This window comes from Arachis stenosperma, chromosome 2 (genome assembly GCF_014773155.1).
Source record: "Arachis stenosperma cultivar V10309 chromosome 2, arast.V10309.gnm1.PFL2, whole genome shotgun sequence".
Lineage (NCBI taxonomy): Eukaryota > Viridiplantae > Streptophyta > Magnoliopsida > Fabales > Fabaceae > Arachis > Arachis stenosperma.
In genome coordinates, this window is record NC_080378.1 from 114,500,394 (window position 1) to 114,556,198 (window position 55,805).

Here is a 55,805-nt window from a genome sequence, read left to right on the forward strand (position 1 = left end):
TCTTATTTATAATTGTGTTTCATGGAAGTGTGTTCATGGATGTGTCTAATAAAAATATTTTTTTTATAATTGTGTTTAATAGAAATGTCTTTATAGATATATTTTTTGGATGTGTCTCTTTATATATGTATTTAAAATATATTAATTATTAGACACATCTACGAACACACTTCCATGAAACACAAATATAAATAAGAGTTGGCAAAAGTTGGCAGATAATATATTGGTACCCTATACTTTTTCAAATTGATATTATTTAAAAATTATAAAATTTTAATGTATACTTAAATTTTTTATTTTTTTATCGGTTGGTAAATATTTTTTAAATATTTTTTATATTTAAAGTAAAATTTAAATTCTCTAAAAGGGAATGAATTTAATCGTACTAATTTTATGTATAATTTTATGAGTCTTCTTATATATTTTTTTAACTTCTTTTGATAATCAAATTCAATCAAGTTAGTTTAAATTTAACAAAAATTAATTTTATTAGTGAAAATGTAAATACACACTTTAACTATTCCTATTAATGTAAACATTCTCTTATTCAATCATTCTCCTCTTCCTCCTACCCTTATTCTTCTTTTTTTTTGGCATTTCTCCTTTTTTTTTCTTTGCACTTTTTTCTTTTTACATGTTTTTTTTTTCGTTGCCGTTTTTATTGCTATTATTATTATTGTATTTTTTTCTTTTTCTCTTCTTCTTTCTAATGATTTTGCAACATTGTATATTTTTTCTTCTTTTTTATTTGTTTTTTTCTACTTTTATTCTTATTGAGAGAATAAAATAAGAAGAATTATGAAAAGGTACTAAAGAGAAGATGAACAAGAAAAGAAAAAAAAGAAGATGATGATTTAAAGAAGAATAAAGAATAGGAAGAATTTTGAGTTATGTAAAATTTATCAGAAAATAACATCAAAATTTTGGTGCATTCTGGATTTAAATAAGGTGCATTTAATTTGTGCTTGTTTTGAACTGAGTTTGTTTGTGTGGCGTCATAAAAAGAAGACAACGATGATGACAATAACGATAACGATGATGATGATCATGATGATGGAGAAAGAGGAGGAGATAGAGGTGGTAGTATGGTGGTGGTGACGACGACGATTACGAAAGAGAAATATGAGAAAAAAGGAGGAGGAGAAGAAGGAAAAGTAGCAACATCGATATCACATGTCACTACAAGAAATGCACTGAGTATCGTTGAATTTACCGTCGCACATTAGCGTTATCTTTACTGTTGTATTTAGCGACGGATTTGATGTGAAATTCGTCATGTCAAATAATTACAGTTGATAGCCGCTTCCGCTGGTAAAGCCATAGGTAACTTTTGGTATGAAACCACAACAAATAGGCACCAAATTTAGCGTCGGAAGAACCCGACGATAGACATATTTAATGGAACATTGCGTTTTGGTGATCCGTACCGCGTTACCATTAGAAATATCCGTCAGTAAATTCGACGATAACCGTGCCCTAAATTGGAACCAAAAACTCTCTCTCCCTTCATCTCGAACTCACACTCTCTCTCTCTCTAACCTCTCACCTTCCTCTCTCTTTCTAACAACTCTCTCTCTCTCTCTAACCTTCTCATCTTTCCTCTCCATCAACCTCCTCCGCTGCTACTGCTGCAAACGCCCTTGCTACGTTGCTGTCAACTCGGACTTAACAGAGAAGCTGGAGCAGTTCGATCAGTTGCGACAGCAGATGAAGGAGTACAACCAGTAGATGCGCGCTGGAGGGGCACGCTGGAGGGGCACCGACGGCAACACCTGCTCTGCCGCCTCAACAGGGAGACCACGACGCCGCCGACAATGACGAAGAAGATTACCGGGACCTGTAGGGATTAGGATTTTATGCATTTTTGTTTGTCTACTTCATTGTATTCTACATTTGTGATATTTTATTGTATTCAGACCGTTTATTTTTTAATAAAATAAGTTGTTAATTTCTGCTAACTTTAAATTTCTGTCAATAATTTTGTTAACAAGAGTCTACTAATTTTGGCTTAGCTGTGCTAAAAAATAAAATATAAAAAAATATTATTATCAGATTTATCGTCGAATTTTGGCGTCTAAACACGTGAAATGTCGTCAAAGTTATTGTCGGATGTATCTGACGGTAACCATCAACACAATCTCGCCAAATTCATTGAAAAAATTGATAGAAAATTCACTGATAATTAGCGTTGGAAGAAAAAAATATGTTGGTAAATAGTTTTTGAAAATATTTATACTGTCAACTTAAAGACAACGATAAATTTGACGATAATTTTTTTTATCGGTGGAATTGATAAATTTGACAATAAATCTGATGGTACTTAATATATTTTTAGTAGTGCGTGGGAGAAAGAAAAAAATACGAAAAAAAAGAGGAGGAAGTGAAAAAGAAAAAGAAAAAGCGTGATGCTTTAAGTATTTTTGTTGTTGTTGAGTTTTATTGTAATTTCATTTATAAATTTATTGATTTATATAGACATATATAAAAGGATATCATGTATATATAAAGTCCTAAATTTGTTATTGTTAATGTCGTACTAAAGTTAAAGATTTTATGTAAATAATTAGAAAAAATAATGGATTTAAAATAAAAATATTAGTGTTGAGAGAAAATTTTGTCTTAACATTAGGCCAACTTAATGGTTATTTATCTCTAATTATCTCTCTCTTTTTTTCGGTGGTTTTGTCCCATTGAATTTTCTATTAAGAGTTTTTAAAGAGACTAAGAAATGTGAAGCCGTATATTTTTATCGTTAGTGCTGATTTTCTGTATTTGTTTATCCCTTTTGGGTTTAAACTTTTCAATAATAATTTTCGAAAAAAAAAAAGACAACCCTATGTAAATTATTCCATTTTTATTTAAATTATTAGTATTTGAAATTATTTTGTTTTATAAGACATTTCAATCAACTATGACCCACCGATTCAAACAAAAGAAAACCATACTTTTCAAATCGTTATTAAATTTAAATTTTATCTGGCTATGAAATTAAAGGAACTATATATGCACTTTTTTTTTACATGAAAAGATTTTGCTTAAATTAATATCTTAGACTAAAAGTTAATGGAATTATTGCAAGAGAGCATGATCTAGCCACGTGATGTGTGCTTCCTTTCAATGTGCAATGGATGTGACTCTCTTCCTAATATGTTTTGACCACATTTTCAGATATAGAAATAACAATGCTTAAAAAAAAAGGTTAATTATTCACTAATAGTTATTTTATATTATTATCGAATCAAATTTTAATTTTTTAAAAATTATTTAGATAATAAGTAAAAGAATTATATTATTTGATGTGATCTGATCAAATGCTAAAAAAATTATACTGTTATTGAATTAAAAAAATATAATTATTTTTTGTTATAATATCTCTCATGACTAATGTTGCCGTAAAAAAGTAGCGGCTATGAAATTTTTCTTTATTTACTTGACTTTATTTTCATGATTTTGTGAGAATATTTGTCTGTTCATTATTTATCATCGTCCCACCTAACTTTAAAGGTAATTAAAAAAGTAATTGTCATTATGGCATGAAATATATAAATATAAAGCTAAGGTTGTAATAATGGAATAATATCTTAATTGCATATTTAATCATTTTGCCTCAGTAGGGATTACTAAATAAGATTCAAGTAAATATTAATTACTCCTAACAAGATAATTAATCAACTTTTTCCTCGTTTAGTAATTAGGAAAATATTCAAAAAGTTGATATTATTAGAAATATAGTAAAAGTAATCTCTTGTTTAATAAATATATAAAGATATATACATGAAGCTCAGATCATAGTTGTTCAATAATTTTTCTTGTCATATTTCATTTGATTTTAATATATATATAATTTTCATAGCATTTTTAATAGGTTGACAATTTTAATTTTATTATTTATTTATTTATTTCTATACACCCTGAGAAATGAGTGAGCCCACTTTCACGTTGAATATGAAAGGAAATTGACATGGCCTTGTCCACATGCTTTCTACAACTTTAAAGGAACTAAGCAATGCCTGAATTCTCGGCTAAGGTATCGGAATCTAAACAAGTCGGCACAAAAATTAAAATAAAATCATTTTCATAAAAACTATAACACAAACTAATATAATATTTGGGTGGTGCTCAAAACACATGGGATACACTTCTTAAGTTCTTATGGACATAATTTATCCTTAACTTTTTTTTTTCTTTGATACGTGGCTTAAAACTTTACGGAGGGTATTATTATTAACTGAAATATATATTTCTACCCGTATTATTGAGGTTTTTTTATTTTAATAAATAAATAAATTATAATAATTATCGAAATAAATAATTTAAAAAATATTTACCGAAATAAATATTCTTTTCTTATTTCGTTTATATCGTAAACGAAATAATTTTGTATATATCTCGTTTACCGTGTAAACGAGATAAGACAGGCAGACGCAACATGTGTATATCTTGTTTATAGTGCAAACTCGATATATACACCGTAAATGAGATATATGTATTTAAAAAAAATTAAAAATAATAAAAATATGAATAATATCAATAATCCAAAATTTAAAAGGTAATTAGTACATAAAAAGATAGATAGAGAGATTAAAATAGATAAATTTGATCAATTAATACTCAAAAAAATTGATGGAATAATGAGAAGATAATTGAAATGGTTATCTCTCATTTTTTTGAGATATATATTGAAACGAGATATATGTATATCTTGTTTACACACGTGTTGCATACTTCTCTCTTGTATCGAAATACATGCAAAATTATCTCGTTTATACGATAAACGAGATAAGGGAAAAATATTTGTTTCGATAAATATTTTTAAATTTATTTATTTCGGTAATTATTATATTTATTTAATTTATAAAAAAAATCCGTATTATTAAATGTGTAGTTAGTTCTATTATTATTATAATAATAAATTTGAATATTTACACCCACAAAAGAAACATGCTCTCTTGTACTAACTCGATTGTCATTCTCTTCCATAATAATAATAATAATAATAATGGCCTCTAGCTATATATACTTTAATTTCCTAATTGAGCACTCATATATATAGTTCTTTAGTTGTACCAATATGTTTCTTCAATATTATATAACGAGTTAGATGATATTTAATTTGTTAAAGTGTCATGATTATTGTGGGTGTGTTATCCATCACTTTAGGGTACACACTCAAATTTGGTTATTATCTTATTCATTGCTCTAACTTTTTTCTTTCATAGCCAACCATAATGATAGAAATGGTAATAGAATTGAGAGAAAACAGACTTGATATTTGTGTATTCATCATTGAACTAATTAAGATTATTAATTGTGATGTATCCGTTAGCAGTCCTATTATACAATAACCGAATAACTAACTTTAAATAATGAATATTCCAAGGGCACAAAGTATAGGAAGGTTATCAGATGTACCGGGAATACCGGTGTTCTAGTTATTTTAACCGTTGATCTGAATTAAAAAAATATATATAATATATATTAATTAAAATCAACGGTTAAAATAACTGGAACACCGATATTTCCGGGTACATCTGATAATTTTCCCAAAGTATAATGAAAATTCTATAATTTTGAATTATATTAATCTAGTTACTAGCCAACATGGTTGACTCATATGTGTATGTATATATATAACAACAATGTGACTAAGAGAATTCTTTTTTTTTTTTTTTCAGAATTTCCCTTTTTATTTTTTTTTTTAATTTTGTTTGGTCTATATTTTCAGTCATGGTTGCCCTATCTTATGCAAGAAATGTGGTATGGGCTGGTTCATTTATTGGCCCAATAAAATTCAACCCACCTAAAAAGGTCAGCGGACTCTTTTTTGTTAAATGGAAAATCGAACTAAACAAAATCTCATTTATGAACAAACAAAAATATTGCTTTCACTTCTTCCCTTTCTTTGTTTCAATTTAATTTTTCTCACAAAAACAATCAAAGAAGGAGAATGTTGTGTTGTAAACTATGAACAAGAATATGTCGGAGATGAAAATAGGAGAAGGGGAAGAAGAATAAACCCTCGAGAATCGGGTTTTTATTTATTTATTTATTTTGGAATTAAAATCAAAGGATAAAATTATTATTTTCAATTATGTGTTGCTAATATTCTTTAGAATTAAATACAATATTAGACACTGTATTAATGTTATGTCAACTACTTTAAAACACTATACACAAATACATATATGTTATATTTATATTTTAAATGTCTATGTCTTAATATTCAAAACAATACAAATCAAATGGAGTCTTAATTTATATATCATTTAATTAAATTTATCTTTTTAAATAATTATTTATGCAGTAATTATAAAAAATTATTTTAACATAATAATTCATAAATTAAATATACGTGTAAAATCTATTTTACTGTTAATATATCATAAAATATTTAAAGATACAAAATTAATTCTAAAATAGTTGAAAATAATTCGATATTCGTAAAGATTATATTTGTTACGGTAGGTAACCGGAGATTAGTCCAATGGATGGCGTTCGGCGGCCCAAGTGAGTGATGGAGGAGGACTCCAGGTAGGTCCGCAACTTGGGAGACTCCGTCCGACTTGTGCTCGCGTGTGAATGGGGGGTGGTACCTGCAAAGACACTCCGATGCCTAAGTTAGCAAGGGTGTAAGCAGGTCTTAGAGAGTATTGGACTTAGGAATACCTGAGGTGTGTCAGTGTACTTATAGTGGTGAGCCAATAACCACCGTTGGAGTAGTGCCGTATCTTTAGGATAATAACCGTCCCATTATCTTAGGGAGGTTAAGATATGGCTTTATGAAGTGGTTAGAGAGATTTCAGGGGCGGTTACCCATTTGAATGAGTATTTATCTGCCAGCTAATCTCACAACCGACTTCTTCGTACCAAGTCGGGGTTGACACCGACCTCTAGAATGGAGGTGGGTGCTTTGCTAGGCTTAATCTATTGGATCAGGCCTTTCGATTGGACCTGGGCCCTTAACATTGGGCCAGGGTATGAACAGTGCCCCTACTTGAGCCCAAATTTTCTTTAAAGTTTGGGTTCAAGTATTCAACTCGGGTTCGTAGTCGACTTGTTTGAAAGAATACGGATGGTGAGAACCGACGTGATTTTCGCGACTTTTGGTTTCTGACAGTTACGTCAATTCAAGCGTCGTGTCCGTTGAGGGATCATTCAGGGATTGAGGACTTTGGTAACGGTGCAGTCGCATTAATGACTGCCTCGTTTTTACCATTATGCCCCTTAGCCTATTTATAAATACTTTCCCTCTCTTTCCATTTTCCGTTTCTGCAATCTTTCAAACTTCTCCTTATCCTGTTTGTGTTGCATTCTTGTGTTTGAAGACTTCAGTTCTCTCCAACCTTCATTTTCGGCTAAAGGTTAGTTCTGCTTTTCCCATGTCATTTTTGTTTGCATGTTTTGTTTGGCGAGTAGATAGGTTGACCCGTAGATTCTAGTTTCGAATCTTTCTTCTTTAGTGGCCTTGTTTTTTGATTTTCTTTTTTCCTTTTTCCCTTTTGTAGGTTTTCTGCCACTTTTCTTTACATAAAAAATGGCTTCTGTAGACATTCTTTCTCAGTGGGTTGACGATACGGTCCTTGGGGAGGAACCGTTGGTCGACGCTGAGTTCGTCACCCACCTTCGTACTCACCATAGGCTCTGTACTTCGGACGAGGACGAGCCCAAATATGAATTGATAATCCCGGGTCCTGAAGACCGGGTCTGCTTTGGGAGAGTTGATGAGGCAACCCCTCACTTTTTCTTTATGTATGAATGCATGATCACCCGTTTGGGTGTTTTTCTTTCTTTCTCGGATTTTGAGATATCCGTTCTGCACCACTGTAAGGTTGCCCCTACTCAACTCCATCCCAATTCCTGGGGTTTCTTGAAGATCTACCAGTTTATAAGCCACGCTCTGGACTTCCCGACTTCCTTGAGAATCTTCTTTTATCTTTTCCATATGACTAAGCCCTTTAGTGGGCTAAATAATAAGCAACAATGGGTATCCTTCCGAGCCATTCAAGGTCGGAGGATTTTCACCCTTTTTGACGAATCTTTCCACGACTTCAAAAATTTCTTCTTCAAGGTTCAAGCCGTAGAGGGTCACCACCCCTTTTTTCTGGACGAGCATTCCTCCCCTCGCTTTCCCCTTTATTGGCTGCCGGCCACCCCTTGTGAAAAGATTGGTCTAGATGACCTAGACGAGGTGGAGGCGGCCATTGTGGGGTTTTTCCGAGAAGCGTGGGGGAGGTCCCCATATTTGGATACCAGAAAATTCTTCAGGGAACACCGACTTTCGTTCAATCTCAAATAGGTAGTGCATGCATTCTTTATTTCCGAGTTGTTTTCGCCGACTTATATTATACCGACTTGTAACTTGGTTGTTTCTTTTGTAGATATGGCAAAAAGAACGCTCAGGAGGCCTACCAAAGGGTCCGAGAGGCCAAGGCGAAGTCCCGGGCTAGGTCCGGGGCGATCACCTCTCCTCCTCCTCCACCTCCTCCTCCTAAGAACACTGGCACTCCTTCTCAACCCATTGTAATTTCTTCCTCGAGTTTGCCCCGACCACCCCCTTCAGCCCAAATTCTCTCCGAGCCCGAGAAGAAGAAGCGTAAGACCTTAGAGTCTGGCTCTTCTTCCTTCGATGGTGGGGTTAAGGCGGATGCTATGGCATTCGTCCGAAAGAACATCTATCCTTTTATCAGTATGGATGTTTCTGTTCGAAACCACCTCACCACCATGGCTGAGGAGAGTTTTAGGGCGGCGGGTGTTTGCGGGAAACTTTTGGATATTTTTGAGAAAGCTCCCCTCAGCTCTTTGGGGGCATCCTCGAGGGTTGAGGAGTTAGAGGGGAGGATTCTTATTTATGAAAAGCATGAGAAGGAGTTGAAGGAGGAGAGGGATAAATTGAGGAAGGAGAGGGATCACCTGAAGGAGGAGGAGGGTAAGCTGCGGGCCCAATGCACTTTGGAGGCGAATCTGAGGAAAACGGCGCAAGAAAGCTACCACAGCTTATTTCAAGATATTGTGGCCGTGAGGAAGGATTTGCTGAATTCTCGGAACGCCTACGCCGAGTTGGAGGATTCTATCGCCGATGGTGCCGAGGAGTCTTGGAGAATTTTCTTGGAACAAGTCAGAGTTATTGCTCCCGACTTGGACCTTTCCCCACTACATCCTGACAAAGTAGTTATTGATGGCGCCATTGTTGATCCTCCTGTTCCCGAGGTCGTTTCCGAATCAGACCTGAAGACTCGGGGACAGAGGATTATTGCGTCTCCTCCTCGTCCCCAAGATGCTCCGAGTTCTTCAATCCTCACTCCGACTTCCTCTTTAGCTCCTCCTCCCGGTCCTGGTGGTGTTCCTCCTGGTGATTCCTCTACTCCGTCCAAGAAATGACTTTTTTATTTTTGTGGCTATGGGGGCCCGGCCTGTGGGTCCCCCTTTTTTAAACTTCTATTTATTTGCTGGTGGTGTTTGAACAATTTGCTTCTTGGCCTTTTGAGGCCGTAAACAAAGTATTCTGTTTGTTGCCCTTTTTTGGGATAAGGGTTTAAACAAAATAAATTCCCTTTTTTGGATAAGGGTTTTCTAATCAAAGTGGGTGCCCCTTTTTGAATAAGGGTTTAAGTTACTTTGCGCGTATGCATGCTTTTCTGTTTTGGATATGTTTGATCTTTTCGGAAAAAACCTTTTGTTAGCTTGCATTGTTTTCTCGAGCCTTTTCGTGCAAAGGCTCGTATGCAACCTTTAAACTTCTTCTAGGTTTCTCAATCTCTTTTGTTTATCCTTTATACTCAACTTTGCTTTGGTGAGTTTTATGACTTAGGTTATTTTTGCGATGCGTTTTTCTTCTACTCGGTGTTATGTTCCGATCTGTGGATCGAAGCTTTCCGAGTTTCTCTACTCGGGATCACTTTCCGACTTATGAGTCGGGTTAGTTCACGAGTTTTTACGATCGACTTGTATAACCTCTTTACACCGACTTGTACCTCGTCGTTTTATCCTGACGACCATCTAGGTCGATTCATGGGATTTTCACGCTTTGTCGAGCTTAAGTCGGCGCGTTTCGTAGAAAGACTTATATAAAAATAGAGAAGGATATTTAAGAGAAATATATTAGTGAAAAAGATCTTTATTAATCGGGAAGGTACCTTTTTGCTACTAAGGGTCTTGACAGTATATTTCCCTTAGCCTCTACCATGATGCCTCGTTAAAAACCCCTCTCCAGAAAAAACCCTTTTTTGGGAAAAAATCATGAAGCTGGGAAAAGAGTACATCAGGGAGTAGAGTTCGCTTCTAGCTGTAGTACCTTTTCATATTACAAGCATGCCACGACCTTGGTAACTCAGTGCCATCCAGGTCGGTTATTTTATAATAACCTTTCCCTAACACTTCTTTGATTTTGTATGGCCCTTTCTAATTGGCGGCGAGCTTTCCTTCCCCCGACTTGTTGACTCCAATGTCGTTTCTGATTAGGACCAAGTCGTCTTTAGCAAATGTTCTTCGAATGACTTTTTTGTTGTATCTGGTAGCCATTCTTTGCTTTAATGCTGCTTCTCTTATCTGGGCGTTCTCTCGGACTTCGGGGAGCAAGTCGAGCTCCTCTTTGTGCCCCTGTACATTTCCGACCTTATCATGGAGAATTACTCTTGGGCTTTGCTCACTGATTTCTATGGGAATCATGGCTTCTACGCCGTACACTAGTCGAAAAGGTGTTTCTCCTGTGGCGGATTGGGGAGTTGTCCTATAAGCCCACAGTACTTGAGGGAGCTCTTCGGCCCAAGCTCCCTTTGCTTCCTGTAATCTTTTCTTCAAACCTGCCAGTATGACCTTGTTAGCTGCCTCGGCTTGCCCATTGGCTTGTGGGTGTTCTACCGAGGTGAATTGATGCTTGATTTTCATGCTGGCTACCAGGTTTCTGAAGGTGGCGTTGGTGAATTGGGTTCCATTATCTGTGGTGATGGAATAAGGTATCCCATACCTTGTGATGATGTTTTTGTAGAGGAACCTGCGACTTCTTTGAGCAGTGATAGTGGCTAATGGTTCTGCTTCTATCCACTTTGTGAAGTAATCTATTCCCACGATTAAGTATTTAACTTGCCCTGGTGCTTGGGGAAAAGGACCTAACAGGTCCATCCCCCATTTTGCAAAGGGCCAGGGGGAAGTTATACTAATGAGCTCTTCTGGTGGAGCTACGTGGAAATTTGCATGCATCTGACATGGCTGGCATTTTTTCACAAAGTCGGTAGCATCTTTCTGCAAGGTCGGCCAATAGAATCCTGCTCGGATTACTTTTCTGGCTAGCGACCTTGCTCCGAGATGGTTTCCGCAAATCCCATTGTGTACTTCTTCCAACACCTCGGTGGTTCTTGAGGTCGGTACGCACTTCAGCAATGGTGTTGATATCCCTCTTCTGTAAAGGACATTTCTCACCAAAGTATAATGTTGTGCTTCCCTTCGGATCTTTTTAGCCTCTTTCTCCTCTTTGGGGAGGATGTCGAATTTTAGGTATTCGACTAAGGGATTCATCCATCCGAGGTTTAGGCCGACTACCTCAAGAACCTCTCGTTCATCTTCTGCTTTTGATACCGAGGGCTCTTGTAGGGTCTCTTGAATCAGGCTTCTGTTGTTCCCTCCGGGTTTGGTACTTGCTAACTTGGACAGGGCGTCAGCTCTGCTATTTAGATCCCGAGTTATGTGTTTGATCTCGGTTTCCGCAAAGTGCCCAAGGTGTTCCAAGGTTTTTTCCAAGTATTTCTTCATATTGGGGTCCTTTGCCTGATATTCCCCACTTATTTGGGAAGTCACCACTTGTGAGTCGCTATAGATTGTCACCTTTGTGGCGCCAACCTCTTCTGCTAGCTTTAATCCTGCAATCAAGGCTTCATATTCTGCCTGATTGTTTGAAGCTGGAAATTCAAATTTTAAGGAGACCTCTAACTGGGTTCCTTTTCCATCTGCCAATATTATGCCTGCGCCGCTCCCTGTTTTGTTGGAGGACCCGTCTACATAGAGTTCCCATGTAGTTGGTTTTTCCTCTTGTTCACCTGCGTATTCTGCAATGAAGTCGGCGAGGCACTGGGCTTTAATTGCAGTCCGAGTTTCGTATCTCAAATCGAACTCGGAGAGCTCTATCGCCCATTGAACCATTCTCCCTGCAACATCCGTCTTTTGAAGGATTTGCTTCATGGGCTGGTTCGTACGGACTCTTATTGTGTGAGCCTGGAAGTAAGGTCTTAGCCTTCTTGAGGCTATTACTAAGGAGTAAGCAAACTTCTCTAGTTTGTGGTACCTTAGTTCAGGACCTTGTAGAACCTTGCTGGTAAAATAGACCGGGTGTTGCCCGATCTCGTCTTCTCTGATCAGGGCTGATGAGACAGCCCTGTTTGCGACGGATAAGTATAGGACGAGGTCTTTTTCCGGTGCTGGTCGGGTTAAGATGGGAGGTTGGCTCAAGAATTTTTTGAACTCTTGGAACGCCTCCTCACATTCCGGAGTCCATTCAAACTGGCATCCCTTCCTTAATAGGGAGAATAATGGAAGGGATTTTAGTGCTGATCCTGCCAAAAACCTGGAGAGGGCTGCAGGTCGGCCGTTGAGCTGTTGAACCTCTCTCAAACAAGTCGGACTTTTCATTTCTAGGATGGCTCTGCACTTGTCGGGATTGGCCTCAATCCCTCTTTGTGTTAGCATGAACCCTAGAAATTTTCCTGCTTCTACTGCGAAGGCGCATTTTGCGGGATTTAGTCTCATCCCATGCAACCTTATAGTGTTGAAGACTTGTGAGAGGTCGGTTAAGGGGTCGACTTCTTGCTTGGTTTTTACTAACATGTCGTCGACGTATACCTCCATTAGGCTCCCTAAATGGGAGGAAAACATTTTGTTCATCAGCCTTTGGTACGTGGCTCCTGCATTCTTTAGTCCGAATGGCATGACCACGTAGCAATAGTTGGCTTTTGGTGTGATGAACGATGTTTTCTCTTGGTCGGGTTCATGCATCGGGATTTGGTTATATCCCGAGTAGGCGTCCATGAATGATAGGTATTGGTACCCTGAGCTGGAGTCCACCAGGGTATCAATACTTGGTAAGGGATAAGGGTCCTTAGGACAGGCCTTATTCAGGTCGGTATAGTCGACGCACATCCTCCATTTACCATTTTGTTTTTTGACTAGCACTACATTGGCTAGCCATGTTGGGTATTTGACCTCTCTGATAAAGCCGGCTTCCGGGAGCGCCTGTACTTGCTCTTCTACTATGGAGGCCCTCTCTGGGCCGAGCTTGCGTCTTCTTTGCTGTACAGGTCGGGACCCTGGGTAAACCGAGAGCCTATGAGACATGAGCTCGGGATCAATCCCGGGCATGTCGGAAGCCTTCCAGGCGAAGAGGTCGGAATTAACTTTTAGGAGTTCACCCAACCTTTGTTTCAGGGTTTCCCCTAGGTTGGCTCCTATGTAAGTCGTTTTGCCTTCCTCTTTACCGATTTGTATCTCCTCGGTTTTTCCACCCGGCTGGGGTCGTAGCTCTTCTCTTGTCCTTGTCCCACCTAACTCTATGGTGTGGACTTCTTTGCCCTTTCCTCTCAGATTCAGGCTTTCGTTGTAGCACTTCCTTGCCAATTTTTGGTCTCCCCTCACCGTTGCTATTCCTCCTGGAGTCGGGAATTTCATGCAGAGGTGAGGGGTTGACACCACTGCTCCGAGTCGATTAAGGGTAGTCCTGCCAATTAAGGCATTATAGGCTGACCCTTCATCGATGACTATGAAATCTATGCTCAGAGTCCTCGATTTTTCCCCTTTTCCGAAAGTTGTGTGAAGGGGTAAAAATCCCAGTGGTTTTATTGGCGTATCCCCTAACCCGTATAGGGTGTCGGGGTAAGCTCTCAACTCTTTTTCATCTAACCCTAGCTTGTCGAAGGCGGGCTTGAAAAGGATGTCCGCCGAGCTCCCTTGGTCTACTAGGGTTCTGTGGAGATGGGCGTTGGCTAGGATCATAGTTATCACCACGGGGTCATCATGCCCGGGGATTATTCCTTGCCCATCCTCTTTTGTGAATGATATAGTGGGGAGGTCGGGTGTCTCATCCCCGACCTGATAGACTCTCTTCAGATGTCTTTTGCGAGAAGATTTGGTGATTCCACCTCCCGCAAATCCTCCTGAGATCATGTGGATGTGCCTCTCAGGGGTCTGTGGTGGCGGATCTCTTCTGTCCATGTCATCTCGCTTTCTCTTTCCATGGGTGTCCGACCTCTCCATGAGATATCTATCAAGCCGACCTTCTCTAGCCAGCTTTTCTATCACATTTTTGAGGTCGTAACAGTCGTTGGTGGAGTGACCATATATCTTATGGTACTCGCAATATTCGCTGCGACTTCCCCCTTTTTTATTTTTAATAGGTCTTGGGGGTGGCAGCCTTTCAGTGTTGCAGATCTCTCTGTATACATCCACTATAGAAGTCTTTAGAGGAGTATAAGAGTGATACTTTCTGGGCCTTTCGAGACCGGGTTCTTCCTTCTTCCTGACTTCCCTTTCCCTTTCCCTAGAGGAGGAAGTAGGTCGTGAACTCAGGTCTCTTAATTGGCATTCTCTTCCATGTTGATGTACTTTTCGGCCCTTTCTTGTACATCACTTAGAGAAACGGGGTGCCTTTTAGATATGGACTGTGAGAAGGGGCCTTCTCTAAGTCCGTTGACTAACCCCATTATTACTGCCTCTGTGGGCAGGTCTTGGATCTCTAAACATGCCTTATTGAACCTTTCCATGTAGGCTCGTAGAGACTCTCCGACCTCCTGTTTTACTCCCAGGAGGCTCGGTGCATGTTTTACTTTATCCTTCTGAATTGAGAACCTCATCAAGAATTTCCTGGAGAGGTCTTCAAAACTAGTAATGGATCTCGGGGGGAGGCTATCGAACCACTTCATTGCTGCTTTCGATAAAGTGGTCGGGAAGGCCTTGCATCTCGTAGCGTCGGAGGCATCAGCCAGATACATCCGACTTTTGAAGTTGCTAAGATGATGCTTTGGATCCGTAGTTCCATCATAGAGGTCCATATCAGGGCTTTTAAAGTTTCCTGGAACTTTCGCCCTCATTATGTCCTCACTGAAGGGATCTTCTCCTCCCGGGAGTCGATCTTCTCCTTCATCGCGGGAGTTCTTGAGAGAGGATTCTAGCTGCAAGAGTTTTCTTTCTAACTCTTTTCGCCGTTCCATCTCTTCCTTAAGGTACCTTTCGGTTTCCTTTTGCCTCTCCCGCTCTTGTTCCAATTGCTCCAGGCGGCTATGGACTAGTCCCATCAATTCAGTTACGTGGGATGGTCCACCCTTTTCTGATTCACGACCATCTGAGGAGTTTACCTTTGGATTCTTCATTCCAGAGGTACCCTCTCTGTGTTGGTCGTTATCTTGATGTTGGGCTGTGTCTTCATTGTCATTGTCCATGCCTAGATTCTCTTGCTCAGAATCTGTTTCGACATGGCCTTCTTCATGGGATCTTTCTGCCATCGAGGGATGATCTCTCGGGTCCCCGGCAACGGCGCCAATGTTACGGTAGGTAACCGGAGATTAGTCCAATGGATGGCGTTCGGCGGCCCAAGTGAGTGATGGAGGAGGACTCCAGGTAGGTCCGCAACTTGGGAGACTCCGTCCGACTTGTGCTCGTGTGTGAATGGGGGGTGGTACCTGCAAAGACACTCCGATGCCTAAGTTAGCAAGGGTGTAAGCAGGTCTTAGAGAGTATTGGACTTAGGAATACCTGAGGTGTGTCAGTGTACTTATAGTGGTGAGCCAATAACCACCGTTGGAGTAGTGCCGTATCTTTAGGATAATAACCGTCCCATTATCTTAGGGAGGTTAAGATATGGCTTTATGAAGTGGTTAGAGAGATTTCAGGGGCGGTTACCCATTTGAATGAGTATTTATCTGCCAGCTAATCTCACAACCGACTTCTTCGTACCAAGTCGGGGTTGACACCGACCTCTAGAATGGAGGTGGGTGCTTTGCTAGGCTTAATCTATTGGATCAGGCCTTTCGATTGGACCTGGGCCCTTAACATTGGGCCAGGGTATGAACAATATTCATTGAACAAATCTAGTCAAATGAGCTATGACACTCATGATATATATATATATATATATACAAGTTATAATCTATTTATCTATTCTTAATATATAAAAGTATATACATAAGTTTACCCACATTATTTTTAAAATATTTTTTTTTCTACTAATGCAATGTCAGCAACATCGCTTATTTGAAAAAATATTAGAATCAATCACTCAATTTTTGCCAAATCAACTATTATTTCCAAATCAACAAAAAGAATAAAATATACAAAAATTTTGTAATAAAATTTGTAACCTACAAAGATATTCACCAATTAAAGATAATATCACCAAACAAAAAGACAATTGATTTATCAAATTTCGCATGGTTCATCTATGGAAAATATTAACACCCACAAATGAAGAAGAGTCTCTTTGCTTAGAAATGATTATATTAGATGAAAAGGTACAAAACAAACATATTTATTATATTTTTAAATTGAATTTACAAAAAAAATACTTTAATTATTTTTGCTAATACTGCAGGAAAAATTATGTTAATCAACTATAATATTATGCATGTATTGATGTTCAAATTTATCAGTCATACAACGGTAACAAAAAAGTTACTAAAACAAAGTCACAAAACATAGCATAGCCAATTTTGTCTTCTAATTGAGCTACTCTATTATGCTTTGAGTTAAGCCAGCTTACAATCCAATTTGCATTTGGAGGGAACCAATTCATTACTGCTAGCATATTTGAATTTTTAAACAAAATATAAATATTTTACATCAAAACCCCAATATTATTACACAGTAAAAAAAATCTAAAAACTTTGCAATGACTTTTGATACTATAAAAAAAGGTGTTAGTTACCTTGAAATTAAAATGTTGCTGAACATGGCAAATTCTTGCTGTAAGACAAGCCCTGCTGAAGAGCAATCAAAAGAAGCCATTAAACACAGCTTCTGAACTATGTTATGTGTTTTTTATGAGAGAATTAAGGTTTCTTTTTAATGTTTTCCTTAAAATAACAAAAATTCCCCTGCTTGTGTGACTTTGTGACAACCCCATTAATTTATCCCTTCCTCCACCTCATAATCAAAAGGATTTTTTTACAAGCTGGACTTTTGGGTGGCACTGAAAAAGTTTAAGTAGGAATATAAATAAATAAAAATAATTTATTTTCTTCTTGTAAAAAAAGAAGAAAAAATAAGTAAATGAATAAAGGTTTTTATGTGAGCCACTCTGAGCCGTGATCATATAAATAAATAAATGAATAGAGGTTGAAAACTGAAACGGTTTTTTACTTTTTGCAGTAGCTTAAAGGATTATGAGATGAGAATTAATTTCAAACATGTTTCTGCTAATCAGTCTAGCCTTTGATCGTAGCTAGTTCAAGTTTAAATTCAAGTGAGGTTGTCTCACATGGCTTACTTTTCATATTTTTTTGCTGAAAAAGAATTCCCCAAAAAAGAAAAGAATAAATAATAAAATGCATATGTTCGTTTATACGATGTTTTGAGGAAAAGCATATATAGGTTGGTGCAGAAGAAGCACAACATTTATATCTATCTACATCTTATTTCAATAAATTTAATGCAACAATGTTAGCTTCTCAACCATATAGTTTCATACATGATAAATAGCAACACGTAAAATGGGGCAAATACCATATATTATAATGTCAACTTTGCCTCATTTAGGTTGAATTTCAAGCTAAGCCTCAAAAGTAAAGATAAATAATGACTAGTACATGTTTAACATACATGCTTGAATTTGAATTCAAGAAATAGGATCATAGCTAGGGAGGGAGTTTCATATTATCTTCTTGCTTTGCAAGCAATATAATCTATACAATCTAGATAGTGATACATGTCTTGAACAAATAAGCTTCACAAACTCTTCTGCTTCTCATCTTTTCTTGGATTTTGAAATTGTTTATATTATAGGCCTAATTTCTCTCTATTAATAACTAATTTAGATTATTCAATTTACAAATTTATAATTATGTCCCTATATTTTTTCTTTCAGATGGGTCTATACAATACTTTTAATTTTGTAATTACACAGCGTAAAAAATGTTAGAGTTAACGGAATATTTCTCCGCAAATTGAAAGCACCTACAATTAAGAACTTAATTAGATATTTGACAACGTATTGTTTAGGAAGAATATTCCGTTAATTTTAAAGTTTTTGACATAGAAATAACTTAATTACAAAATAAAAAATAGTGTAAGGACATAATTAAAAAAAAAGTATAAGAATTTAATTACAAATTTGATAAAATTATAGAGATAGAGTAACTAAACCTAAAATGTATATTACAAGAATTCATAGATAACATAACTGGAACTTAATCTTCATTTAAATTGACTAACTAAAAGTGATAAGGACTAATAATAAACATTATGAAAATGAGAATGTTAATAGAAGTTTCTCCTAAAGAAGCAATCATGTTAGATATACATATAAATTTTACATACATTGACTGTTCTGCCAAAGAAGGAATAAGAAATTCTCTAATCTGTCTTACAAGTTTCCTTTTTACCAAAACACTTGATTTAATTATTTGTATGCAAAGAAGCAAAATGTTTGGAACCTTGATCCTTATCCTTTTTCTTTTGTGATTTCTAATGGTATATAAGCTAAGCTTATTCTTGGAGAATAACATGTCACTGTACTAAAAATGTTTTCACATAAACTTACCAACTTCTCTTCTCTTCTTTGGCTTCCATTGCTTTTGATCCTACTGAGCAATGCTGAAGTTAATGGTGTTGAGCAAAAGGCAATGCTTTTTTTCATTGATTATGATATTATTTTGATACTTTTTTTCTTTACTAATGAAGCTAGAATTCTTGTCTGCAGAACTTTTACATTGTTTTCTTAAGAGATCATCCTCATATTAGAGACAATGCACATGAGGCACATTTAAATGTTCTATCAACTGTTAAAGAAAGGTAGCCTTGTTAATTTTCAACTCTTTCTTGCTCTTCACTCTTCAAATCCGAGCTACTCGGAGACTTGTCCGCCTTAACGGACCTTGTTTTGATCGGTCGGATTAGTCGAGTTTCTGATACTAAAGTTAATTAGATAATTGTTGCTCTGTCAAGACCAAAAGATTAGAATAAAAGCTAAGGCTTGTTCTACTCAGTGTCTCATATATTTTATTTACATCTAAATCTCTTAGAGCCATGTGAAATAATAAATTTCTTTTACTATTTTATTGGCAGCCACATTGAAGCCAAAGAATCCTTGGTATATAGCTACACAAAGAGTTTTAATGCATTTGCTGCTAAACTTTCTGAGGGTGAAGCCAAAAAGTTATCTGGCATGTCATATTTTCCACCCTAATTCTTTCATATTTGTATAAATAATAGTGTATTATTTGTATAGTCATTTTTTTAACACTTTTTTAGTTTTTAATTTTTGTTTGTTATAAAATGTTTAGCCAAGGATGAAGTGCTTTCAGTGTTTCCAAATCGGTATCACAAACTGCACACAACAAGATCATGGGACTTCATTGGTTTGCCTTTGACTGCTAAAAGAAAATTGCAGTCAGAGAGTGACACCATTGTAGGGCTTTTGGACACAGGTTCATACTAGCTTTCTTCCTATTCTCATTTTCTTTACTTGCATTCTCAAGATTCTTGATGTCAAATATTTTCTCCGTTTCAAAATAACTGTTAGGTTGAAACTCACATGTAGATGTCTTCATGTGAATTTGTTAGTTGAGAATCGTTAGATGATTTGACATTTTTGGCTAAATTGTTATCTAACGGCCCTTATCTATTAACTTCACATGAAAACAATTGCATATGAGTATTCACTTAACTGTTAACTTGCACAAAGTTGCATGTACTTTAAAATATTAATATATTTGGACTATTTATCCTATTTTGAAACAGAACTAGTATTATATAAATGGTATTTCTAGGACTTAAAACTGTAACTGCTAAACACTGTATCTATGTCTCTCCATATTGGTGATGGTGAGGGTAGGGGTTACTCCAGAGTTTCAAAGCTTCAAGGACAATGGACTTGGTCCTCCACCAGCTAAATGGAAAGGAACTTGTGATCACTATGCTAATTTCTCAGGCTGCAATAAGTAACATCCCTATCTCTATGTCTTACTTTACTTTCAATGTGTGAATTTGACATATGAATATCAATCTCTAGTGTCTATATCATTGGTTGTCTAATTTTAATTGAAGTATAAGCAACTAAACCTTAGTTTGCTTTGGTTTATTACAAAAGTGGTTGAAAAAATAAACCAACTAAACAAGAACTATTGGACTTAAGCATTAGAATGATACTACTAGTTTTATCTAACTATTGCTGATATATTTGTTTCATTCTCTATGATGATTACAAACTTGAAGCAAGCTTATAGGAGCAAGATACTTCAAGCTTGATAAAATGGAAGATCCAGAAGATATATTGTCTCCCATAGATGTTAATGGGCATGGAACTCACACTTCTTCAACAGCAGCAGGAAGTCTTGTCCCTAAAGCAAGTCTCTTGGGCTTGGCCGAAGGAACTGCTCGCGGCGCAGTTCCATTGGCCAGGCTGGCCATTTACAAGGTCTGCTGGCAGAGCAGTGGATGTGCTGACATGGACTTGTTAGCTGCATTTGAAGCAGCTATCCATGATGGTGTGGATGTCATATCAATTTCAATAGGTGGAGGGGACACAAATTATTTGAAGGACTCCATTGCAATTGGAGCATTTCATGCCATGAGGAATGGCATAATAACTGTGGCCTCGGCCGGAAATGATGGCCCGGCTATGGGGACTGTCACGAATACTGCGCCGTGGATTGTGACAGTTGCAGCTAGTGGCATTGATAGGGAGTTCAAAAGTACTATAGAGTTGGGGAATGGAAAGAATGTTTCTGTAAGTTTTTTCTTTGTTTCTCTTTTAGAGTTTGATACTAACAAGACTAATTTCACCATAACAAGACTAATTTTACAATCATATATTTCAGCTGATAAATTGATGCAACTTTTTTTTCCTAAGAATTACAATGATGTCACAAAAATTTGTGTATACCAACTATGATAACTATGCAGGGGGCAGGAGTAACCACTTTTAGTCCAAAACAAAAAGAGTACCCTCTAATCAATGGGGTAGATGCAGCCAAAAACTCTGATAGCAAGGACAGTGCTAGGTGAATTTTCTTCATGTTTGTCCATAAAATCTATAGTTAATTAATATTTGTAAATTGGCAATAAAAAAAACTCAAAAGGAACATTTTAAATGCATTGACAGCTTCTGTTTTGAAGACTCTTTAGACCCAAAAAAAGTGAAAGGAAAGATTGTATACTGCAAACAAGGAACTGGTGGAACTGAAGGTGTTATCAAAGGGTATGGAGGAATTGGAACTATACTTGAAAATGAACAATTCCCTGAAGTTGCCCAAATTTTCATGGCTCCTGCTACCATTGTTAATACTACCATAGGTCAAAGTATTACCACTTATATAAAGTCAACAAGGTATAACAAATTTATCATTAAGCTTCTTCTAAACAAAGAATTTTCGCTTACAGATATCTGCTGTCGTTCCAGAGAATAAATTTCGCCCTTAATTTAATCATTTTCGTCAACTTGTAATAACTATTTAACAATATTGGATGAATTTGTTGTCCAATTAAGATCACCATCAGCAGTGATACTTAAGAGCCATGAAGTAAAAAGACCAGCTCCATTTACTGCTTCATTTTCATCAAGGGGTCCAAATCCAGGTTCCAAAAACATTCTCAAGGTACCATTTAGTTGCATATATAATAATACATTTTCATGCATTATTATTTATAGTTTCTAGACTTTGGACGAATTAATAAAATTTGATGCAGCCTGATATAGCAGCACCTGGAGTTAACATATTGGCATCTTATACACTAAGGAGATCAATAACTGGTTTGAAAGGAGATACTCAATTCTCAGAATTCACTCTAATGTCAGGAACTTCCATGTCATGCCCTCATGTTGCTGGAGTAGCAGCATATGTCAAGTCTTTTCACCCAGATTGGACTCCTGCTGCTATCAGATCTGCCATTATTACCACAGGTGAAAATTGTTAGGAAAAATTTTTATTATAAAAGTATTTTGAACCTATAAAAACTAGTCTAGAATAAATGTTTAATTTGGTCTTCGAAATTGCAAGTATGCTTTATTTTAGTCTCTAGAGGATTAACTATTTGGTAAAAAATTAGAAGCCGACAAGTCTTATTACTCCAAGATTGAATAATTAGTAATCTTGTTTTAAAGCAGACTCAAAAGACCAACCATATTAAGATGAATTTTTGCTAATGTTTGAATGATTTCACACCATATATCTTTAAAATAATGATAGTTGATTAATATTCAACCAATTAATGATTGAAATGCCTTACAAAATATAAGTTAAAGGACTAAATAGACATATTTTATTTCAGTTTTTGAAGTTTCAGAAATAACTATTTAGTCATTTTACCTGATATATTGTCAAAATAATAATATTTAACTAACTTTTAAATGGCTTATAAAATATAAGTTAAAGGACTACTTAAATGACCAAATTGAGGTGTCATCTTAATGCAAACAAACTAAATATTTATGCAAAACCTTAATGCCTTGTGCCTCAAGTCATAAAATAACATCATATCTTTTAACATTGCTTGACTTGCCAATGTTGTTTTATTGAAGCTAAACCTATGAGCAAGAGAGTTGACAAGGAGGCCGAATTCGCCTTCGGCGCTGGTCAAATAAACCCAACCAAAGCCGTGAACCCTGGTCTAATCTATGACATGGATGACCTTGGTTACATACAGTTCCTATGCCATGAGGGCTACAATGGTTCCAATTTATCAGTACTAGTAGGACACACTATAAATTGCACCTCTTTGGTACCAGGACTTGGCCATGATGCTATCAACTACCCTACAATACAATTCAATGTGAAAAAAGACAAAGAAACAACCCTTGGTGTGTTTAGGAGAAGAGTGACCAATGTTGGTCCTGTTCCAACAATCTTCAATGCAACCATTACAGCTCCTAAGGGAGTTGAAATTACAGTTAAGCCAACTAGCCTTGTTTTCTCAAAGGCTATGCAACAAAGGAGCTTCAAGGTTGTGGTGAAAGCAAAAACAATGGCAAGCATGAAAGTTGTGTCTGGCTCTCTTGTTTGGAGAAGTCCACGTTACATTGTTAGGAGCCCTATTGTAATCTATAGTCCTTAAAGTTTGACATTCTAATTCCGTTTTATGTGTACATGTTAAATCTGAAATTGTCAAATACATTGTCTTGTGAATAATCAAATGAAATTGTTAGTTTGTGTTAGTAATGATTTTCCATGATATTCAATTTGATTTCTATATGTATGATCAAGAAATTCAGGGCAGGGTAGAAGAACCAAATTGAAGTGGCTTACTATAGGGAATTTATTGATCCTATAAAAACAAAAAATTATCTATTTAGATACACAATACTTTTAATTTTGGGTTTGTGTTAGTGAGTTTTTAAGAAAATAACTTTTTTGAATTATTTTTTTTTTAAAAATTTAGAAAAGTAAAAGTAATTTTATGTTTGCATATCTCATGCAAAAAAGTTTTTTTATCTATTAATGATGTTTGAGACTTTGAGTATAACAACATAAAAATAATTTTTTGTATATTTGTTATGTCAGAAATATTTTTTTTTAAATTTAAAAAGATATAAATTATAACTTCTCAAAAAAAATATTTTTTATTTTTTTGTTACTTTTATTTTTACTATTAAAAATTTGTCAAAAACATTAAAAAAATTATTGAAAATTTTTTTTCTGTCAACTTAATGGCATCCAAACAAACACTTTGTATGGTGATTTTTCTAAAAATGTTTTGCTAAAATGTAAAAGAAAAAAAAAATCACCCAAAATGATTTTGGAAGATTAGGATTTAAACCAAACAAAATAGAGAAAATCCAAATCAGTTATGAGGTGATGAAATTGATTTTTTGGCCTTCAGAAATTCAAGATGCAACCAAACATGAACTATTTTATGGTTTCTTTATCCTACTTTGTGTGGACGGAATGTGTGTATGTTTAGAAACTTTATTTATCCATCGTTTTGACTGTAATGTAATGTAGAGTTTGTTAAATTTCGATGAACTTTGCTTAGCCAAAAGATTTGGATATGTTATATATATCAAATGCTTTGGAATAATTTCACTCTTAGATGGATATAATTGAGGGACTAAATGAATTTTTTTTATTAACTTTTTTTTTAGAAACATAAAATAAATGAAAAGAACGCGATGGTTTAGGAGACTAAAAGCATGTTTAAGTATATATAAAAATAGAACTATGATTGAAAAGACATATATATGGAATGGAGGAGTTGTGTGCATGTTCACTTCACACCCTCAATAATAACTTGCAGCTCGTGAATGAGGAATCCCTTAAATTGAACTCAAAGGAATGGCTAGCTAAAAGTTCTCACAAAGGTCAAACTATACAATCATCACTCACGTAAAAAAATCAAAATTTTATATAAAATTGAAAGAGTAAATTAAATACGTAAAATATAAAATTATAACAAGATTTAAATTGTAAAATTATTTGATTTAATCGAATCTTTTTAACAGGATTAACTACCAATTCGATACCTGAAAGATATTATCGATAAAATAGTTCATAAAATTTAAAAATACAACAAAAATAAAATATTATATTTTTTTGTAAGTGGAAAATTTTTTTTTGTATTTAATTAACAATTTATCCATTTGATCTAAATTTTTGTGGCAACAAATGTACAAAAAATATCGGAGCAAAATTTAATATCTAGATTTTTCAAAAAAAAATGTCATTCACAATAAAAAAAAAATTTCACTTGACATAAAATTACTAATTTTTAAGGAAAAAAATCTTATTTTTTTAATAATGATTAAAAAAATTTGCATCAAAATCTTAATTTTAAAGTCTCTTGTTAGAATATATATTTAATATCTAGTTCTTTTTATCGCGTTTTTAAATTTTTTAAAAAAATTTTTATTGGTAGCATCTTTTAAATTTTTTTTATGTCAACGATGTAAACTTTTGGATACTATTTTGATAGTTTATTCTTTTTAAAATTAATTGATTCACTCAAAATTATAATATTAAAATATTTTAAAAATTAAATCGAAATTATACAACAATTGCTGGCTTTGGTTTTTTATATATGCCTTACTTAGAAAGCTAGAAATTGGTGTTACAATGATGAAAGCTAGCTATGAGCCTATGACATAAATGTAAGCATGCTAAAAGAGATGTCATGAGAGTGAGAGCAAATGAAAACCAATACTTCAATTAACTGCCACCCCACTTGGAAACATTCTTAAATGATGTTCAGAGGCATAAACCCTTTTGGGGTCTCATTCTGACAATACCATAACTCCACTAACTTGGAATAAGTAGGCAATGCCATCATATCAAGCACTTTACAACTACACCCCAGAAGTTGTAAAAAAAAAAAAAAAAAAAAAAAGAAGCAATGTTGTAAAAATAAATAAATAAATAAACTAAGCTCATTTGTTTTTAATTTATGTATGCCAAACATAAACATTGATTCAAATTCAATGGATGTTCATGAAAGTAAGATCCTACATGTATTATTAGCCTAATGTATAACACAAAAATGAGTATATAAAATATTTTCTCTATAAAGTGTGCCTTTATTAACTATGATAGTCATAACACTATATCAAAGGATACCTCAACTAAGAAACACTCTTATGATCTCAAAAGATAAGAAAGGTTCTGCAAAGAGAATAAAAGAATGCCAAAAGTAAAATTAGAAGCAACTTTGATGGTCATTGATATAATGTGGTGGATCAGTGATATGATTTGGCACCGAATAGATAAAAATATTTCTACAATTTAATATACAATGGCACATGATTATACTTTTTGCCCTACTACAATATGTATATCTAGAAGTGCATATTATTATTATTATTCTTATCATCAATAATTATAAATGAATTGAAAGCATGCAATCGTGAATTAGAAGACAAGAATAGATAAAGGTAAACTCATGGTTGAAATGCAATGAACATGTAGTAGAAAAAAGTCAAAGCTTTCAACATTTCAGGCCTTGGTAGCTTCTTCAGGTTCTTATTTAAGATTCAATGCTAAGAGTGTATTAGCATCCTTCACTTCCCATAGCATCCTTCAATGTTCTTGTGCTAAGGGCAACATGAAAGGTTTGGAATCTAGCTCCATTCCTTCTCAATACATAGCATACATTGTTCTTTGCATTGTTTGCATTCTCTGTTGTTGAGATGAAAGTAGTTATCCTTTTTAGTAATGTTCCTACAGAAAGAAAAACTGGTTATATGGGGCATTGTCAAAATCACTGTGTTTACTTCCTTTATCATACATGTATTTAGAAACTTGAAAAAAGACATTTAAATGTTTGATTTGTTTCTTTTATTTTTTCCTTTTTTTGCAGGCAACATGACCTCTAGGACATTGCTACTTTTCTTGGCCTTAATGGTAACAAATTCAATTGCTATCATGGACAAACAGACATATATAGTACACATGGACAAGACCAAGATCAAATCCTCAATTCATTCACAAGACAGCACTAAACCATGGTTTCAATCTGTCATTGATTTCATCACTGAGGTTTCAGTGCAAGAAAATGAAGAAGAGGAAATAGCTCCTCAGCTTCTTTATGTCTATGAAACCAACATGTTTGGTTTTTCTGCACATCTTTCAAGTAAACAACTTGAATACTTGAACCAAGTTGATGGTTTCCTTGCAGCAATGCCTGATGAGCTATTAACCCTTCACACAACACACACCCCACATTTTCTTGGCCTACAAAATGGGAGAGGACTTTGGAGTGCTCCTAGTTTGGCCTCTGATGTGATCGTAGGGATCCTTGACACCGGTATATGGCCGGAACACATCAGTTTCCAAGACACTGGTTTGACAGAAGTACCCTCTAGATGGAAAGGTTCTTGTGAAGAAGGGACCAAGTTCTCTGCCTCAAATTGTAACAAGAAGCTAATTGGAGCAAGAGCCTTTTATAAAGGGTATGAAAAAGTTATCGGGAGAATCAATGAAACGCTGGATTATCGTTCGCCAAGAGATTCTCAAGGGCATGGAACACACACAGCCTCAACTGCAGCCGGTAACATGGTGAACAATGCAAGCTTATTCGGCATGGCTAAAGGTTCAGCAAGTGGAATGAGGTATACCTCAAAAGTTGCGGCTTATAAAGTATGCTGGCCGCTAGGCTGCGCCAATTCGGATATATTGGCAGCTATGGATCAAGCTGTTGCTGATGGGGTAGACATATTGTCACTCTCTTTAGGCGGCATTGCAAAGCCTTATTACAATGATAGTATTGCCATAGCTTCATTTGGGGCAACTCAAAATGGAGTTTTTGTTTCTTGCTCTGCAGGGAATTCGGGTCCTTTCAAATCAACCGTCGGAAATGTTGCACCGTGGATCATCACTGTTGCTGCTAGCTACACTGATAGAAGCTTTCCAACCAAAGTGAAGCTAGGGAATGGACAGGTTTTCAAAGGGGCATCTTTGTATCATGGCAAGACAATCCAATTGCCTCTTGTGCATGCTAATACCACAGGAACACAAAGGACAGCACAATTTTGCACCAAAGGTTCACTTGATCCAAAGCTAGTCCATGGAAAAATAGTTGCTTGTGAACGAGGAATGAATTCCAGAACTGAAAAGGGCGAGGTGGTGAAAATGGCAGGCGGGGCAGGAATGCTACTACTAGTGAATCAAGGAGAAGAGCTTTTTGCTGACTCTCACATTTTGCCAGCAACTTCCTTAGGTGCCTCAGCAAGCAATGCAATTCGAAACTACATCCACTCTGCCAAATCTCCAACAGCTTCAATTTCATTCATAGGAACAACGTATGGTGACCCTGCACCAGTTATGGCAGGATTTTCTGCTAGAGGGCCAAGTATAGTGGGGCCAGATGTGATTAAACCAGATGTAACTGCACCTGGTGTGAACATCTTGGCTTCATGGCCACCATTAACTGCTCCAAGCCTGCTCAAGAGTGACAAAAGGAGTGTGCTATATAACATAGTTTCCGGCACCTCGATGTCTTGCCCTCATGTTACCGGCATAGCAGCACTTCTCAAATCTGTGTACAAAGATTGGTCACCAGCAGCTATCAAATCTGCACTGATGACCACAGCTTACACAGTGAACAACAGAGGTTCCCCTCTTTTAGACATTGCATCAAACACCTCATCTGCATTCGCTAACCCTTTTGCATTTGGTTCAGGCCATGTCAACCCAGAATGTGCCTCTGATCCAGGGTTAGTCTATGATATCACCAACAAAGATTACCTAAACTACTTGTGCAGCCTTAACTATACTCCTACCCAAATTGCTATAATCTCAAAGGGTCATTTCAAATGCTCCAAAGATTCATTTTTTCAACTTGGTGACCTAAACTACCCTTCATTTTCTGTCTCATTTGACATAAATGGCACAAATTCTAGTGTTACATACAAGAGGGTAGTCACAAATGTTGGATATCCTAGTAGTTCTTATACAGTGAAAGTTGAAGAACCAAATGGAGTATTAATTAAGGTTGAACCAAGAAATTTGAGGTTTGGAAAATTAGGTGAGAAATTGAATTATAGTGTGACTTTTGTTGCAAATGGAGGAACGACAATAAGTGACACTTCAACATTTGGATCATTGACTTGGGTGTCAGGCAAGTACAATGTTAGAAGCCCTATAGCAATAACCTGGCAATAGCAATTGTCATTGTTGTAATTTCATTTTGATTATTAATGAAATATATATCTACCTTTGAAAAAAAGAAAGAAAGAAAAGATTATTTTATATAAATATATCAAAATTAAAATTTAACCTGTAATCAATTTACATTTGCGGAGTAATCATTTTAAACTTAAAACTTTTTTTTAATAAAAAATAGAAAGACTCAAATCTATAACTTCTTCAGGAAATATAGAGTGTCATTTAAATTATAACTTATTAGTAATTTAAACTCAAACTCTTTAGATTAATTTAATGTACAAAAATAAAATAAATAAACAATTTTTCTTTTGTAATAATAAAAAGGGAACGTTGTTATTTGATACACTGATCACATTATTGCTGCAAAGTGCCGTTATTTTCGCGCGAGTTTTGTACCCTTCGTTCAAAAGACCATGCTGACGTGGCATGCATTAGAGAGAGGGGGGAAGAGAAAACGAGAGCGCGATGGAGTAGTGTGTATGTGTGAGAGAGAGAGTGATGTGGTTCATCTCCAATGCCTTTGAATCTTCTCATTCTTCTTCTTCTTTTGATGAAGCTTCCGAATCAGAATGCTTCGTTAAGGTGAAAGCTTTTCATTAAAACTCTTAACTTTCAGCTGAGTTTCCTAAAAAGGATTCTCATGCATGAATTTTGTTAGCGTGTTCTTCCGTCTCAATCAACATTCAATACCACCATCTAATACAGATGCAGTAATCCTTTGTTATTATTGTTTTCTATGTGCATAATTAATTTAATTTATTTGTTTTTAATTCAATTTGTGGAATAGTTTTGCATGATCATCAATTCAAGTAGGGTTTGGAACAATTTGAGTATTTCGATTGATAAAAATGGAGAATAATAATGGATCTCCAAGCCAAAATCGGAACTCTAGGTCTAGGAGCCCTTCTGATCATGCAAGAGCTCAATCTCCAATTCCACATGGTGGTTCTGATCCACATGCACCATCAACTCATCATCACCCTGCATATTCATTCTCTTATCCCCCGGGACCATATTCCTACAACTATTACCCTCCACCTCCTTTATCACCTTCTTCACACCCTTCTCTTCCACACTCACCATGTAGCCATAGATATGCATACACCTCACTTCCTGTGTCACCCAGCCCCGGTTCTAGCTCCCCTGGTCCTCCAATTAACCGCCCTCCGCCTCAATTGGTTGCCTTTAACCGCCCTCTTCCGCGATTAGACTATCCCCTGAGTCTCGGGGTGCCAACAACTAAACGGCGGCCTCCACCACGGCTGGACTATCCTCTGAGTCCGGGGCAAAAGTCGGCTTATTCTCCACCTCATTATTATACTTTCCCCTACCATCAAGGTCCTAAAAGTCCAGGAGTATCATCACAATCTAGTCAGAGTCCCATTTCCAGCTCTCCTAGGAGTCCTTCCTTGGAAAATGTTATATGCAATGTTCAGATATCAGATAGCAAGCTTGGTGCTCCTACATCACCCTCTGCTCCTGCATCACCCCCTGCTCCTGCTGCACAAACTGGCCCTTTTGCACCACATTTTGCGCATTCGAATTCAGTTCCATTTCATGGGAGGAATGATGAATTTAATGGTTGTTCGGATAAATTATCAGGCAGGAGACGTTCTACCTCTGATGTAGGGGATTTAAAGACTTCGCCTAGTGTGTGTAATGAATCGCCACGTAACCAGAGTTTGCAGCTTGCAAGCTATAAAGGGTCTTCTTTGAGAGCTTTGCTTCTACATGGAAATTTAGATATATGGATTCATGAAGCCAATAATCTTCCAAATCTAGACATGTTCCACAGAACTTTGGGGGATATGTTTGGCAAAATGCCTGGTAGTCCGGGCAAGGGCAATACCAGCGATCCTTATGTGTCAATTCGCGTATCAAGTGCTGTGATTGGGAGGACTTTTGTGATTAAGAACTGTGAGGACCCCGTTTGGGAGCAGCATTTTTGTGTTCCTGTTGCGCATAATGCTGCTGAAGTTATCTTTCATGTTAAGGACAGTGACGTCGTGGGATCAGAACTCATTGGTGTTGTGGCGATTCCAGTCGAACAAATACACTCAGGGGAAGTAATAAAAGGGGCCTACCCGATTTTGAATAGTAATGGGAAACCTGTTAAGCAAGGTGCTGTATTGAGCCTAACCATACAGTACACTCCAATTGATAAACTAGTCATGTATCAACAAGGAGTTGGAGCAGGTCCTGAGTATATCGGGGTTCCCGGCACTTATTTTCCATTGAGGAGAGGTGGAACTGTTACTCTATATCAAGATGCTCATGTTCCAGATGGCTGTCTCCCTAATTTGATGCTTGATAATGAGATGCATTATGTGCATGGAAAGTGTTGGTTTGACATATTTCAAGCAATAAGTCAAGCTCAACGGTTAATATATATCACGGGCTGGTCAGTATGGCACAAAGTTCAGTTGATTAGGGATGCCGGCCCAACGGAAAGCCTTGGTCATCTTTTGAGGTCTAAGTCACAGGAAGGAGTAAGAGTGCTTCTCCTTGTTTGGGATGACCCTACATCAAGAAACATCCTTGGTATACAAACGGTAAGTAGGGCAATCTTTTGTTTTCTTATTATTGCATTTCTGTGTTTGGGAGGCCTGTTAGGATGGTATTATTATTGCTACATGTTGTCATCATAGTTGTATTCTATTTGCTTTGAATTTTTTTTAAGATCAGTAAAAAGAGCTTGAGTCTGAAACTGTATAAGAATGGATAAATAGGAGTTTCATCACCAAACGCATTTCAAATATTTATTTATTGTAAGAACTGTGTAACTTCAAAATGTAAAAAAGGAATATAAATTGTTCAATCTATTTGATTACAAAGTTGTATATTTAATAAAGGGAATTTTTTAAAATCATACCAATAACGTTCAACTTCTTGTTTCTCTCAGCCAAATGATTATATTGGTAATGCATATGACAAGAGAAAAATCTTTATTTTGTCCTCTATTAGTACTTCTCTGATGTGATTTCTGTTGTTTATTTTATTTCAATTAAAGATTAAGATCCTTGAACATTTTTTCTTCTCCAGGGGTTTTGCTTATCAGAAGAATGGGCATGATTTTATCTTTTAGTTTTAATTATACAAAACTCTCTACTTTATATTCAGGATGGTCTCATGGCAACTCATGATGAGGAAACTCGAAAATTTTTCAAGCATTCTTCAGTACAAGTGCAGCTTTGTTCTCGCAATGCAGGAAAACGACATAGCTGGGCAAAACAAAAGGTTTGGTTGATATATTTTGTTTGTTCCATTGTTTAATTTCTCACATTATTAGAGATTTTCATTGACTTTGGCATATGATGCACACACTATGCTTGCAACTAACATGATTCTGTCAGGTAACTAAACAAAATTTTTGTCACAAATTTCAGAATTTATGAAACAGAATATAGTTTTGCTAGCTATTAGATATTTGATTTGAATCTGCATTCCCACAGATGTTTTCATTTTCCTTTCATAGATGAACATTAAAATTCCTTTTCTGGTTATCAGGAAATTGAAGCAATATATACACATCATCAAAAAACTGTAATGGTGGATGCTGCTGCTGGAAATGGCAAAAGAAAAATTATAGCATTTGTTGGTGGACTTGATTTGTGTGACGGGCGATACGATAATCCATACCATCCTCTCTTTAGGACATTGCAAACACTGCATAAGGATGACTATCACAATCCATGTTTCGCGGTAATCTCTTATTTTTAGTTTCCAAATGGTTGCATCATTGCATGTGTCACTCCATTTCTCCATCAAACATCTAACATACCACAAATGAATGCCAATATATGATGAAAGGTGACCAAAATATAACTTAAAAATAAGATGTCACTCTAAGATTTAGAATCAACCGGAAATCATGGTGAAACTATGTTGTAATAGGCTAATAGCTAAAATCTACTTATAGAGAAGTTTGAAAACAAGGACTAATTTATTCCTATGTTGTGGTTTATTTAATGACAGGGTAATACTGGTGGTTGCCTGCGAGAGCCGTGGCATGACTTGCACTCTAAAATTGATGGTCCAGCGGCTTATGATGTTTTGGCAAACTTTGAGGAGAGATGGTTAAGAGCTGCAAAACCTAAAGGGGTTTCAAAGGTAAAAGGTAATGCATATGATGATGCACTGCTTAGATTAGAACGGATTCAAGATTTTTTGACTGTGAATGATGTTCCTAGTGTCGATGACGATAATCCTGAGGCATGGCATGTTCAGGTATTTTCTATTAGTCCTGAATGAATATTTTCAAATTTTCTAGAAGCAACATTTTTTTCTTCTTATTTGTGCTACTTAAACTAAACAAATTAATTCTGTATAATTTGGAAATGCAGATATTTCGCTCGATTGATTCTAATTCTGTCAAGGGATTTCCAAAGGATCCAAAAATAGCACAAAGCATGGTGAACCCAAGACCTTTTTTGTGTATTTCTTCCTTTTTATGTTTATTTTCAAGTCTAAACTTCTGTCGCCACGAGAATGTTAAGCTTATTGTGGTTTTACAGAACTTGGTATGCAGAAAGAATGTGATGATTGACATGAGCATACATGAAGCATATGTGAAGGCCATCCGTTCAGCACAACATTACATTTATATAGAGAACCAATATTTCATTGGATCCTCATTCAATTGGAGTCAGACTCAATATAAGGATCTTGGTATGTATTCTCTTTGTGCACCATTCTTGCTTGTTGCTTCAACAATTATTTGGCCTACTGTGCTGCATAATTTGAACACAAATTATTATAAAGAAGAAAATTAAAGATATCTCGTTTATGTTATATTTCATGTTTTTGCAGGTGCTGATAATTTAATTCCAATAGAAATTGCTTTGAAGATTGCTGAAAAGATTAGAGAAAATCAGAGATTTGCTGTGTACATTGTTATTCCAATGTGGCCAGAAGGTATTCCAACAGGGGCTGCCACCCAAAGGATTCTATATTGGCAGGTATTTTCACATTTTTAAGGCAAAATTTTTAATAAAATCATCATAGCCACTAAATGGCTCAGAGTGTTTTGGTACAAAATTAACAAAGCATTAAGTGTGTCCAATCAAAATTGAAGAAAGTTGATAATAAGAGTTGAAAATTGGAAATCATGATAGTGAAGAAAGAGTTAACAAGTGTCATTTTAACAGTTCGATGAATTTTGTATCATACCAACAATCTTTATTGTAAAATCGTTTAAAAATTGAAATCTTTCTAGTGGTTCTTGCCAAAGTTTTATGCAACCTTCCTCCATCACAAGTTTTAACCGAGTTCTACATTGGTTATCACTATCAATATCTTTTGTCAACTAAATTATAGTGTATAGTCCTAGTTACATATTAGAAGCAAAATAGAAAGAAAATAGGGTTCTTTTGACAAATTTGATCCTATAGACACAATTGAGCATTAGTAATCCATTTTCAGTGAATATTGTCCCATTTATGGGGTTTGAAAGTAAATGAGTTAGGGGATATCATCTTGTGATTTACAACCATCTTCAAGTCTTTTGCTACTTATATGTTTCCCTTTTTGATAAAATGTAATTTTCAAGTTAGGAAATATCATTGCAACCATCATGTGTCAAAAAGTTATGTATGAGCTGCCAAAAAAAGTTCACAAAAATTATGCTAGAAAGTGAATCCTCAGTTCAGAATTCTTGGGTTTTCATTTTCAATATTTTCTATTTACACAATTCTATGAAGGAAAAAGCAAAAATAAAATAAAATAAAATAAAAACTAGAAAACAAAATTTTTTTTGTTTATACTATCTTCCAAAAGCACTCAAACCTGCTTCATGAATCCTGATGTTAAACTAAAATTCATAAAACCTATGAGTACTTGGATACTGCATTTCTTACTCACTGTTTTTATATATTTTTGCAGAACAAAACAATGCAAAATATGTATCAGACAGTATATAATGCTTTGGTTGAGACTGGACTTGAAACTGCATTCTCTCCACAAGACTATTTGAACTTTTTCTGTCTTGGCAATCGCGAGGCCTGTGGTATATATGAGAATGTTAATGGAACTGGAGCTCCTCCCCCAGCAAATAGTCCACAGGTAAGAATACAATGCTCACCTTCCCTTTGTCATTTACCTAGTGGGATAAGATTAAAACTTTGTTGTTGTTTGTTGTTTGCTTAATGTCAAGATAAACAAAGGAGATAGAGGCCTTGAAAGAATATAATCTAAGTTTGTCTCATTTGAAAGTACATCAAATAGTTTAATTGCAAGGTTTGATATTTGATAAAGATAAATTTGTATTTAGATAGTAGTTGTTATTAATTCTTAGTTGTTAATTGTTATTAGATAATTCTTAGACTAATAAGTAGCCAAAAGAGTACCAAAATGCATGGGTTATGAGTACCACAAATATTCTATACGACAATGTAAGCATCTTGATCTTATATTTCTCCTTGCCGTAAATTTTATGGTGTTTTTTTCTCTTCCTTTTTGTTTTGTTTTGCAGGCACAAAGTCGAAATAATGGAAGATTCATGATTTATGTTCATTCAAAGGGTATGATAGTTGATGATGAATATGTGATAATTGGTTCTGCAAACATCAACCAGCGCTCCATGGACGGAGGAAGGGACACAGAGATTGCAATGGGAGCCTACCAACCTCATCATACATGGGCAAGAAACAATTCTGCTCCTCGTGGACAGGTAAAGAAAGATCATCTTTAAAATTATGTTACTCTTTTATAGATCTTGAGGAAAATAAAAGAACTATGTACATATCTGAAAATATTTAGGATGATCAAAATTTACAGGACTAAAAACCAAAAATAAATTAAGAGGGACCAATTGAAACTCTAAAGTTACATTACTACATATCTAGATTAGAATTCTTTGTTGAACTATATAGTATAATGTGTAGGTCCATGGCTATAGGATGTCACTATGGGCAGAACACACAGGGACAATTGAAGAGTGCTTCTTCGAACCAGAGAGTCTTGAATGTGTCTCAAGGGTCAGAACAATGGGTGAACTGAATTGGAAACAATACTCAGCTAAAGAGGTATCAGAAATGAGAGGCCATCTGATGAAGTACCCTGTAGATGTTGATAGGAAGGGTAAGATTAAACCCATTCCTGGCTTTGAAGAGTTTCCTGATGTTGGAGGCAAGATTGTTGGTTCATGCTTTGGCATTCAGGAGAATCTAACCATTTAGATTATCACATTCATTCATTCATTCATTCATTCATTATTCGATCATAGTTAGGTTCCTTCTCCCAAGAGGCACTCTCTCAATGACTAGAATTCGGATTATACCCGGGAAAGGAAGTGTCTAGTGTCTAGTGTGTATCTCTATTACTACACCAACACCATTGTTAGTTGCTATCTTTAGTATAAGATCAAATGATTAGTGTAAATTACAATTATAGAGGATAAACCAATTTTAAAATGTCTTATAAGTTGAAACATTGTATAGTGACAAACAATTTTAATCTCATTCCTTATTCTTTAATGAATACCTTACATATTCCTCTAAACAGTTTTGAAATGTCTTATAGTTAGTATATATTTACTAATAGTTTAAGAATTAATTAGCTAGCAAAATTAGCATATGAAGCTCTATGGTGGACCCAATGTTGTTAAGAGACTTGAGTTTCAATGTGTATCCCCCAAGTTGGGCCACACACCCCATGCTTTTGTATTTAGGTCATATAATGAGTGCTAGCAGGGCCACAAAAACAAAGTCAAAAACATTGGTCCTACAATGCCAAAAGAAAAATATATATTGGTCCTACATAGGGACAATACACTGGCCAAATTACCGAAACAAGAAACAAAAAAAAGGTAAGGACAATATAGAACATGCTCCATTGCACCTACCCAAAACTTGATGTGAGGTAGTTCTGTATTCATTTCCTTTGTTTTTGTAATTTTCTTCCAAGTCACTAGTTTTCAAGTGTCTATTTGACCCTAACTAAAATGAGTTTGAACTTCAAATCACATTAGTTTATTATTATGGAGATAATTAATTTTTTATTCATGGAATGACGATATGTATGTTCACTTGCATCGTGGGAGGGACCACAATACATACTTTTGTGATGATAACAACAACAACAAAGTTTTGTCCTACTAAGTGAGGTCGGTCACATGAATTAAATGATGCTATTATACTCTATCATATATCATGTCTACAGAGAGACCGTTTACATGTAGATCTCGTTTGACCACCTCATAGATGGTCTTCTTAGATCTTTCTCTGCTTTTCGCCCCTTGTCTATCTTCCATCTCATCCATTCTCCTATCTGAATGTTGTATCAATCTTCTTCTTACATGTCCAAATCACTTGAGACGCGATTCAACAATCTTTTCTACTATGAATGCTACTTCAACCATCTTTTGTGATGAGTTATTTTATTTATTTATGCATAATGTTTTGCCACAAAAGATAATAATATCTTTACCAAAAAAAAAAACACAGTGATACTGTATCATTAAAAAAAAGTTTATTTTAAATATTAAACAAAAGTAGATACTTCAAACCCTTGTTTTTTTAAAATAAATTAAGAGAAAGTGTAGGAATTAGCATTTTTGTTGAAATTTAGTCAGCACTTAAACATTAAAAGAAAAATAATTAATTCTGCATCATTAAATGTCATCTCACACCATTAAAAATATTAATAATGGCTAATTGATGGCTAAACATCACAAATTCTGCTAGCCCCCTATAAATTAATTCTTACTTTATTTTATTTAAAAATATTTAAAATAATATTTAAGAAATTCTGTCATGATCAAAGATAAATATATATATATATATATAACTTTTTTATACTAGATATGAAATATGTTTACCATTTTTTTAATAGATAGTTTGTTACATACTCAATTCACAAGATAAGAGAGTAATATTCTAATATTTGCTTAATTTTCATTTACTTACTCTTCGGCATGACTATCAAGTATCAAAGAGTCCAATACTTAATTACTTTATTTGTTTGAACAAATAACTTTGGAAAGTTGCAAGGCACTTTTGCAAATGCCGTCTCTGACCAAATTCAAATTTAGCTTAGATTTTTCTGCTTGTTTTCCACTAAGATAAGATCTTCAATATGGTCTCTTATTGTTATGTCACACTCTTAAACTTAATATGTGTATATATTCTCTTCTGAAGAAATTCAATCTCAAATTTCACGGTGGCAAGGAATTAGTTAACAACCATTGGTTCTTTTTATTGGGTTATTGGTCTAAAAGGTAATAATAATAATAATAATAATAATAATAATAATAATAATAATAATAATAGTTGGTCGGTTTGGACAATACACAATTACACATGCTTTTTGAAGTTTAATTTCGATATATTAATAACGTAAAATATTTTATACAATAACCTAATTATATATTCTGATTATTTTATGAGTATTCACAAAATAATTATAAAAATGATTATTTTTATTAATGTGATAATACGTAAATAATAAAATAGATGTATGTATAAATTTTTTTTCCGTATTGATAGTAAATAAAAGTTAAATTCTATTTTTTGAAAGTAAAAACATAAAATAAAATAAAAAAGTTGGGATAACAACTTCGCTCTGCAAAACAAGAAAATTCTTTCTAATCCACAAACTCCTCACTTTTATTTAATATTGTCTATTATATTTTCATTCCTACCAATGGGACAGAAATTTATTTTGGTTTTTAATATTTTAAATGTCTTATTTTTATTCCAAAAATTTAATATTGATATACATATTCATCTTAAATGTTTTATTATGACAATTTTATTTATACTAGTTCTACTTATTACAATATCAACACTAAACAATTTTTTTTAAGAAAAAACAAAACATGATTAGTTCTAGTGGTCCTCTGATTATGAACCATACACCTAGCTGACAAAATTATAAATTGATGATTATTTTATTGGAAAAGTTGAAAATATATTATTTATATAAAGAGGGACCCATTGACCTCAGTGATATGCTAGTGGGGTTTATTGGCCTAACACATTTGATGGACCACTGAACCCTCCTTATTTATAGGTAGCCGCGGATTAATAATGAATATTTAAGGGGGATCGTGAATTATCTAACTCTTAATATTATATTAAAGATTGAAATAATCGACATTTTTATTGAGGCAACCATAATAATGACTGAAATTATTTGCAATTTTATCTCTTCTATAATGTTATTAAATTTGCTTGTTCAGAAAGTAATTATTTTAACATTTCAGTTAGTACAAAAAAGTTTTACATAAAAGTACTGTATGTATCTTCTTGTTTTGATGAATAATAATAATAACAATAATAATAATAATAATGTTCTAATTCTTAAAATAATTGTTAATTAAAGGCCATTATTCCTCTTTGTAGGTCTTACAAAAAGGCTGCATTGTTACTTGGTTGGTAGGATTTGATGCACAATCTACCCAAGATTTTCTATTTTGAGTTAAAATTATATTTGATAAGATATATAAACAATATTAAATAATATAACATAATAAGATGCTAATAAAGGTATCTCTATAAGAATGAAAAATTTTATAATTAAAGAATTCCCAGGTTCTTCACTAATTTTTTTCTTTTTTCTTTCTATGTTTCTTAGAGCACAAACCACCTTCGTTCTTCCCCACCCAAAGTCAGCATTTAATTGAATAAATATATGAATGCTTCCAAAACAAAGAACTAGATAATCAAGATTCTCCCGAGTAAAAAAATATTCTAATATATAGTACTCTCATAGTTTTTTTCCAAAGAGAAGTTAAAAATTTAAAGTGGAGAAACATAATTGGAATACTTGTTTGACCTTAATATTTTAGTTTATTGGTACTTATTTTGTTTAAACAGAATTAGATTCTTATAAATACATGGAAATGAAAAAGCTACTGTCTTACTAATTTTACCATTATATATAAAATTGAACTGACTCGAATTATCCAATTATTTTAAGAGCATAGCGAAAAATCAGTCAATAATCATTTTTAAAAGACTTGTGCATTTAAAATCTATAAACTATCCCTAAAAAAAAAAAACTTAGATGTGGTTCAAAATTATGAAAAATTCTTTTCCTATGATTTCGTTTTGATGGCAATCCGAAGGAAAATATCGACAAAGTTTTTTTTCCATCCTTTTTTTTTGTCTTTTTATAAATATTTATCTACATTTTGCTATGAATTTTTTTATACTTTCACGGTGACATTTTTATATAAAAATGACATTGTAAATTACTAAACTGACTCGAGTAAATTTAATTTGATGTCTCTATATTTATATGTTCCACTAAACTGACTCGAGTTATCAAAACAATTAGGATAAAATTCTTATTGTCTCTCTTTGCCTATACCCAAAAAGTGATTAATGTCGAACTCTTATCATGTATGATTCATCCACTACAGAGACAAAGACACATATCTATGTTTGTTTTATCTCAATGGCAAAGGATTCTAATCCAATTCTTTATTTTTTTTATAAAAATCAAATATATTTTTTGTTTCTGAAATTTGTTAAATATTTTTAAAATATTTTTAAATTTTATTTTATTATTTTTGTCTTTTAAAATTTTTTATTTACATCAAATATATTTATGATAATAGTTAAATTTTTAAAAAGTTTAGGATCAACTCAATGACAATTATATTTAATTTGTTTGTGTTAAAATTTTTTTTTATAAAATTATTGCTAAATTGATTTAAAATTTTTTAAAAAATTAATTACTAGAAATATATTTAATGCAAATTAAAAAAATTAAAATAAAATTTAAACAAAATAAAAATTGAGAATATTTAAAAAAATTTAATAAATTTTAAAAACAAAAAATATATTTTACCAGAAAAAAAGCTTATTATTCATGATATAGCCACAAAAGTTTGAGTGTTAAGAGAGAAATTTATCTTTAGACAAGAATATTTCATTATTAGTGGATGATCATAATGACGTTTGAAGTTAAAAATGCTTTAAAGTTTAAACACATGTAACATTATTCATCCATGAAACGCTAGAGATATTTAAGCACAATCTAGAATAATCCATCTTAATTATTAGAACTCAAGAAACATGCATTTAAAAATATAGGAGACTAAAACTATATATCATTGTCAAAAGAACCATCTATTGAAAGCTACATTACACAACTCAAAAGCTTCAAAGATAATGTTGTGTCTACTTCTTCATAAGCTACGTTAAGGTTTGAATCTTTTTTACAAAAAGCAATAAAGCATATCCAACTATGGAAATTAATCTCATTATGCCCCAAAAAACTCAAATCGTATAAATCGAATCTCAATAAATTCTAATATAATTCGTCATTTAGACATAAATATAAGTTACATCGGCATCTTTTTAGATTGAATAATATTAAATATGTCATACTTGATTTTTTTTACCGTAAGAGCTTTACAATATTGTCTATCACTTCATTATTTTATACACTAATTAAACAACATTAAACCAAGAATTACATACATAATTAATAACATTATCCAAATTAAAATTTAAATATATTTTTATCTTATATGTTGTAGTCTTTAACATTCAAATTAGTTAATTAATTTAAATTAGTTGAATAATCACTCATTTACTTAAATATATGATAAACATTAAAAGTTTGTTTTATGTATACATAAATATATTGACTAACAATAAAATTTTAAGAAAATTAAAATTCATAATAAAATATTCTTTTTAAATAAAAAATACTCTTAAAAAAATATTATTAACTTTTGTGTTGTTCACGATATATTTTAATATAATAAATTAAAAATTAATTTATTACAAATTTAAATTTTATTTATTTATTTAAAATTTATTACTGACTAATAAATTATTGCATATTAATCCTTGGTTAAAAAAAAAACAACATTATTAGCTAACACTATCAAAGGCAAACAACTTTCATTTTCATGGAAACCCCAAAAATAGGGGCCCATAAAGGAAAAAATGAAAATGAAAATCCATATAAAAAGATTTGAAGCATCTGATACCATTCTCATTGATTGATCTTCTCTCACTCACTCTCATTCTCACACTCTTCTAATCTTCAATCTGTCTTTGATCTTCTCCTCACATTCTTTCAAATTTTCTCCGTCCAATAGCAGCAAACCGGAGACACCAATTAAAGGTAGTTCTTGTCCTGCAAAAAAGTGGGACCTACCACCAGAAACCCCCACGTGTCGAAGTGCAAAAAGTGGTACCCCACACTGCCAACGACCCATAATGCGACACGTGTCCATCTAATGTTAAGCTACACACACCAAGTGGGGACCACTTCGGAAAGGCCGGCTATTGAACGGTCCCAGTAGCCATTTTGGAGGGCCCCAACCGCCTTGGGTCCCTCGCCCACCCCCTCACATGACCACTACCTTCCATGGACCCACCACACCACAATCCTCACCTACAACACAACCCCATAGATAAGATACCAGTAAATTTTGACTCATACTTTTTCTCTTTTTCTTTTTAAAATAACATTTTATAAAGATTGTTTATAAATTATGTCAAATTTTCATCATCACACCATTTTAATTGACTCTTAGAAATTTTTTTGTTCTATCAAGACTAGAACATGGTTCTCTCAAAGCTTAGATAACGTGTTGTTTATTTGGAAGGTTAAACTCTCATATTCAAGAGATTCCAAATGCAAAAGAAACCTCATATTACAAGCCTTTCTATTAATTATTATAACTTCATGCATGAGTAATCATAATAAATAATGTTATGTGAAAATTTTATATGATTTCATTAAGTGTATATTTTGATAAATGATAAGAAATGTACACTCTCTTTTTTTAACTTAGGTCCAAAATATTACAAACTTACCTTCTTTTTTTCTTTAGGCTCGCGATATGAGAATTATTATCATTCCCATGCAAAATTTACACTATTGATAACATAATATTAGAAAATTGGTTTACCTAACTGATTTATTTTTATTAAATAATAATTAAAAATTATACATTTTACGGTCCTAAAATTGATAGGCAATAATAATATACAAGGAGGTTAAAAAATCGAATGGCTAAGAAAGGAAAGGGTAGTAGTAGAACTGTAGAAGACGAAGCAGTAGTGGTACCCTCTCTTGCACGGTCCACGCAGCAGCACACCCCAACACACAAAGTGGGACCCCCCACTTTTCATGTTGACCCACACCCCCACGCACGTGGTCCCCGCCATTTTCAATCCCCTAACCTCACGTGCGCACGTGCTCTTCCTCTTCGCGCTCCGACCTCGCCCTTCCCTTCCCTTCTTTCCTCCCATCAATGGCGAAACAAGAAAGGGCAATTCACAAAGCCTGTCTCAATGCTTTGAACTAGACTTCGACATGAACTGAAGCTCCTGCTTATCGTAAATCTCCAGTGAGAAATCCCTCAGCGTGTGCGTTGTCGTAGTTGCACTGCTCGGCGCCATAACCGTCGCTCTTGGCGGAGATTTCGACGACGGAGCAGTCGAACCGGCCGGTTGAATTTGAACCGGCGTCATCACCGACGAAACAAACGCCGAAATCGGACGTGCGAATGTGAAGAATTGCGGCGCGTTGGAAGGCCCCGCCGCCGCCGCCACGGAAGGCACGACGAAGAAAGCGTTGGACGGAATCGCCGTCCACATGGCAGGTACCGCGTTTTGCGGTAAGGCAATAGCGGTTTGCTGCGGTATTATAGCGGCCGTTACAGAGTTTGTTATGTGAGTGGCGGAGGAGGTTGTGGAGTTTGTTAGGGTGTTAGTTACGGAATTTGTTGTAACCGTCAGGCCTGCGGAGACTGAAACAGCGCTTTCGTTAACATCCACGTAGGCGCTATTGGCGGGTCTTTTGCGCTTCTTCTTGCAGGGCGGGTCTCCCGGTTCCGGGTCGGATCCTGACAGTGGTTTGGTTGTTGGGATCTTAAGTGTTCCGTTGACAGACATGGCGATGGCGGGGACGGTGCCGGTTCCGGTGGCGGCGATGATTGCCGGCTCGGCGTGCTCGAGAAGCCATCGGATGGTTTCTCCGTCGGACTTGTGGCCGAGCTCCCGGGTGAGCTGGAAGATCCGGGCCGCACACGTGGCAGGCATTCGGATTCTCCTGCCGCGTCCCTCCACCTTGGTGTGCCTGTCCTTCGTGGAGGCTCTCTTTTGAGTTGGATGGGCCTGGGCTTGGGCTTGGACTAAGGCCTTGTTCATGGACATGGACGGCATGTGCACTGCCACCGGCATGACGCGTATGGCCGATGGCGGAGACGTTGACGGCGAGGCGTCCTCCGTGTCGGGCTCCTCCTTGGGCCCCTTGGGCTCTCCAAGCGTGAGATCAATGTTTCTGGAAGGTTCGGAAGCCATAGAATTGAAATGTTGAGAAGAAAGAGAAACGTAGGAGGTGGAAAATCTCTTGAGGATAATGAGGAGGAAGGTGTTTTGTGTGAGATTTTGTTGGAGTTGGGTTTTAGAATGGAAGAGTGCAAAGTGTGTGTGTGAATATATATAGGAGCGAAAGTTGAGGTTTGAGAATGAGAATGTGGTGGTTTTGTTTCGAGAGAGAGAAGAGAAAGAGGTAATGGGGTAATTGGAGAATGGAAGATGGGGCCCGTTTTGTTGAACGGATGATTATTTTAACGTGGAAAGAAATCTACGGTGGTGATGGGTTGTTGGGCCCATGGAGATTAAGACTAGTGCACGTGATGGGTCCCATTAAATGGGGTTTGTGTGTTAAGGTGTGGAAAGTTTTGGTCAATGTTATTCACTTATTTGGCAACTATAGAGAAAATGAAGAATTTGGTGAAAAGAAGAAGAGGGTGAGAAAAGGAGGGAGAGAGGGGAAAGAGCATGGAAGGGAACTTGATAAGATTCTTGCATGATGAGTTGATGATGGATGCTATGAAGTATTTCAGGGATAAGGGGAAAAAGAACATTATTCTCTTTTCCTTGTCTAAGTTTTCTTTTCATTTTGGATCATTTTCATCTTATACATAGCCACATAGGGGATGATCCCTTGTTTTAGAGGTCAATTAAGTCTGTATATGAAGAGTGTTGCTTGAAATTATAGATGTATACTAGTTTTTTTTTTATTTATTTATTAACACTTTTTGTGTGTGCAAGATCATGAATTATTTAATCCAAAAAATTAATTGTTAAATAGAAGTATGCTGATAATTTTATATCTAGCTAACAACATGCCAATAACAAGAAAATTCCTATATATGGGAAAGTAGTATTAATATTTAATACAAGCTAAGAACTTTGCAAAAATTTTATGATAAATCCTAGAGGAATAAAATGTACCTATAAAGGCTCTAATACCTAGTTTGAACTGTCAACAGTTAAAGGTATTGGTTTTTGACGAATTAATTTGTGAATAATGCATTTGAAGCTTTGAACTACTGCTTTTATATGATATTTTTATATACTTTCTTTTTGTAGTATAAAACAATTTTTTATCAACTATTTTTAATACTAAAAATTGAAATATATAAGAATAATATACATAATAATAATAAATATAAAAAAAGTTTTAAGTATACCAATATACTAATATTTTAATTATTTTTAATTATTAATCTTAATTATATATATTTTATAATTATAATTAATAATTAAAAATTATTGAAATATCAGTATAGTGATACACTTAAATTTTTTTTTTTATATATAATCAATAGATACATGCTAAGCTTATGTGAGAGAAGCGACTAAATAAGGTTTTGAACTCCTTAGATTATTAGATCCTTTGAATTTTCTTGTACAAGGCCATGTTAAGTAATTTAACAAATGACTTTAAGACTTTAGTTTATTTTAGTAAAAATATATATCTATAAATTATTCCTAAGAAAAATAACCGGAAGAAAACATGAGAATCAAATTTAAAACTCATAGTATTGGACAATATGGACAAGAATGACATACACAAAATATTTTCTAGAGCTAGCTTTTATATATATTTGCATGGAAACGATAATTTTGTAGGAGCATATATATGATTAGCTTATTTAAAGGTTTTCCACTTTAACTCTCAAATGGACACGTATGCACCCAATATATATAAAAATAATATTTTTGAAAACGAAAGCATTGCCCATACCCACTAGTTTAAACTTTAAAGGCATGAATGCATTTAATTAATCTTATATCAAATGGGCAACTACATGAGATCTTGATGTTAAAACAAGAAAATAGCCACACTTGCCCTAAAAGATGAATAGTGTAGTGAAATATATATAAATGAAATTGTGTACAATCTAGCTCTATATGAAGAAGAAAAAAAAAATAGATCACTAGACTTTTTTAATATTTTATTAAAATTCAATTTGAGATATTATAATTTTTTTACATGGATATTTTTTATCTTGTCAAAAATTGAATATGAAATTATTAATATTAGATAAATTCAATTTACATCATTTAATCATTTTGAGACTATTAATAATATAAAGTAAATAAATTAAATAAATAGAAAAGTTGGAAGAAACAAGATAGGAACAAACAAAGAAGCCTTAACTTAAAGGCAGATATGAGAAAGAAAGAAGGAAAAGACATAATGGGAACACTAAGTAAGAAATTGTATGTAGTGCTTTTTCATCAATGAAGGAAAACAAAATTATATATAACAAAAAGATAAAGAAGACGATGACCAAGACTTGAAAACTATCCAAATCCAAAGTCAATACAGTAAGCTTGTGTTGCATGCATTATACTTTATTTTATAACATTTCATATCATACAATAATCATTAAAAAATATATTTAAAATCTATAGGCCAAGATATCACTTGATTATCATTCAAGAGTAAACAAATAATGTAACATCATTTTAATAAGTGCATAAAATCACTTTACATCATTTAACTATCATTGCAATGCTCAATTAGAAAGTAACATTATTAATTATCATAATTATACAAAATTTGGCAAAAACAAAAAAAGTGAGCTTAAATAATTGAGTAGGTCACGGCTCATGAACCATGCATGTTAGGATTTGAGCTCTTGAAAACGAAATTAGTCTCACATACCAAAAGGTGTGAGGGGATGATAATATATGGTAATAATAATGGCTGAAAAGTAGCATCATTTATATGAATCCAAGGCTAATCAAAAATCAATAAGTAAAGCATGTAAAAGCTCAAAATTCGGCTCATTATTTGTTGATATGAACTAAAATTTTTAATTTATTTAAATGTTAACAAATTAAGATGCCAACATGCATCATGGTCCTACTCGATCGATTTCTTTGTACAATCTCCACATCTACTTCAAAATTTGTTTCATAGTGTAAAAGTAATGTTCAATGTTTATAAATTAAAATAAAGTAAGACTCAAAAATGAATTTAATCAAGAAGTCAACTTTTCGAAAAAAAAAATTTATTTCAAATTTTAAATCTTAGATTCTAAATTTTAAATTTTAAATTAAAAAAAATTTAGTTTACAATAAAAAGTTAACCAATAATAATGAATTAAATTAAAAATTAACTTCTTATTTTTATTCCTCTAAAATGAGTCTTGTTGTATATGTATGGTGAATATACAATAATAATTTCATTCTCTCCATCAAAATGAGTCTTAGTTTGTCTCAATTAGTGAATTCAACAAATAAATTTATTTTTGGTTCGTTCATATTCTATCATTATGTATGTACGTATATATTCATTCTTCTTGTCCATATATATATGTCATTCATCACCACTCTAAAGCCAGGGTTTGTTGGGGATACTTTTTTTTTTTTAAATTCCCACTTCTACTATATTTATATAACTAGAAATATATCAGACTAACGACAAAAATGTATAACCTAATTGGAGACATATTTGTATGGACGGAATTACCTACACGCACATACTTTAAAGAATATTAGTTTTTTCTTATTTATTATTATTATTTTTTTATCTCTTCCTCCTTTATACATTTTTTCCCCTTTCTTCTGCTTCCAATATATTATTAATCCCTTTCTTGTATTGATTGATTCTTTTGAGATTGGTGGACAATTTTTGTTTGTGCGTAAACGTGGAAACCTGGCTATTTATATTATAATTTATTGTGTTCTCTTTATTATGTATGTTAAATTAATAATTATTTAGCCAAAAAAATTTATTTATTGATATTTTAATTTTAGTAAAGTATGACTTTATACCTTTCTACTTTCTTAAAATGAGACTTTGAACATTATTTTACACTCTGAAGTAGTTTATCTTTATATGTATGTAAACTTTATAGATAAAAAAGGTGAAGTTTTCAGTTATAAGAAAGTTAAGATAATTGTTCAATAAACTTTTTTAATCCAAAGTGTTAATGTGTTATGCACATGTGTTCATCTTAAAATATACATTTTTCTTTTTTTTTTAAATAAAAGAAGCCATATATAATTGGTCCGTTTGGTCAATCTATTTACGTATTTAAACAAAAAGATTTTTATTTTTAAAATTAGGTCAATTTAAATTTTGGAGTAAACAGATTAAACTCTAAATTAACTAAAAAAATAACAGATTAAACAGACAATTCATTTAATTTATTTTGTAATTTTTAAATAAAATTAGCATTTTTATTGACATCTTTTTTGTTTAATCCGAAAATTAGACCCATCAATAAAAATACTATTTGGTTAAAAAAAATTTTAAATAAAATAAATTAATTTTTTGTCAATTTTTTTTTTAAAATAAGTAAAATGTAAACGAATCACTCTATTTAATCGTTAGATTAGTTATAAACGATTTAAGACTAAAAAATTATGGCCCATAAATAAAATAAATTTAAACAAATTATGACCGGCTCGTATATATAATTTATAGATTTAAATAGATCAAACCTAAATAAATCAAATTGATCCGTTTGACCGCTCTAATACATAGTTAAAGACTTAAAGTTAGTGAGTGCAAAAATATGGATGGAAAACTCAATTCTTCGTTTATTATTACACTAATTCCTTCAGTATTAATATTTAGAATTATTTAAGTTATTGTGATAAAAAAATCACTAGAGAAATTGTTTGGCCGACAAAAACAATAGGTTGTTTATTGGTGACTTCAGCTCTCACTATCAATACAATGCAATGCAATATCACACAAAACATACACTAAGCTTAACCAATCTTATCATCAATTACGAGAAGGCATATTCTATTTTCATGAATCACATGCTGCTTATTTATTCATTTATATATATTGTGTTGTGCTTGAGACATTTTTTCTTATCTTGTATGTGCATATTTTTTGTTATGTTTATTGGTTATAGCTTTCATTCATTCAAATCAAATGTACCTCTTTTATTATTTTTATTCGAAGTATGAAAAAAAAATGTCACTATTTTTTATTCACATTATCCAAACTGAAATTTATTTTTACCGTGATATCTTCACTATTCTCTTCACCTACTTCCATCATGAAGAGATATTAATTTATCTTAAAATTATACAATACTTATTTTAATAAGAATAAGAAATAAACTTTTAACTAGATAATATTAACTAATTTTTTATTATAAAATTATTTTTTTAGTTCTTATTATTTTTTAGATAATTTAGAATTTATGGTTTAAAATTTAAAATTCGAAAAAATTGATGATATTAACAAAAAAAAAAATTAGCTCCCTAATTAAACTTTATTTAGTAATTATGTTTCTAAATTTGTTGGACTTTACCTTATTCAAAATTTCAAACAATACTAGCAATCTAGCTAGCATAATAATTTGTACCAACTTATTGATGATAAATGAGTGATTTCATTCTCAATTCAATATAGTGAATAATTTAATATAATTATACACAAAACTCAAATAATTTTTCCTTATTGATATAAATACAAAAATAACCGCGGGACATGAAAAAAGAAAAAATAAAAAATAAAAAATGAATAGAATCACATTATAATTATGATGATTCACTCTTTATTTATTTTGTCTTGTTGTGCATGCACCCATCACCCCATGATACAGAAAGTGATAGGGTGGCTCCACTTTCTCCTCATGCAACCTTGGGACCCCACGGGCCATCCACACCCAGTGTTTTAAAAAGGGTAAGGGCCCGATGGGCCCATCCTCTATCTTCTCCCAGTATTGGTGGGCCCAACATGCACCCAGTGCGCACGCTGAGATGCCAACTATGCTCTCTCATGGGCCACATACACATGACACGCTAACTTGTGGCCCACTTTATCTCGCCCGTGTAATGCCCTCTGGCTGCGCACCGCAACTTGGTGATCCGTACGGGCCATCCTTATGTGGGCCCAGCCTGATCTCAAATCCAACGGTTGGTTTTCCACCAATCAATCCTGTCTGTCGCCCCACCACTTGTAGCTGTGGGTCCCACCGGGCCGGAAATATAGGGCCGTGACCATTCTGGTTTGGTTGAAGTTGGGTGGCTTTTGGCCACCTTGTAAGTGGACCACAAGCCTAATATAAAATTAATGGTGGGCCTACTAATTAATTAGGATTAGTTTTGCTTAATTAACGTCCTACAAGCTAAGCCCCACTTTGCTATCTAAAATTGACGAATTACACTAATTTAATTTTTAATTTTTTAATTGTTATAATTTAATTTTTTAGATTAAAAAATGTAGATTAATATAATTTCTTTTATATTGTCTTGTACTAAAATTTAACGTCGTCATTAGTAACGTGACTCAAATCTTGTCACATTGAACATATTAAATTAAAAAATATTCTATCCAATTTTTTTTTGTTGTTATTCTTTTTATCGTTCTTTTTTTCATTTACAAAATTGCAGGACAAAAAAAGAGGAATAAAAGTGAAAGTATAATTTTTTATCATTAATCTCTCTATAAACACACGTAAAAGTCTTAAACCCTTTCTCAACCTCTATGAACATCGATCCACACTTCGTGAGAACCAAAGGTTGGCCACAAACACTTTTTTCCTCCAGCAAAACAGCAACTTTTAATTATTTCTATCCATGAAAGAGATAATTTTTTTTGAAATTTAGTTAAGAAAGAGATGAAATGATAAGGAAAGGAGCACAATATTTTAGTATTGTACAAAATTTTAAATGATATTGTTTTAATATGTCCAACGTTATATGATTTTTGCTACGTTACTAATGACATTAAATTTCGTAACAAAAAAATATGAGAAATTATATTGTTATACTTTTTTAAATATGAAAGACTAAATTATAACAATTAAAAAATCAAAGACTAAATTAATACAATTTGTTAATCTCAGGAATTAAAATGAAACTTAACTCATGCTTCACTTGTACATTATTATTTAATTAAATATTTAAATTTCACAATTAGTTATTTGTATAAAAATTTTTTTATAATGTCTGTATATAAAAACTAAATCCATATAAAATATTAAAAAAATGATAAAATTAAGTTAAGCACAACGTAGGGCTGGAAGTGAGTCAAGCCAGCTCATGAGCCACCTCGAGCTCGACTCGTTAACAGCTCAATAAGCTAAGCTCGTGAGCTGGTGAGCCAAGTTTGAACCTAGAATTGAACTCATAAATTAAATGAGTCGAACTTGAGCTTGGATAAGCTCAGCTCATTAGCTCGTGAGCGAACTTAATTTTATATATATATATATATATATATATATATAATAACAATCTTAATTATTTAATATTTATATTTATTTTTTACATATAATTTTAATATAAGACATAAATAAAAAATTTATAATTTATTGATATATAAAATTAATCTTTTTAAATATTTTTTAAAATATATAAGTTATAATTTACTGATATAGAATTATAGATTATGTATTTATGTTTATCTTATTTGAGCCAGTTTGAGAGCTCGAGTTAGCTCGTGAGCTTTCGGTGAGTCGAGCTTGAGCTTAAGAAATAGGCTCGATCATTAATGAATTGAGCCGTGAGCCAAGCTCAATTTTCGTGAGTCGAGTTTAAATTTGGTCTAACTCGACTTAGCTCGACTCATTTTCAGCCCTCAGCACAAGTTACAAAATAGAGCAAAAGTTTGATAAAACTAACCATATAATTAGTTAATTACCATATTAATTAACTAAACTGGAACTATTGTGGCACTTTGTGGGACTCAGCACTATACAGTCTCTCACCTATGGTTGGTCTTGGATTTGGAAGAGGGCCCCTCAGCAATGGCAAAATGGGAATTGAAGAAGCCCCATTTTCAATCAATTGGTCCCTACTTGTTTCTTAATTATTTTGACTACATTGTTTTTCCATACAACCTTCTGGATGGGGGACCTTTAATTTGCTTGTTGTAGGTCCCAAATTACTGCACCTTATGGTGTAGGGTATACCCTCCTTCTAACTCATCTCACAAACAAGTGTTCCATTTTTCCTTCTAAAAGGTTTTGTTTTATTATTTATTGCCCTACCAACTTTTGCATACTAGCTAATGACCTTCTTTAAATCAATTTGGGTTGGCCGAGTGGTCAGCTCACTCGTTCGTTTAAACAAGTATTAGGGTTCAAATCTCGTCTTGTGCATGCAGCAATTCATTGACTAACAACAGACCCTCAAATGAAGCTTAGATTCGCAACGAATTAATTTTTAATCTGTCGGATTGAAAAATACCGTAAAAAAAAAAATACCTAATGAACTCGTTTTATTTCTTTCTTTTCTTTCTTAGTTGCTTATGGAAAGTTTATTTATTTTTCTTGTAACTACTCTTCAAATATTCTATCAAAATTAATTAAGTTGCTCTAATATATAATTAATTTTCCGTACATTTTTTGGTTCTCAAACTTAAAATCATAAAAGATATAATAAAAAAAATACAATTCCTGATAATAAAATTCAAACATTGATTAAAAAAAATTATACAAATTTAACTAACCAAAATAAATGTTAATAATTTTGAATTTAATTTTCATAGATTATTAATTAGTGTAAAAGAATTTTATACACACAACTAATTGTGTATTATCATATTAATAAAAAATTATTTTTTAAATTTATTATTTAAAAAATTATTTAAACGTATAAATCAGACTGTGTATTAAAATTAACTTTTTTCTTTTTCATTTCCAAAACTTATATCTAAAACTTAAAAGAACATGGCTGAACCAAATCAAGTGATTAATAAGAAGAAACGTGGATGGTTTTGTTTATTATTTATTATTTAGAAATGAATGATGAAAAGAACTATTCCATTGGATGAGAATGGTGTTAGAAGAGGGGATGGAAAGTAGGGACCCTCCAAAAGAAGCTTAATTCACGATGCTTGTTTGTGATTTGTGAATGGTGATTGATGAGTGAATCATCAGAATTCAGAAGCCTTCAATTCTCTTATTTTTCCCACCCACTGCTTTGTTATGTTGAATTCTCTTTTGTCTCCTTTTATTTATTCCTCTTCAATCAATGCTGCTTAAATTATTACTCAATGGATAACATTTTATTTATTCATGTCAATTTATTTTAAAGTTTTCTTATATTTTTTCATCTACTCCTTTTTTAAGATTTTCACATATAATTAGTATATGATTAGATGATAATAATATCAAATAGGATAGTAAACGAAGTTTTTTTTATTATTATTATTATTCTTTCTAACATGAGAATGCAATCTGCCTCTAATAATAATGAAATTATTCTTAAGGTAAGAATAAAAGTTATAAAACCTTATTTAATACTATAAATATCTATCTCTAATTTGGTTTGTGTATGGGATGACAATACAAATCAATTTTACCTTTTTTTAATAAAAAATATTTAACCAAAACTAAAGGAAATCATTTATAGAGAATTAACTCAGTTTATTAAGAGGCAAGTAGTTAATTGAGAACCTAAATGAATTAATGAATAAATCAAGGCTAATATCACAATCTAAGCTTTAATCAATTTTTTATTGGAGCAATTTTAGCCTTAAGATGCAATTTCTAACAAAATAGATTTAAAAATATTGAAATCATGTTGTAATTTTTAAAAATTTATTTTTATCTGACAAAATATACTACAATAGTCTCAAATATAGTAATATATTTTAAAAATTACAATATCATTTAAAGGGCAAATCACTGTATTAAGCTAAGGGGAGAAAAAATTACAGAAATCCACTAAACCAAAATCTGGTTCATGAATCAACCAAGAGCCATTTATATACAGTTCGAATCAGCCTAATTCGAACTTTAATAACATGTAACTCGAATCACATTGATTCGAACTACTCACACACGCACACACCCACTAATTCGAATCAACCTAATTCGAATTAAACCCACAGTAATTCAAATCAGGGTGATTCAAATTACACTCATACACGCTGCATATAGTAATTCGAATTGAGCAGATTCAAATTACTCATAATTTAATTCTGCCCATTCTTTTATTAAAAAATTAATAATTGATTAAAAAAATTAATAATTAAAAAATTAAAAAATTAAAAAATATATTTTTTATTTCATGCATTAAAAAAAAGCTAACAAAATATTTAATTACGAGACTTCTTTAAAATATTAATGAGCTATCAATTCGAATTTCATACAATACTCTTTTTCGCATTTTTAATAGCTCGTGAATGTCACAAAAAAATAGCTCATGAATATTTTTTTATAAATTTTTTAAATAAATTTATTTAAATTATACAACAAAAAAATATTTTATTCTATACAAAATAATTTTAAAAAATGGCTTAAAAAATGTTAAAAGTACTATAAAAATTTGTAATGTCCTAATGGCTTAGGACATTAAAAAAATACTCTACATAGTCAATAATAATTTAGAAATTAAAAAAATATAATTATAACCAGTATTTATCTAAATTACTAGAATATTACAAATTTTTATAATACTCTTAATATTTTTTAAGTCATTTTTTAAAAATTATTTTGTATAAAAAATAGCTTAAAATAACTTAAAAATTACAATATCATTTAAAATTTTAGAATTCATTAGTGAAATTGAAGTTTTTGAGATCAAAATGATATTCCAAATTTTTAGTGATCCCAAATAGATACACTTGGCCTTAAAGCATATCAATGGTCAATATTTCCTTCAAATATATCATGTTCTAATGATTTGGTGCCTGTGGGACCCACTTTGGAATTAAGCATATATAAGACTCCGTTGGAGTGTCCACTAATACAACTCTCTAGTCAATTGATCAATTCTTATTCCTTTTTATAAAATGGCTTTTATGCATATTATATTATTTTGTTTCTGAAGTATTACATGTTAATAAAATTTAAATAAATCCCATTTCTATGAATTGTTGGTTTAAAATATACTACTGTATTATTTTTCATACAGTTAAGCATTTAACATTTTTATAATAGCTTTCACTTTTCATTTTATGTCACCATTACCTTTTTCTTCCTTTACACTTTTAGATTAATATATTTAAATATATATAAAAAAAAACATATTTTCACTATACTATATGATTAATTGGTGGTAAATGGTTTGAAATTAGTATTCAAAATACTATGCCATGCCACTTTGGAAGTTGATACATGCATGAACATTGGTGAGATGAAGATTCTAAGTGCTTCATGAGTCCTCCATAATAATTTCCACATTCAAAAGGCTTGTGAATAGTTTCACACTAATGTACCAAAATATAGACATTTTGTTCAAACATTCAACACATAAGAAAATATTAAATTTCTAAATGAAAAAAAAAATGCCAAAGCACTGTAGTATGCCTAGTGATAATGATTTAGCCTCCTAGAGTATTGTTTAACTATGAGACATCTTATTCTTATCTGTACCAACAAAAAACAGACAAAAAACTTGGGACATCTTAGTTTTGGAGGTAGCAATGGTTACCAAATTACAAAATTAATATTCCAGTTGACCTTTAAACATACACAATCATTGCTGCCAAACTTGAATGTAAAGACATAGCTAGCCTTTACATTTTTTCATTTTTTTTTAATCAAAAATTCAATTATTCTATTAGTTCCTATAATTTCATTGAATTTTTAAATAGGTCTCTATACTTTTTTTTTTCCTATTGAATTTCTATACCGTATCAAATTTTGTAATTAAGTCCCTATCATGATAAAAACACTGGAATTAACGGAATATTCCGTTAAACAAAACGAATATGCCTAATATTTGACTAAATATTCTGTATAGTTTAATAGAATATACCGTTAATTTCAATGTTTTTGTCACGGTAGAAACTTAGTTACAAAATTTGATATGGTATAAAAACTTAATTAAAAAA

General features: G+C 33.2%; 4 protein-coding genes across 4 annotated transcripts; 3 read left to right on the forward strand and 1 right to left on the reverse strand.

Annotated features, from left to right (window-relative positions):
* Positions 1 to 18,710: 18,710 nt before the first annotated feature.
* LOC130963495 (subtilisin-like protease SBT4.14) lies at positions 18,711 to 23,325 on the forward strand. Its single transcript, XM_057889604.1, has 11 exons — positions 18,711 to 18,809; positions 18,890 to 18,981; positions 19,255 to 19,352; positions 19,473 to 19,616; positions 20,024 to 20,129; positions 20,404 to 20,917; positions 21,094 to 21,191; positions 21,293 to 21,517; positions 21,677 to 21,785; positions 21,877 to 22,090; positions 22,709 to 23,325. The coding sequence occupies exons 1-11, from the start codon at positions 18,711 to 18,713 to the stop codon at positions 23,239 to 23,241; spliced, it is 2,232 nt and encodes a 743-aa protein (XP_057745587.1). The 3' UTR covers positions 23,242 to 23,325.
* Positions 23,326 to 26,143: 2,818 nt separating this feature from the next.
* Positions 26,144 to 28,816, forward strand: LOC130960789 (subtilisin-like protease SBT1.1). Its single transcript, XM_057886249.1, has 2 exons — positions 26,144 to 26,224; positions 26,473 to 28,816. The coding sequence occupies exons 1-2, from the start codon at positions 26,218 to 26,220 to the stop codon at positions 28,773 to 28,775; spliced, it is 2,310 nt and encodes a 769-aa protein (XP_057742232.1). The 5' UTR covers positions 26,144 to 26,217; the 3' UTR covers positions 28,776 to 28,816.
* Positions 28,817 to 29,626: 810 nt separating this feature from the next.
* Positions 29,627 to 36,164, forward strand: LOC130963496 (phospholipase D gamma 1-like). The gene is made up of 10 exons (XM_057889605.1): positions 29,627 to 31,330; positions 31,899 to 32,015; positions 32,286 to 32,480; positions 32,754 to 33,005; positions 33,122 to 33,190; positions 33,293 to 33,446; positions 33,588 to 33,736; positions 34,659 to 34,838; positions 35,248 to 35,445; positions 35,660 to 36,164. The coding sequence occupies exons 1-10, from the start codon at positions 29,627 to 29,629 to the stop codon at positions 35,951 to 35,953; spliced, it is 3,312 nt and encodes a 1,103-aa protein (XP_057745588.1). The 3' UTR covers positions 35,954 to 36,164.
* A 6,472-nt stretch (positions 36,165 to 42,636) lies between these two features.
* LOC130960678 (transcription factor TCP9) lies at positions 42,637 to 44,175 on the reverse strand. The gene has a single exon (XM_057886127.1). The coding sequence runs from the start codon at positions 44,048 to 44,050 to the stop codon at positions 43,037 to 43,039; it is 1,014 nt and encodes a 337-aa protein (XP_057742110.1). The 5' UTR covers positions 44,051 to 44,175; the 3' UTR covers positions 42,637 to 43,036.
* Between the last annotated feature and the right edge of the window lie 11,630 nt (positions 44,176 to 55,805).

Coding starts and splice junctions, on each gene's coding strand:
- LOC130963495 (XM_057889604.1), top strand. CDS start 18,711: ATGTTTTCACATAAACTTACCAACTTCTCTTCTCTTCTTTGGCTTCCA. Junction 18,810..18,889: donor TTAATGGTGTTGAGCAAAAG/GCAATGCTTTTT, acceptor TCTTGTCTGCAG/AACTTTTACATTGTTTTCTT. Junction 20,918..21,093: donor GGAATGGAAAGAATGTTTCT/GTAAGTTTTTTC, acceptor ATAACTATGCAG/GGGGCAGGAGTAACCACTTT.
- LOC130963496 (XM_057889605.1), top strand. CDS start 29,627: ATGGAGAATAATAATGGATCTCCAAGCCAAAATCGGAACTCTAGGTCT. Junction 32,481..32,753: donor ATCACAATCCATGTTTCGCG/GTAATCTCTTAT, acceptor ATTTAATGACAG/GGTAATACTGGTGGTTGCCT. Junction 33,191..33,292: donor CAAAAATAGCACAAAGCATG/GTGAACCCAAGA, acceptor GTGGTTTTACAG/AACTTGGTATGCAGAAAGAA.
- LOC130960678 (XM_057886127.1), bottom strand. CDS start 44,050: ATGGCTTCCGAACCTTCCAGAAACATTGATCTCACGCTTGGAGAGCCC.